At 33.6% G+C, this 60,948-nt stretch overlaps 4 protein-coding genes and 1 pseudogene across 4 annotated transcripts in view; 2 read left to right on the forward strand and 3 right to left on the reverse strand.

Moving 5' to 3' along the window:
- The window catches only part of LOC110656456 (protein PELPK1), a 12,829-nt gene extending 5,481 nt beyond the window's left edge, over positions 1–7,348 (forward strand). The window contains exon 3 of the mRNA XM_058150652.1: positions 7,074–7,348. Coding sequence (XP_058006635.1) covers positions 7,074–7,348 — 275 coding nt within the window. The remainder of the gene's footprint in view (positions 1–7,073) is intronic.
- Positions 7,349–9,683: 2,335 nt separating this feature from the next.
- Positions 9,684–10,938, reverse strand: LOC131182030 (agamous-like MADS-box protein AGL62). The gene is made up of 3 exons (XM_058150653.1): positions 10,872–10,938; positions 10,306–10,631; positions 9,684–10,016 (listed from the first exon to the last, which is right to left on the reverse strand). Exons 1-3 carry the CDS (start codon positions 10,936–10,938, stop codon positions 9,684–9,686), a joined length of 726 nt encoding a protein of 241 aa, XP_058006636.1.
- Positions 10,939–39,705: 28,767 nt separating this feature from the next.
- On the forward strand, positions 39,706–44,163 carry LOC110637920 (protein PELPK2-like). The gene is made up of 2 exons (XM_058150654.1): positions 39,706–40,024; positions 43,889–44,163. The coding sequence occupies exons 1-2, from the start codon at positions 39,706–39,708 to the stop codon at positions 44,161–44,163; spliced, it is 594 nt and encodes a 197-aa protein (XP_058006637.1).
- Positions 44,164–49,992: 5,829 nt separating this feature from the next.
- LOC110637924 (agamous-like MADS-box protein AGL62) lies at positions 49,993–50,998 on the reverse strand. Its single transcript, XM_021788307.2, has 2 exons — positions 50,615–50,998; positions 49,993–50,325 (listed from the first exon to the last, which is right to left on the reverse strand). Exons 1-2 carry the CDS (start codon positions 50,996–50,998, stop codon positions 49,993–49,995), a joined length of 717 nt encoding a protein of 238 aa, XP_021643999.2.
- A 2,964-nt stretch (positions 50,999–53,962) lies between these two features.
- LOC110637922 (pectinesterase inhibitor 10-like) lies at positions 53,963–54,472 on the reverse strand (annotated as a pseudogene).
- Positions 54,473–60,948: the final 6,476 nt, after the last annotated feature.

Raw genomic sequence — 60,948 nt, forward strand, 5'->3', positions numbered from 1 at the left:
ATGGAAAGCACCAAATCAAGATGTATGAATTTGAATCTTTGAACCAGCACAATCAGATTTTTGTGTAATTCAAAGAAAATATCAGAAATGGAATTCTTGACCTAATTCATATGGAGAATGAATAAACCAAGAATATTATGCACATTAAACCTTGCAAGATAGAATCTCAGCAAGTTAATGAGCTTCACAAGAACAAAGGCAACAGCCAATTACTCACTAGAGGAGCAGAAACAATCTCTCATTAATATTCAAGTGTGCCACCAACTTATCACAATTACCAGCAGTTCACACAATACACCAAGAATTGCATAAATTTAGGATCACCAAGCAAATGAGTGTATTTTGATCTGAAATTGAGTAGGAAAATGCAACCCAATACTGACTAATTGCTGCAAGAATTTCACGCTTTTCTTGACAGACTTACTATGTAAATCAAATATAATCGTGTCTGCCGCAAATTTTTTTGTTCCCCACACAAACGATTAAATTTTGAGCTGAAATTTAATTTGAGAATATCTCAAATGTGGCACAAATGGCCTGTAAATTTTCAGGAATTTCAGGGCTGATTTGCTATGTGAACTTAATTTGATCGGGTCTGCCGCAAAATTTTGGTTCTCCACACAAACGGATGAATTTTAAGCTGAAATTTAATTTGGGAACTACTGATATGGGGTATAAACACTTGGTAAATTTTCAGAAATTTCTGGGTATATTTCCTATGTGAACTTATTTTGATCGATTCTGCCGCAAAATTTTGGTTCCCCACACAAACGGATGAATTTAAAGCTGAAATTTAATATGGGAACTACTGATATGGGGTATAAACACCTTGTAAATTTTCAGGAATTTCTGGGTCTATTTGCTATGTGAACATAATTTGATCTGTCTGCTGCAAAATATTGGTTCAAAGAGCAAACGATATCAAACAACCCCAAAATTTACACCCAACGTCTTAAACACACCCAAATAATGCTGGTGCGAGCCAGGCCAAATTGGTAAGCCGAACTCAATGAACCAGATAATCTCTCATGCTTAATATCAAAATAAAGGAAGCAAAATGGATGGCTAGAATAATCGCTTTAGCTTGATTAACCCAAAACCCTAAGACAAACCCAACAAAACAAATTTTTAAACAAACAGGTCCAACTAAACCCCAAGAGCCAAACAGCAAATATGAAGAAGGTAAGAAACACAAAGAATAAAAAGCAAATAGAGAATCTACCTTGTTTGGATGTCCCTTTGCTCTGATACCAAAACTGATGCGTCACACTCAATCTCAAAAGTTTTACAAAAATCAGGTAAAGCCAGCACAGGAGCGGAACATAACATCTCTTTAATTTTGTGAAAAGCATCATCTTGTTTCTGTTCCCAAACAAAATTAACATTCTTTTTTACAAGATCATTCAATGGTGCTGCAATGGTACTGAAATTCTTAATAAATCTTCTATAGAAACTAGCTAGTCCATGAAAACTACGTACTTCAGATGCAGTCTTTGGAATGGGCCAATCTCTAATAGCTCTAATTTTTTCATCATCAACTTCAACACCATTAGCACTAATGACAAATCCTAAAAAGACAACCTTTTCCATGCAAAATGAACATTTCTTCAAGTTAGCATATAATTTTTCCTTTCTTAACACATCGAATACAGCCCTTAAATGATGCATATGTTCATTCATGCCTCTACTGTAAACCAATATATCATCAAAAATAGGTATCAGAGCAAAGGGACATCCAAACAAGGTAGATTCTCTATTTGCTTTTTATTCTTTGTGTTTCTTACCTTCTTCATATTTGCTGTTTGGCTCTTGGGGTTTAGTTGGACCTGTTTGTTTAAAAATTTGTTTTGTTGGGTTTGTCTTAGGGTTTTGGGTTAATCAAGCTAAAGCGATTATTCTAGCCATCCATTTTGCTTCCTTCATTTTGATATTAAGCATGAGAGATTATCTGGTTCATTGAGTTCGGCTTACCAATTTGGCTCAAATCGCACTGCATTATTTGGGTGTGTTTAAGACGTTGGGTGTAAATTTTGGGGTTGTTTGATATCGCTTGTCACTGAACCAATATTTTGCGTAATTCGATCAAATTATGTTCACATAGCAAATAAACCCAGAAATTCCTGAAAATTTACAAGGTGTTTATACCCCATATCAGTAGTTCCCATATTAAATTTCACAATCTCAAATGTGCCTTCTTCTTCGATTTGAGGGCTCCGAGCTCGTCCTTACAAGTAAGATCAACGGTGGAGATTAGGATGTATAGCGCTGTCCTGACGTACTCTGGCACATGTCAGTAGTGCGGGCGATTCTGGGGCGTGCGGTTGAGATTTCACCTGCAACGTTTTAACTATCTCGGCTCTGATTATGACGATAATCGGCAGGAGCTGTCTTATTCTCTTTGTCTTCCGAGCTCCCCTCCTTTCCGGTCTTTCCAATGTGATCCTTTTTCGATCTCTCATACCGGGTTCCTCTCTTCCGATTTCTCCTGACACACTCTCTTCCGATCTTTCATGCCGGTCTCCCTTCTACCGATCTTTACCACACCAGTCTTCCTTTTTATAGGGTTCGGTCCAGTCAAAGCATTTATTTCCCTCAATTCTCGAGGCGTCCGCTTCGTTTTCTGCTTACAATAAATGCTCAAATTTTCCTATATATACCTTCAACCGGGAAGCCCTACCTCACTTGACTTTCTCCCTTATTCTCTTCATTTTCCTTGTTCCAGCTGCTCCGGCAATAATCCCGGACAAATTGACCGCCTTTAATCTTTTTCCGGTTGTCCTCTTTGTTCCTTGCCTGAAAATTTACGATCCCAGTGATCGAAAAATTATGATGACCTTATCTGATGACAGTGAGAGAACTGGAATAATTAACCGATCTGGATCGAGGAACCCGATCATGCCGATCTCGAATTGTTCGCCCGATATAATCGGCGAACTGGTTTCGGGCAAGAAGACTGCTAATATTCCCCTCAACACCGGTGACTGCTCTTTGGTGTTCATCTGGCTCCTCTTCACACTGGGTGTTCCGATAGCGGCTCGGTTTCGAGCGGTAACTTTGATGACGACCTCTCTCATTCTCATGAGAGTCATAGTCTCCCCAGCCGGTCTCCTGGTCAAACACATCTTTTGACTCAGCCACGAGACTAGGCTTTGAGATAGGCCTTTTAGATAGGATGTTCCGCCGGTCTCTAAAGATCGCCCTTATGATGTCGTCAGACCTTTAATGTAATCCGATCTCCAGAAATCGCCCAAAGATGTAATCAGATCTTTTCGGAAATAAAATTTATTTTGACAACTGTTGTTTTATTATTATTGCATTGATTATTTTTCGATCTCTGAAGTATTTATCCGATCCGACTCTTAATTTGAATGACACTTATCCGATCCGTAAAACACCTTAATCTGCCGCTCTATAGTTAACTGATCTCTTTATGGAATCTCTGGAATATTCGTGAGACGTGTCAGAACAGCTAGCGAGTCCCGCTATCCGATGCACTACCTGGAACATCGTGAGCATTAAATGCTCGAACGAGTATAAATAGGGGTGGGGTTAGCCAGTTGCTCCTTTATGTCATTTTCTGTCTCTCGCAAACAACTTCCAAATTCTCTCATTTTCTCAAGTTCCTCCGACACCGATCAAGCTCCGGTAAGGGTTTTGATCTTTCTTTTAGTTTAAATTTTCTGTTTCCTTTGAAAATGAGCGGTGCCGAGGGTCAGAGAGCAGTAAGCCCCCCTTCCATTCAGTTCTCGTGGTCGTCCGATGATGTAGAGGTGGTCGGACCAAGCACGCAACCTGAACTTCCTAGGGTCTCCGTTCCAGCTCGGGGACAACCAGCACCATCAAGGCATGTGCCTTCTTCGGGGAGGGAAAATCTTCCCATGGACGAGCTGCCATCAATCTTGCAAGAAACCGATCTGCAGTCGTTCAGCCAAGAGTACAACATCCGGCCTGATTCCTACGAATTGATTAAGTGTCACGGCGATCTTCGTGCCGATCACTTCTTCGAGGGGAACGATATGATCGTGGTCTATGAAGAATAATTAAAGGCCGGTCTGCGGTTCCCTTTGGATGATTTCTTCAAAGAAGTTTTGAAATATCACCAAGTGTGCATCGCTCAAGTTCACCCGAACTCGTGGCGGATCTTGGTAGCCTTCCGAGGCCTATGCCGAGCTAAAGGGCTCCGACCCACGGCTAAGGTGTTCGCTGAACTGCACCGGCTAACTCGTCGAAAGGACGATGAGTATTGGTTCTTCCAGGCGAAACCCCATTGTGGGCTTTTTACCGATCTACCTTCCTCCTTGAAGAATTGGAAGAACCGCTTCTTCATCTTGAGGAGCAAAATTCCGAACGCTTTTGAGGGCTTCCCTCGGAGCTGGCTGCATCAGGGTCCCTTGCTTAAGAAGCACATCGCCCTAAATAGGGAAGAGGGTGCAATGGTGATGGAGTTGAAAGAACAGGCGTCCAGAGAGAAGTTCTCTTGTTTGGATGCAGTGACGACCGAGCTACACCATTGGACTATGCAGCTGGTCACCGGTCAAGATCGCGGGCTTCAGCTCTCTGATCTCGGCATCGGTATTTTCCATATCTCAGATCTTTAGACCTTAGCGATCTCACTGACCTCTTCTTTGTGCAGGTATGGCAAGCGGCGAAGCTTCTAAGGAGAGCCGGAAGCGGAAGAGAGAGATCTCCCGGAAGGTACGGGAGATGAAGCGTTCCGAGCTGCTTCAAACACCTGGTCATGAGCCCGGGGAAATACAGGAAGGCTCGTCTCAACCTTCTGGGCTTCCGGTCATAGAAGTGGTCTGATCTCCTCCTCGTCGAGAAGAGCCGCCTCCACTTCCTCCAGTCGCTCCAAGTGCGGAAGGGGGTCCTTCTCAAACTACTGTGAGACCTCTTTCCCGCGGTGCTCAAGTGCTGATCCACTCACTGGAGAAGAATCGCACGGTTCGAGAAAACCCTGGTTTCGCCAAGGTCTTAGCGTCCTCCATCTGTCTTCGAGAAGATCGGGATAGGCTGTCTCCGGATAACCTTGATGATATCTTGACCAGATCTATGAGCCTGAATGTGGAGTGTTTGGTGAACCAGCACATGGTCCGGGAGAAGGCTCATCGCCTGGGTAAGGAAGTAAAGAGGATGAGTCATGAGGTGTCTTCTCTCCGATCTCAACTTTCGTCCGCTCAGGACTACATATCTCAAATTGAGGGACGAATGAAGTTCTATGAGGACAAGCTGGCCGAGCAAGCTCATGTTCTGGCCGAGCGAGATCGTGTTCTTGAGGGAGTTCAGGCACTCCGAGCTGATGAAGCTGCTCAGCTCGCTCATCTTGCTGAGGAGCTCAAGGCGAAAGAAGAAGAAATGGTAACCGGAGTGGCCGGCGCTTATGTGAATGCTCATAGAGATCTCCTGGCTGAGCTCAAAAAGCGTTATCCTGAGGAGGACTTCTCCTGGATGGCCAACCGGGCTCCCGAGGACGAAGGTGAGGATAGCGAAGAGGAGGCTGAAGGTGAGAGAGAAAATGAACAACATGTAGTTCCATGGGGCGATCCTCACCAATGACTTGTATAAATTTTGAAATGAAATGAAATGAAAGTTCCCCTTTTGTTCAATGATTGATTGTAATCGGAAAATTTCTAAATTGCGTAAGCACTTGATTGTTTGAACATATTAGAATGACAACTGAAAGTGATTGTTAATCTAAGTATAGGAGATCGGAAAACACAATATGCATGAGATCAGTTACGAAGCGGGACTTAATTAAAATTAGAAATTTGGCTTTGAACACTTAAGATTGGAATCATCTTTAAACCGAGGCGAAACCTTTATCATTCTTAAATTTTTAAGTGAGAGACTGGCAACAAGACTAGTGGTACGAAGGCCTTATGTTGGTTCAATCTTATTTGACAAGAAAGATCGGAAATATGATTAAATAATCAGGGGACTCGAGAATTGGTTTGAGGGATCAGTGAGGCTTTAAATGACCTGGAGACTTGGTATTAATTAAATTCCTTTTGAGGGGAGATCGGAAGTGTGGTCGGTTGGCAAAGGGGACTGTGTTGGGGATCAGCTTCAAAGTTTATTAATTTCGGGGGATCGGCCAAAATATGGTGTCGACACTAACATATGCATAATCCATGTCAATTTTAAAAAATATAACACAATTATTTTAAGAAACCAACAATGAAATCAAATATTAAGAATATGAAAGACATCAAAATAAATAAAGGTGCTTATCCAATAAACTTAGCATCATTTAATATTTACACAATGTTATCAAAGGGCAATGTTATCCAATAAAATTTTTTTGCCAATTACTAAGAAGGATTTGCCATTTTTTATTTATTATTATTTTTTTTATCAAATAACAGACATAGTGATAACAAAGTTGAATGACCAAACAAGCTGATTCATATAGCTGATTCCAATTAATTTGGAGTTAAGATTTAGATGTTGTTGTTTTATGAGATAAGCTTACCATGCATATTAATAAAAACACCCAATTTTAAAGTTAGAGTTCCTATTAATTAAATTTCCCAAGAGACGTACATGTACTTACAAGATATGTAAGTTTGACATATATATGGAACAAGAAGCAACAGCTAGCTAGCCTAGCTTCCATATTTGTAATAGTTTAGCTTGGAATATAATCTTCCCTCTTGTTTAGTTAAACTAATGGATACGTTTAATGCTTCGTTTGGTTGCAGCAAACAGGAAAATAGCGAACAAATCTCCACATAAATAGATAGAAAACAAGAACATGTCAAATAGATAACTTTCTATATCCAACATGGAAGTTTTACAGGTGAGAAGTTGAACTGCCTGCATACAAGCTTACCTACCTACTCAAACTTGAAACTCCCCAATTTTTCCACTTCCCAATATCCCTATAAAAGCCCAGCACAAGTGCAAAATTAACACAAACAAGACTCAATACAGATTTCAACATTTAGCAGTTGCTGCAAGCTCTTTATACCTTTTAAAGTAGTCCTTGTCTCTGCTCCAAGTTATGGCCAAAATTCATGCCTCATTCTTCATATTTCCACTGTTGCTGATTTGCCTGATGAACTGCCACACAGTCAGGGTAGAGGCGCGTCATCTCCTGGAGACAACATTGCCTGAGGTACCTGAGCTTCCTAAACCTGAGTTGCCTGAGCTGCCACCACTGCCTAATGTTGAGCTTCCACCATTGCCTGAAGTTCCAACCTTGCCAAAACCTGAAATTCCCACTCTGCCAAAACCTGAATTGCCACCTTTTCCCCATCTTCCTGATGAGCTGCCCAAGCCCACATTGCCTACCATACCAACTCTTCCCAAGGACGTCACACCACCTCAGTCAACTACTAGTCCTTAAATTAATAGCCATACCATTTATGCTTCAATATTTTATTTTCTGATTACTTTTCTACATTTCCAGTGTCATATACGATATCAGACCTGAGAGTGTTGCATCTTGAGGGTCTGGTTCATGTATATAAATATATATACACATGTTGTTTCAATTTCTTGAGTGTTGGTTCTGTTGAAGTTCGTATTTTCTACTAGTTGGAGTGCTGTTTCTATCTGAGCGTGGTTATATACTGGAGGGCCATTTGTATTTTCTGCTATTTTCTACTGAATTTATCATAGAATTTCTATTACTGTAGAGTGAACTGTGGCTTCTTATCTAAATCTCAATTACCATGAATGTTTCGTTTGCTGCTTCTTTGGGCCGCCATCATTATTTGATATGAATGCTGAAAACAGATCAATAGAAAATCATAATAAGAATTCAAGGTATATGCACACACTCCATTTTGAAAAATAATTATATAAATAAATCTTATTTTTCTATATTAAGTAGGATTTTATCTCTCTTAAAGTAGAAAAATTTTACAAGCATGGCGAAAAGTTTGAATAAATTATATTTTTATATAATTTTAAAAATTAGAGAATGTTTTAATAATTCTTCAACAAAATCAAATTTGTCGATTTGATTTTACTGATATCAAATCTAATATCTAATTAGTAAATTAAAATTCAATTAATAAGGAATTCAGTAAGATTATATTTTTTAAAAATATAATTGTTTTTATATATATACATTTTTTTATCATACGAGATTAACGTTATAACTAATTTAATTATTATTTATAATATTTTCAAGAAAATTTACAATTTAGTCCCTGAAATTTTCCCTATATTACACTTTAGCCTCTAAATTTTGAAAAATTAACTATTTAGTCTCTGAGTTTTGCAATATATTACACTTGAGTCCCTAAATTTTGAGAAATAAATTATTTAGTCCCTATAATTTTAATATATAGAATAATTTAGTCCATTTGATTTTAATATTTACAAAAATTTCATTCATTGATAGAAGAATTAAATTGTTTTATATATTAAAATTATAGGGACTAAAGTGTAATATAATACAAAATTTACAGGCTAAATAATTAATTTTTTAAAATTCAGATACTAAAGTGTAATATAGTGCAAACCTAGGAATAAATAATTAATTTTTTAAAATTTAGAGACTAAAGTGTAATATAAAATAAAATCCATAGATTAAATTGTAAATTTTTCATATTTTTATCTATTATTTCTTATAATTTTAAAGGATTTAGTCATACAAGAAAATTAATTTAAAGGCAAAAATCTTATAATTAATAAATTTTATAAAAGATAATATGGTCTAAATAAAATTTTAAATCAACTCAATTATAAATGAATGAGAAATAACTGAAAAAGTAACTGCAATCTACAAATAATATGTTTATCAAAATTTATAAATTAAATTAAATACCCTTAAAAAAAAATTATTCCAAGAGTTGCATCCTCTTTCAAATCCAATTGTACTTGGAATCCCAAAAAGATTGTGAAATCAAACACAAACTCACTCCCCATATATATATATATATATATATTTCCCCACAAAATCCCAAAATCAACATCATCAAGACAGAAGGGAGAAAGAAAGAAAGAAAGAAAGAATGGAGTCATAACACAACATGGAACAACCACTATACGCTAATGGTTGCGGCTTCTATGGATCAGTACAGAATCTGAATTTATGCTCCAAGTTTTATAAAGAATACCAAAAGCAAGAACATGTAATAAAAGTAGCGACTTCCTCTTTTAATGATACGTCAATTATTAATGAGTATATAAATTTGGTATGAACAAAAAATTTCTATTTTACAAATGGATGTACTCTTTAATGATTTTTTAAGAAAATTAATAATGCTATATATAAAAGTGCACACGTTGACATATTTATAAACTTTAATGGTGAATTGTTAATTAGGTCTAGAATTCTCTTCAATTTTCCAATGGAAAATGAAATCTCTAATTCTATATTCTGCAAACTTAATTCCCATATCTAGTTAAGCTAAACATGTCTGAGCAAATTTTATTAAAATCACTGTGGTCATTCCTATCAAACGCACAAATGCACAAACCAACCTAAAAATTATACATGATAATAATGAAATAACCAAACACTGTGGTTCTTAAAAAAAAAAAAAAAAAAAAAAAGAAAAAACAAACACACACTGATCTGTGGCTAGTTAAGGATTCCAATTTCAACAATCCAATTATTAAACCACTGTAAAAGGAACAATTTGCTTTGACGCAAATATGTGAGCAACGCCTATTTTATATATAGGTTTCACTATACATATTGTGTCTTGAATCTATAATAAGTGTAATTAAAAGAACCCACTTCCGCTTGGAAATCCAAGATCAAAGTTATAAGGCATCATGTTTGTGTTGAACCCTTCATTCCTTAGATTAAAAGGAAAAGCTTCAGTTTCAAGTTTTGAATTATAGAAGTAAGGATGATTTGTGGATTGAATCAGAAGCCGATCATCTAGTTTTGCCACATTTTGCCTGAGCACCTCTAAAGCTGCCTTAAGCTGCTCAAGCCTTGGCACGTCTAGTTCCTCTATAGAAGACTCCCACCAGCGCTGTTCCGCGCCAACTTTCCTCATTTTGTCAAGCTCCTCACCTCGCTTCTTCTCCATTTCCAATTGGTTCATAACCTAGTGCATCATTATAATAGTTTGGATTAGTGGCTAATACTAGCACTATACATAGCCGAGTGCCAGTCTTTTAATGCAGAAAAAAGTGACTCATGCACAAAACATCCCACACTTGTATGCAGTCTTATCCTTATTTGCAGAAACGCTGTTTTTGTCTCTGAACTGTGATGTCTAAGTCATAAATGGAGTAACTATACCGTTATACCAAAGTCACCATCTCTGCAAAGAGAGGGTTTAAATGCTTACGGAGAAAAGATTTTTCTTTATAAGTTTAGGCCAATATTAGTACCTGAGTGAGCTGCATATTGAGCTCCCGGACCCTGGCATTCCGGTGAGCTTCGATAATTTGTAGAGCACACGACGAAGGTTGGGGAGGGTTTCCAGCTAGAAAACGATCGATGACCGCTTCAACAGAAGGGTGACCAAAGGAGAAGACCTTCATGCTAGGGGAGAAGATTATAACGGTGACTTCAGCACCACAAAGAGTGGTAAGTTCGCTAGCTTTCTTAAAAATGCCATACCTACGTTTGGAGAAGGTAACCAAAAGGTTACTCTCTCTAGGTATTTTCACCATATCCAATTTTTGGCGACCCTTGCTCTTTCTTGATATGGCTGCTAATCAAAGTGAAAAGATTTCTTGGAATAGTATGCAAAGCAGGGAAATGAATCAGCATTTATAGGATCATCTATTCTAGATTTGACATGCAGAATCACTGTCCATATTCCTGTGTTCTTGGTGATAATTCTTTGTACTCTTCTTGCATTTATTATTTTACTAGTTTTGGCAATCCCAGAATCTCCAGAAAAATAACATATTTGGTATAAAAATAATGAGTAATAAACAAATAAAGCTACTCTCATTCTTTACATCATTTGCCAATTCATCACTAACAGCAAGATACAGTGAAGATTGGCTATGCATAGGTGTTATTTCATTGGATGAAGATAAGGTGGTGTAGGTGTATCCAGTTATGACCAACAAGTGTATGATTCGTAAATTTGGTATAGACTTCATGAGTTACTTACCCTCTTAACCAGATGCAATGAAGAATTTGCTTCGACAAAATGCTTAGCATTTGTGTTCGTGATGTCATTTAGGTGTAATTAACCATTGAAAACAGCAATTAAATTCATCATATTTCTCCATATATAAACCTTTTTCTTGACCTTGCATTCAGATGGTAATTTTTGCTTACATTTTTAATAATTAATTTACTATAATTAGGAAAAATTATTCTATAATCTTGATATACTATATCATAATATATATGATGCCGCGTTTCAAATCAGTAAAATTAAGATACATCAAGACAACACATGAATAAAAAAATTTTCCATTAAAAAAACTGGAGTATGATGATCGTATATTAATGAGTTAACCTCAAATGATATATATACATATATAACTTGAATTAATTATGTTAATACTAGTCATACATTCGCGCATTGTACGGTAATAATTTAAACTTTTTTACTTCTAATTTTTATTTAACTTAAATTAAATAAACTTTAATTAGTTAAATTATTTATCTTCTTTATATATTCTTTATATATTGACAAAAATTTTAGTTATTATATTAATTTGCATACCAGAAGAAAAGATTCTTACACGATGTTAAATTTTATTCTTGGAAAGAGCCTCTTTTGTTTAGGAGATGTAATGATGGAATAATTAGGAGATGTATACCAGAGAAAGAAATAAATAATATTATTTACCATTGCCATTCCTCTGAGTATGGTGGTAATTGTAGTGTCTCAAAAACTATTGAAAAGTCTTCACATCAGGTTTCTAGTGGCCTAATATGTTTAAACATGTGAGAGACTTTATAAGCAAGTGTGATAGGTGATGCGTCCTTACCGCAAGTGCACGGGTCGTACAAGTAGTAGAGAAAAGATATCGATTCCACGAGGAGTCGTGTTAATGATTGAATTTTTGATATAAAAGTTGACTAAATCGAAGTATTTATGAAATTAAAGTAATGAATTGATGGGTAATGGAGCGTGAAATCTATATGTGCAAAATCAATATTCTATTCAACAATGTATTGCATTAAACTAAAATTGCATCAAATTGAAATAAGCAAGTTCAAATATGGCAATATTGAAAATGGCAAGCAATTAAATTCAATTGAAAATTAACAATGGTAAAAAGGCGATTCCGGAGTTCGGGATTTCATATTCGAGCTATTTTGGGATTTTAAATTGGTTATCCAATCTTATGAAACTTATGGGTTTTAAGGAGATTAATTCTTAAATCCTTTGAATTCCCTTTCGAGTGAGACAAAGAGTGCCTTAATCAAACTAATCCTACTTTCGTGGAGTTAGAATTAATTAAGACCCATTAAGTTCTTTAATTAATCTGTGAATCCTCTTAATCCTTAGCCTATTTCTAGGTCTAAGTTAATTAAGTCCAATTTCTTGATTATCTATCACAAGGCCTTCTCCTTTCGGTGCTTCAACCATGGATTAAGAACATCACTTAATGGGATCCTACACTAAGCATGTCATTAAGCATACAAGAAATGAATAAAACTCATTAAGACCACAAAATATGGATTACCCAATCAAAATCCACAAAATATCTCAAATATTACAACCCTTACTCCAGAATCAAAAGTAAACTACTCACTATCCATAATGCTTACAAGATATAATGAGTTTAAATGGAAATAAAGCTTTAATCTAAGCTAAGAAGTAAGAAATTAAACACTAGAAATGTAGAAAAATGTAAGGAAAGAAAGAAATCTGCAAATCTTGGTTGAAAATGGTGTGGAAGGTGGAAGTGACTCTTCAAATTCTGCTCAGCCCCTCCTTTCCTTTTCTGCTCCCTTGCCTCTCTTGTCTCCCTTCTCTAAAATGGGATAATGAGACTATTTATAGCATTTTTCTGACATGGAGCCCTAAAATGGTATGTTCTAGGAGGAATTATTTGAGGGAATCTCCTGCCAGCTCATTAATGAACTCTTTATGGGACTGCATAAGTGGACTGCATAAGTTATGCAGTCCCTTATGCAGTTTTCGGCTGGTTCTGAGTCACTTATGCGAAACTGCATGACTTGGTGCATAGGTTATGCACAATTCCGTGAAGGTGCATAAGGGAGGCGAGAATGTGCATAAGCTATGCAGTCTCCTTATGCACATTTCGGCTGGTTCTGGAACAGTGATATTTCTCCTTATGCAGATCTGCATAGCTTATGCGGCAAGTTATGCACAGTTTGGTCAATGCATATTTCAGCTTGAAAACTTGTTTTTGACATCTTTGGCTGTAGAAGTCACTCCTCAGTGGCAAAATTTCTCTTCAGTCCTTCCAAAAACACCATTTTTCCTACAAAACAAAGTAGAATTTACAAATTAATCTAAAATTGACAATTATGAAAAACTAACTAAATAACTAATGAAATTAGCTAAAAGTGACTAATAATCAAATAAAATAGCTATGAATTTAAATCTAAATGATTATGCAAAATGTATGCATCAATAGGTGTCAAAGGGTAGGCAATATTTCTAAGAGAGATGAGATGGCCCAACAATCCATATTAGAAGTTGAATTGTTTGATGTGTGAGGAATTGATTTCATGGGGCCATTTCCATCCTCATATAGGAATAAATATATCTTGGTAGGGGTGGACTATGTATCTAAATGGGTAGAAGCTATTGGTACACCTACCAATGATGCAAAAGTTGTGATAAAATTTCTGTAAAAATTTATTTTGACCAGATTTGGTGCCCCACGTGCCATAATCAGTGATGGTGGTAGCCATTTTTGCAATCACCAATTTGAAAATTTGATGAGAAAGTATGGGGTAAAGCATAGGATTGCTACACCATATCACCCTCAAACAAATGGCCAAGTAGTTAAGCAAATCTTAGAGAAAACTGTCAGCAAGTCTAGAAAAGATTGGTCCCTTAAGTTAGATGACACTCTTTGGGCATATAGAACAGCCTTTAAAACTCCCATAGGAACTACATCTTATGGGTTAGTTTTTGAGAAATCATGCCATTTGCCTATAGAGTTAGAACATAAAGCTTGTTGGGCCATAAGAGCAATCAATTTTGATTTTCAAGCTGGTGGACAAAAAAGGTTGTTGCAACTTGATGAGTTAGAAGAATTGAGACTTGATGCTTATGAAAATGTTAGGATCTGTAAAGAAAGAATAAAAAATGGCATGATAAGCATATAAAGAAAAGGGACTTTAAAGAAAGAGATTTGGTGCTCTTATTCAATTCAAGGTTGAAATTTTTTTCTAGGAAAATTAAAATCAAGATGGTCAGGACCATTTAAAGTTGTGAAAGTTTTCCCTCATGGTGCAGTGGAAATTTTTGGTGAAAAATCCGGTAATTTCAAAGTAAATGGGCAAAGGTTGAGGCATTATTTAGTTGGTGAGCCAATTGAGAAGATAGCAACCTGCTATCTTTCTCATTCTCCATGAAACTTTAGTTGAGTAAGGTCAAGCTAAAGACCTAAACTTAGCATTTCTAGGCATAACCTACAATTTTTTTTTATTCTTTATTTCTTTCATATATTTGTTTTAAGTTTTTCTATACTCTTTATTCAGAGTTTGACATTGTTCTAATTTTCTTGTGCAGATGGGATACAATTCATTGCAAGCAAATGAGCATTTGTCATTCTATTTTAGTTCTAGTTTTAAATTTCAGCTTTAAATTTTAGTTTTAAATTTGTTCCTTTGTACTTTTCATCTTTCTATAGCTGAATATTTGCTGGTTAATTTTGCAAGACTCATTGCTCGTTTTGTTGATCTTAAGAGGGAGTTTTTATAAACTTTGTCATCTTGGTTTAAAAAGAAAATTATTTGAATGTGGATGTGTGAATTGGTGCTTTGTAAATTTTTAATGAGTGTTTGATGAATACAGCAAGTTGAGCAATTAGAACTCATTTTACGAAGGTCTGATCACTTGAAATTTAATTTGTCTCAATTTTTCAAGTACTGTGCAACTTTGTCAAATTTGGACAGAAAGTTAAACAACCTGCGACACAACCAATTTTGGTTTGTGTCGTAGCTTATGTTCGCTGGACACTAATTTGGACAGAAAGTTCAACAACCTACGGCACAATCGATTTTGGCTTATGTCGCAGCTTATGTTCACTGGGCGCAATTTTGGATAGAAAGTTGCATAACTTCCGGCACAACTTATATCCTTGTGTTCTAACTTGTATTGTTTATTGGGTTTTATAGATTGACAACCCAATTCACTAGAATGGGCCCATGTCCAAACCCTTCATCCCACCTAATTTCTAAGCCCTTTTCACCTTTAATTTTAAGGCCCTACCCATATTTATCAAAATAAAGCTCACCAATTTTATATTTTAAAATCCACAAACACATTTATTTTTAGCCCAAAAGCCCACTAACCTATGTTTATTTCAAAAACCCAAAACCCACTAACTAACTAACCCTAGCCCATGGCCCATAGCCCATTTCACCAAACTTATACCCAAAAAGCCCATAACCCTATCCCATTAACCCAATCTCACAAAAACTTCCTTCTTCTTCTTTGGCTCGCAAAGCCCGCCACCACTTCCTTCTTCTTCGCACCACCATCCACGACCACCATTTTTCTATTATTTCTTGTCCTTCTTCCCATTCTTCTTCTCCATTATTAACTTCTTTTATTTTATTCCCTATTGCTATTCTCTACCATGGCCGATTTCCCTCTCTCCTTTGAAAACTCTCCTCTCCATTCGTCACACCCAGCGCCACAACCTCTACCCACCCACTCCATGGATACTGACGCGCCAGTAGCCCATTTTGGTAATGCTGCTTCTTCCCCAACTCTTGTTACATACTAGAAGAAGAAGAAAGCCAAAAATATCAAGCCACAAAAAACCACAAGCGGCATGAAAAGAAAGGAACCTGAACTCACCACACAACTGCAATCCACCCAGCAGCCTGCTTCTGCTGTACCTGGTGCTCTCATTGGAATCCCGAAATCAACTGTAAAGCACCAAGGGAAGTCTTCAGGAGTGCTGAAATGCAAGATGAGTTGAAAGCCATGCGAGCTAAGCTGGAGCAGATAGAAACTAACCAAGCACTCATTCTGAGCATCATTTCTCCACAGCAACCACCAAAAGCACCGCCACCTCCACTCGATGGCAAGGGCAAAGGAGTTATCATTCGTGACTTTAGTTTCAGTTTACATACTTTATGTTTTTATTTTAGTTGCTTAATTAATTAGTGTTTTTAGCGACTTATTTAGTTAATATTTTGCTTGTGTTGTTTTTCTTTTATTTGAAACATTTGCTTATTCAGTATTTTTTTTTTAGTTGCTTATAAGTACATTTTTTTTTATTTTATTTTGAATCCTCAATGCTTTGCTCACTTGCTTTTGATATGCTACTTTGAAATTTCACTTGATGAATGGATATCTCATGGTTATATTTTTTAGCTAACATCAAGTTTTTTGCGCTGTTGCCGGGGAATTGTTTGTTTTAAGTTAGATTTTAATTGTTTTAAGATGATTAGAATTTTTATTTTCTTTTATTTTCACTGTTGTTCCTTGTGTTTTTTAGATACTTTTCTTGTTTATGAGATGATCGAAAAGTACAAGTGATACTCAATTGGTGTTCAACCCTAAAATTGAAAAATTCTGTCAAGCCAACAAAAAGGAATCTAAGAGGAGAAAAGAAAGGAGATTTTGCAAGAGAGAGAAGAAGGAAGAGGAGCACGTGAGATCAAGTTTTGCAGCAGCAGAGGACGCCTTCTACAACACTCTAGTAGCAGATTCTTAGTCATTTTATTTGGTTTTTCTTTTCCTTAGCTTAGATTTTCATTATTTCTTCATTTCTCTACTTGGGTTTGTCTTGAAATCATGGTTTGTGAGTAGATCCTTGACATAAATCATTCCATGCAAGTGAGCAAAGCATTAAGGATTCAAAATAAAATAAAATAAAAATGTACTTATAAGCAACTAAAAAAAAACTGAATAAGCAAATGTTTCAGAGGTAGACTGGGGTTGGGCAGGGAAGGTTGAGCGGTTGGCATGGTTGGCAATGAAAGCTGTGGGAGAGTTGGAATAGCAAGGATTGGTAGCACTGCAGGCTTTGGCAAATTTGGCACTGAAGGCAAAGATGGTAATTGCAGAAGATTGCGAGTTGCTAAGCTAGCATCCATGCTTAAAAATGACAAAGAAACAAAGAAAGCAAGGATGAAATAGTAGAAAGAGGCCATAATTAAGAAGATGTTGCTGTAGTACTAAGGGAATAATTTGTTGAATTGTTATGGTTTTCGATGAGAAACAAGCAGCGCTATGAATGAACTTATATGGCTGAAGATTTAGGCAAGTGTTATGGCAATAGGAATGGGTAACTATTAGGCAGTCACGCAAATATAAGATTTGAATTTGAACTCGATTATTATTATTAATTCAGCAGTCGAAGTGAGTATCTGAAAATACTCAATCGTACACTATCTTTATATGGCAAGCGACGCAGTCGTGTAAAGTGAAAAAAAATCGACACATGATTAAACCCTTGAAAGTAAATAAATTTATTTTAAAATAAACAAGGCTTAATTCAAAGTTTAAGATAAATAAAGCAAAGAGAATTTTATGAAGAAGAAAACTTCATTGAATAATTCTGAAAATTTTTTACATAATAAAAATATAATGGGTATTTAAAGAATTCTAAATCTAGATAATGATGAATTAAATAGTACTAATCTAAATAGAAAATATATTTAAAGACTCAAATTAAATAGAAGTAATATTTTAAAGTTATAAATAAACTAGGAAATATAAATAAAACTTATCTAAGAAAATAAAGAATTCATGTAAAATTAGTAGTTCTTGTGAAAATGGAAAAACAATAGTCTTTGATTTGGTATGGATTTGTAGACCGTGTCATTTCTGATGCAACATCTAGCGTGAAAAAAGATCGATGCATGATCAAACTCTTAAAATTAAACAAAAACTAATTCAAGATCTTAAAATAAATAAAACTTAATCTAAAGCCTAAGAATAAATAAAGCAAAAACAATTTATGAAGAAGAAAATTTCATCAAATAAATCTGAAAACTTTTTACATAATAAAAATATTATGAGTATTTATAGAGTTTTAAATTTTAATTTATGTAGGAATAAATTAAAGACTCTTAATTTAAATAGAAAATATATTTAAATATTTAAATTAAATAAAAGTAATATTTAGAGCCTTAAATAAACTAAAAAATATAAATAAAACTTATTTAAAAAATAAAAAAATTCATCTAAAATTATAAATCTTTATAAAATATGAAAAATACAAATATTCATATCTAATATTGATTTACATATTGCGTCAGCAAGGATGGTAACTAGTTAGCACACCAATCAACATCTCAGAGTCTTTCCACCTATAGGTTGACAAGTGAAGTTGTGGGATGGATAGATAACTGACAAAGTCATACCATGATCATCAAAAATTAATGCTCAGTAATTGATATCATTGTGATCTAATTGGCGGGTTATCCACAATGGAGTTCGGGGTGAAGTTAGCCAAATTCACCGGTCTTTCTAATAATTATATAGAATTTATTTTTTTATATTTTAATAAAAATTAATTTTTTGCAAGTGTATTATACTTTAATATATGAAATCTCAAATTTAAATATCCCATAAAGTTAAATGTATTAAACAATCAATCATCCTTGATTAGTGATATGAGATCTTGAATTAAAGTTTGCAATAAAGTCAAGCGGACTAAAAAATCAATCATCCTTGAGCGTCAACTTTTTCATAAATCTTAATAATTAAAAGCATTGTTTTAAATTTAGATCGGTCCATTTGGCTCAATTAAGAATGGAATTGAGCTATGACCAATCTAGACTATCCCTAAAAATGAAAATTTATGAAATTCGGCAGAACTCGGTGACTTGGGCGACCCATTCATTGATTATATGGGTAGAGTGGGTTTCAATCTCTGTTTTTTTTTTTTTAATCAAAATTTTTTTTTAAATCATTTTATACACGTGATAATTATTAGTTGTAGTTAGTGATACATGATAATTATTAAATTTAGATAAAAAAATTATGATGAATCAAGAAATGTAAATTCGTTATCAATATTTTATATTGTTTTCTTAAATTAATTTTAAACAATAATTTGAGATATACAAAATCAATTTATAAATTCTTATATTTTATTCTTGTATTTATAGCTTTTTGTACAATGACAGATTAAAATTTATTAAAAATTAATTTTTTTTACCGTCAAAACCTTTAAGTATAAATATATAAAAATTAATTAAATTTCAAATGTTTTATCTTTTGTAAATTCTAAATATTTATATATTTTTTAAAATTATTATTTAAACATTATCTTTCATTTTATCTTATATTTCTAATTTCAATAATTATATATTTTAAGATAAAATTATTCAATTAAACATTATGTAATAGTATTAATTATAGTTATATTTAAAAAAATAAATTAAAGTGAAATTTAAAATTATTATTTATTAATTGTGCTAGATGTCAGTTAATAGTGAAGTTAAGTGTCAAATTTTTGTTAAAAGTTTTGAATTCTTAACTTTCATGCATATATATGTATTAGATGTATTGATGTTACTGGTTTAGTATTTTGTTTTTAATAAATAAGATTTTATTAATTAATAAACCAGGAAAAAACTTAACAAGATAAGGAAATGCTTAGGGTTTGAGGAAATTGTATATATGAGCTAAAAATAAGCGCAAAGAAAGAGTTATGTGTGGAATTGGATGAGAGAAATCAAGTTTACATATAGATGCAAATGGGGAGTGCCTATGACGAATAGACGTGTAGTTGGAGAAGAGGCACAAAGCCTGTTCTTATCAATATTCCGTTGAAATAGGGTCATTTGTTGAAGGTTGTTGTCGTTGAATTGTTGGCTAAACAGGTAGAATATAATACTATTATTGTTGTACACTTAATCACATGTACAGGAAATCAATTTGTTCATTAATTTAGCCAGATTAATAGATTACTAGCTAGTTTGAGATAAATTATCCCCGATTTGAGAGAGAAGGAAAGTTTTTAAAAGAAATTATTCACGACATTGAAAAATATAGAATTAAGCATTCAAATTTAGGTAATTGTAATTATTATATTTTTTTTGTTTTTGATTAATTTATGAAATTTATATATTATAAATCAATTGGAAAGCAAATAATTAATTTCTGGAATTTTTGTTCTCTAGCCGTGGTGCTCCTTTTCTTTTCAGAACTTTTGTCTGTTGTTTTGATTTCAGAATTTTTCATTTAACATATGTCATCCTAAATTAGATATTGTGAGAAGGTTTACTGACCGAACGTTAGGCAGATGTTACATATTAAGTTTTCCTTGAACTTTCTATTAATAAATTTTCTTAAAAAATAATAATAAATTATTAGAAAATAAGTCATACCTATTAATTTTACCATGCTTATATAGTACAAGAGGATGAAAAAAACCATTAGTTATTAAACATAAAAATATGAAGTGACAACTCATGTCTCAAATTCAGTACATCCATGAATTTGAAACTAGCAATCATACACAGTATGATAAAGTGAACAATAAGAAGATGAAGGTAGAGACTAAATTGCCCAAATAGGTAAAAACAAAAACGGAAATTGCCCAGGTTCCAAGAGATGCAACTAAAGAGACATGGACGCTTGTAATATGATGTTCAATAGTCCAAAGCAATGGTGAGATACAATCCAAACTCCAAACATGTAACACCCCTCATCCGTCTAGCCGAATAAAGCATATCGCATAGAGTGTCAAAGCACCTTATCTTGTCTTATTCCATTTTCCAAATCAATTTATTATTTCTTAATGTATTTATTAAAGGTCACTAAATGAAATTTTTGACATTTATGTCATTTATTAAAATTTTATTTAATTAGGAGTTTTTTCAAATTTTATAGAAAATCCAACAGAGTGCCTGTTGTAATTTGAAAAAATAGTTCTTCAAAACCTTTTTAAAAACTTCCAATAATTTTTCTCCACCCACACAACTCCAAATATCAACCCAAATCTCATTCTCAAAAATTTCAACACAATCCCATAATATTAATCATATCATAGTTCCTCAATTTCACAATCTCATTCCTTCAGTTTTATATAATACACATGTTTAATTTATGAAGAAGTACTCAAATTTTTATTAATGAACACAATTTATAAATAATTATATCAAAACATAATTACATGAGTTTATAATGTACATGAAAAAATAAAAGTCTAATTACAAAACTTTACAAAATACAAAATACAAAATACAAATGCACTGCAGATATGAGGTAACACTAAACTCTAGCAGATCGGACTCTCACCCAGTCTGGGGTCTGCTAGGTTCTCGCTCCGTGTCTCCAGTACTACGCGTTGCAAACAGCGACACGCTAAGCAGTACAGCTTAGTGGTGCCAATATAAAATAAAATAGCTACAATAAAATGGATAAGCAGAATGTATGCTGATATTTTATGCAGACTGAGTTTCTGATAATTATTTGTAGTATTATTAATCTGGTACTTTTTATGTTAATTATTTGATTAAAATTTATTAAGATTTATTTTGATTGCCCAAGTAACCTATACTAGTAGAATGGACTAGATAAACAGGCAAACTGGCACTGGGTGCCAAGTACCTCAAGCCATTACACCATCGGTCACAAAGTATCTCCCAAAATGTAACAGAACAGCTAATAAGCTATAATAATTATTAGGCATGAGGCCAAATATAGTAAACACAATCAAAATAGCCAAAGGCTATTATATCACAGATTGGCACAGAAGGCCATAAAACATAGAATGGTGTGAAACCATATGTAGTACTGCTAACAGAACTCTATTGGCATGCCAACCTATCCAACCCAATCTTTCTAGGCATACTAGGGCATTTTATACAGTAAATTATGTAATTACTTATATTTGTAGTGTAGAGGTTACTATTCATTGGACTATTTCACACAAATGTTGACTTTTTAATATTTAATAGATTTGTTAATTCTAAGTTCATCAAAATACTATGTTTTGACTTTTATTTTTGTTGGCATTAATTGCCAAACTCAATTTCTAGCCTCCTAGGTTTTATTTTAAATTTCTAGAATTTGAGGTCCATGTTTACTATTCCATTGGACCTTGCTACAATGAAAATTTGATAAAACTTTCTTCATGAAAGTTGTTTATTTATGTATCTAATTTAATTCTCTTTTTAAATCACTCCATTTGGAGGTTTGTAGCTCAAGTTATGGCCTAAATACCACAATTGTCCGGATTGAAATTTTTCCAGAACTTCTGGTCAGAATCAATTCTAGCAGTTTTAGTATCCTGACTTTGGTGGATAATTTCATTAAGTTCTGATTAAAATTTTGTCACACCTTACCCCTCTGTAAGGTATAACATGATCCCATAGAATACCTAATGAACTACCGAACTTCACCTACCGATAACTCATTAAGTACCCTACAAGGGATTTTAAAACAATTTTCTTACCTTTGATAAGTGGTGAGCATTTTCTAATTGGTATCAAAACATTTAATTAAAGTTGAAAGCGAGTTGAAATTTTTGGCCCATTTTATTTTTCCACAAATTTTATAAAAATTTTGGCATAGTTCCGTCTGTATTTTGAGAAAACAGTTCTTCAAATACCTAAAAAAAAAGCACTTCCAATAATTTTTCTCAACAACTTCTTCAAATTCATAATCATCTCAATCAATTTCAATACATTATCAACTTCCAAAATTCAAATCCACCATTTCCAATATCCAACAATCATCAAATACCATTAATGAATTTCATTCAATTCAAAATAAAATGCTACCATTCATATTTCATTAATGACAAAGTAATTTATATACATCATTGCAAAAATTTACATTAAAAGAAATTTAAACTAAATTTTATTATAAACTTTACACAAACTTTGTACAAGCTGCTCAAGACCCATTTTACATGTCCATACATTTATGTGCATCACAAACATCAAAATAAATATTTACAGTCGGGGTACAAATTATACCCGATATAACTTCAGGGTAAGTCGCTCCACAATCCTCAGCAGCTCACTCTGCTGCTCCTCTAGTCTCTAAATCTACGACAGCAATAACAGCTATCGCTAAGTACTAGGACTCAGTGGTGCACAACATACTAAAATTGTCACACCCCGGCTTAGGGGGCCCCAGCTCAAGCCCCTCTATGGGTGGCCTTCTTGCCAGCGTACCCTTCTAGAGGCCGGACCTGCGACTCACAAGGTACTGTCCGCTTTGTGGAATTAAATCCCTTCGCTTCTGCAGAGCTAGGATTCGAACCCTTATCACTCACGGATTTGCTTCGCCTCTCACCAATTGAGCTGCAAAACACATTTCATAAAACCCACAGTTATATCATGCCATTCGAAATAAATGTAATCTCAATAGCCAAAGGCTAAGGAGAAGTCACATCACAAGGATAGCTAGCTCAAATATATGGATATCCATTCAAATTCATCTTCTACTAGCACACCTCAACACTTCATCCAGAGAAAGAATCAAAATTCGAAACTGATTACCCTCACTAGTCATGCTAGTGAGGTGTTCAAATATATGGTCATGACACTGTGGTTTCAAAATTTATCTTAACAATTTACCAAACATTGCCATTTTAAATATACACAACAATTTTCAGCAATTTAAATTAAAGCATCATAAATAATGTCACAATTCACTATTTCAAATTATTTAAAACAATATGCAGAAATTAATTTACAGAAATTATACGTTTTGCACAAACCTTAAGCGAGTCACCTCTTGACCTTGACTCGATTCCTCAGGTTCTTTCCCGGTGTTCTTTTTCACTAAAACACACAGTTTCATAGTGTTTTAGTATCATAACTCATCATTAGTCCAAAAATAAATTTACATTCACTTATACCTAGCTCTAATGTGCTAAACTTGACGTTCTTTAAATTTTGTGTTTCGGGATTACTATTCACTATACTATTCAAGTCAAATTGTTGACTTTCTAAGGCTTAATAGGTATGGGAATTCCAACTTCACCCACATACCACATTTTGGTCACTAAATTTGTTGATTTTGGTTGTTTACTCAAATTCTAAGTCTTTTAGGCAAATTTGATAAATTTTCAGTTTTAGTGTCTAAGGTTGCACTGTTCCATTGGTCATTTTACTGTTGAAATTTGGCAAAAATTTCTTCATAGAAAATGTTCCCTATTGTCTTAAGTTTATTCTCTTTTTTGAATCACTCCAATTGGAGTTTTGTAGCTCAAGTTATAGCCATTTGAACCATGGCTGCCGGATTAGATTCAACCCAGTTTTCTGGGCAAATTTTTGTTCTGGCAGTTTTAGGTCACCAACTTTGGGTGGCCAAATGACTTGGTTAATGGCCTAATTTTGTTTGTGTTCTTCATAAAAGTATTAGGTCTATACCTCAACTGTCCACTAATTAAATTTCAGGTCATTTAGACCTGCCTAGCTCAAGTTATGGCCAAATGAATAAATACTGTTCATTTGGTCAGTTTGTACAGGGCAGACTGAGATTTTCCAAGTTTGATCAATTTTTTCACTAGGTTTTGGTCACTTTTTGGGCATGCTTTCTGAAAATTGTGTCATTTAGTGTCTATTTTCATTCCCAATTGGTCTCATACCAATTGGACTTGTAAATTTTCATTTTTGGTCCCTCAAAGGGACCTTGGTCATGCTACCAGCAGCATGACCATATTGAGTCTGAATTTAGTCTCAACTCCAACCCTTCCAACACGTTTCATTTGGTCACAAATTACCATTTTTCACTTCAAACTAGGTCAAAGACATCATTTACCAATTTCTCACATTTTTGGCCTCTAAACCCTAAGTGTCCAAACCCTAACCACACTAAATTGTTGCATTTAGCTAATTCAAAGTCTTTAACCATAATCACTCAACTAATTAAGGTTCATATACCCATTCAAATCAATCAAACCATGCAATAATCCCCCATACACATGTTGGCCAAAATTCAGCTTGGTCCCTCAACAATTTATTTCATTTCATTTTAAGTTTATTTCTAAGTCAATCAAGCTATAAACACAACTAATAAACTAATTTTGCAACTTAAATCACTAACCTCAATCTTTGATGACCAATTCTTCAATTCTCTTCCTTTTTCTTTTTCTTTGCTCTTTCAATCCTCTTCTTAGGTTGAGGTAACAAGTTTTGATGAAGTGTTTATGGAAAATCTTAAGGTTAAGTGAGGGAAAGTGAGCTTGAGTACAAGCTTCAATGGAGGTTTAACAATGGAGAGGGAGAGAGAAATGGGAGACGGCAACTAGGGAAAAAAAGAAGACTTTGGATTTTTTTTTCTTTCTTTATGTCTTTTGTCTTATGGAAGACCTAAAAATCAATTTAATTAAATTTATTAATTATAATCTTTATGGCATCATGCATGATGTCATCTCCCTACACCTTTTTCATTTTCTCTTTTTTTATTTATTTTTCTATTAGTTCTTTAATTTAATTCCCGACTCTGAAATTTTCGTTTCTCCGATTTTATTTAACAGTTAGGTCAGGAGTCAGCTCTCGGGGTCAATTGACCAAATTGCCCCTCCCCGGTTCAACCCGGTTTGCAAATAATTCAATATTTCTTCCGACTCCCTGACCTAATTATTTGACTGGCTTAACAATTCTTTTTCATGATTTTCTCTTTTTCACTGTGTTCGTAATAGTCCTAAGGATCGCAGCGTCACATTTTACGGTTCGAAATTTGAGTTTAAATCGACTTCGCAATCCTTCCCGAGAAGGTCATCCATCGCTGTGACTCTCGGCTCATTTAACTTCTTATGTTCTGTTTTTCTTATTTATACTTAACTAATTGACAATTACTAATTATTTGTGTTTATGGCTTCTCTAGTTGTCTTAAGTGTGGTTCTAATCCCCTTAATTATCCGAACCGACTTCGGTCACCGAAACAGTAAAATATACCATGTTATGCGAATAGGGGTGTTACAATTCTCCCCCCCCCCCCCCTTAAAATAAATTTCGTCTCGAAATTTTACCTGGTATCAATCTCTGAACAGCTGTGGGTATTGTCTCCTCATGTCCTCCTCTCGTTCCCAAGTAGCCTCCTGGCCCGAATGATGGTTCCACAGCACTTTTACTAACGGTATTTGCTTGTTCTGTAGCTGCTTTACCTCATTAAGCCAGAATCTCTATGGGTTCTTCTTCATATGTGAGGTCTGGATTCACTTCAATTTCCTCTACTAGTAGTACATGAGATGGGTCTAATCGATACCTCCTCAACATAGACACATGGAAGACATTATGTATCTTCTCCAACTCTGGAGGTAGTGCCAAACGATATGCCAAAGGACCCACTCTTTCCAGAACCTCATATGGCCCAATGAAACGAGGACTCAGTTTCCCCTTTCTGCTGAATCTCATAATTCTCTTCCAAGGGTAAACCTTAGGAAAACTTTCTCACCCACTGCATACTCAATATATATTCTCTTCAAATTAATATAGGACTTCTGCCAGTCTGATGCAGTTTTAAGTCGATCTCTGATCAGCCTGATCTTCTCTTCAGTTTGCTGAACAATTTCGGGTCCAATCATCTTTCTTTCACCCACGTCATCACAACACAACGGGGTTCTACATTTTCTGCCATACAAGGCTTCATATGGAGGCATCCCAATGCTTGATTAATAGCTGTTGTTGTAAGCAAACTCAATCAAAGGCAAGTGTGTGTCCCAACTGCCCTCAAACTCAATCACACAAGCCCGTAGCATGTCCTCCAAGATCTGAATTACCCTCTCAGACTGGCCATCTGTCTGTGGGCGGAATGCAGTACTGAAGTTCAATCTAGTTCCTAGGGCTCTCTGAAGACTACCCCAGAATCTAGAAGTGAACCTAGGATCTCTGTCTGATACGATGGTTACTAGCACTCCATGTTGTCTCACAATCTCATCAATATACAACCTGGCCAATCTTTCTAAACTGTAGTCCATCCGGACTGACAAAAAATGAGCAGACTTGGTTAGTCTGTTAACCATGACCCATACTGCATCATGACTCTTCTGTGTCCTCGGAAGTCCCATCACAAAATCCATTGTTATTTTCTTCCATTTCCATTCTGGTACTGGTAGTGGATGTAACAACTCAGCGAGTACTTGATGCTCTGCCTTCACTTGCTGACAAGTTAGGCATTTGGATACAAACTCTGCCACATCCCTTTTTATACCCATCCACCAGTAATGCTCCTTTAGCCCTCTATACATTTTTGTGCCACCAGGATGCATGGTAAAAGGAGACTCATGTGCTTCCTTCAATATGATCTGCCTCAAATCAACATCATTAGGAATATATATTCTGCCCTGGTGTAGCAGTAGACCATCATCTCTGATTGAGAATTCTGGTTTCTTGCTCTGTCGGACTTCTTCCAATAATTTCTGATACTTCTGGTCATTCTGAGCAGCCGTTCTGATCTGATCAATCAACATTGGTTGTACATTCCATGCAACTACTGTCTGCCCGTCATCATTAATCTCTAAGATGGCATGCAATGATCTTAACTCATGTACCATAGACAAAGGAGTAACCCGTAGACTTGCCATAGTCTTACGACTTAAAGCGTCAGCCACAACATTAGCTTTCCCTGGCTAATAGTCTATTAGACAATCATAATCTTTTATCAACTCTAACCATCTCCTCTGTCACAAATTCAACTCTTTCTGGGTCCCCAAATACTTCAAACTCTTATGATCTGTGTAGATGTAACACTTTTCCCCATACAAATAGTGTCTCCAAATCTTAAGAGCAAACACTATAGTTGCAAGCTCCAAATCATGTGTTGGATAATTCCTCTCATGCGGTTTTAGCTAGCGTGATGCATAGGCAATGACATTTCGATCTTGCATCAATACACAGCCTAACCCATTGTGAGAAGCATCACTGTAAACGGTGTATTCTTTATCCGGAGTAGGTAAAGTCAGGACTGGGGCCTTAGTCAAACACCTCTTCAATTCATCAAAACTCTATTGGCATTTATCCGTCCACTAAAATTTCACATCTTTTCTAAGCAGCTTAGTCAATGGAGATGCCAACATGGAGAATCCCTTCACAAATCTACGGTAGTATCCAGCTAAACCCAGAAAACTGCGAATCTCTGTGATATTTCTGGGTGGCCTCTAATTAAGGATAGCTTCAATCTTACTTGGATCTACCTTGATGCCCTCTTCTGATACTACATGCCCCAAGAAAGATATTTCCTTCAGCCAAAATTCACACTTCGACAATTTAGCGTATAGCTGTTTCTCCCTCAAAGTCTGCAGTACAATCCGCAGATGTCTATCATGCTCTTCTGCATTCCTCAAATAGACCAATATATCATCAATAAATACCACAACAAACTGGTCGAGGTATGGTCTGAAGATAGTGTTCATCAGATCCATAAAAGCAGCCGGAGCATTAGTTAACCCGAATGGCATGACCAAAAACTCATAATGGCCATAGCAGTTTCTGAAGGCAGTTTTAGAAATGCTCTGCTCTTATACTTTCAGCTGATAATAACCTGATCTTAGGTCAATTTTGGAGAACACAGCTGCACCCCTCAACTGATCAAACAAGTCATCAATACGGGGCAATGGATATCTATTCTTTATCGTCACCTATTCAATTGCCGATAGTCAATACATAAGCGGAGAGTGCCATCTTTCTTCTTAACAAATAACACTGGCACTCCCCAAGGTGACACACTGGGGCGGATAAAGCCCTTGTCAAGCAATTCTTGCAACTGCACTTTCAACTCTTTCAATTTTGCAGGTGCCATTCTATATGGCGTTATGGAGATTGGGTCCACACCAGGCATAACATCAATTTCAAACTACACCTCTCTTTCTGGAGGTAATCCTGGCAATTCATCAGGAAATACATCCGGAAAGTCACATACTGTAGGGATGTCCCTCAGTGCTGGGCTACCCACTTGGGTGTCTATCACATGTGCCAAGTATACGTCACACCCCTTTCTGATCATTCTTCTGGCAAGTGCAGCCGAAATGATGTTTGATGGAAATAAATGCCTCTCCCCATGTATTACCACATCACCATACAGAGGAAACCAAAAGTAATTGTCTTCAGTCTACAGTCAATTATGGCATGATGCCTGGCTAACCAATCCATGCCCAAGATAATATCATACTCTCTGAAGGGCATTTCAATCAAATCTGACAGAAAAACATGTCCTTGGATCACCAAAGGACAGTCTCTATAAATTCTGTTGACCCGGACCTCTTGTCCTAACGGACTAGTTACTAGCACTTCAAAACTCATTTGGACACATGGAACAGCAAGTGAACTGACTATGCTAGCATTAACATATGAATGGGTCGAACCCGAATCAAACAACACAAATACTTCTTGATCAGAGATAGAGAATGTACCAGCTACAACATCAGAAGTCTCAGCCTCTTCTCGCTGTCTCATCGTGTAAACTCTGGCTGACGCACTTCCTTGTGCTGACTGACCAACAGTGCTCTGACTGCCTGAAGCACTGCCTCTACCTCTGCCTCTTCCTTTGCTAACTGATTGTGAACCTCTGGGAGCAGGACTCTGAATAGATCCCTCGACAGTAGTAGGAGCAGGACCATATTTAGGAGCACTAGTCCAATCTTTTGCTAAATATCCCTTGCCTCCACAGTTAAAACAGGCTTCAGTGGCCCAATAGCATTTCCCCCCATGAATCTTGCCACAAGTCTCACAGGGGTGGGTAGAATATGAACCCTTACTCGACTGCTGACCAGACCTAGGGGGTCTCTGTCCAGAAAATCTGCCCCTACCAAATCTTCCACCTCGACCCCTGCTAGGTCCACTAAATTTCTTCTTCTTTCCAGAAATCCCACCAGAACTCTGTTCAACTGATTTTTCCCCTTTGTCTTTCTCTGATCTTTCAACTTTTTCTGATTTTTCTTTTATTGGGGTCGCTTTTGATTCAATCCTTTCTAGCTCAAGTGCTTAAGACATGAGTTCTGAGAAGTTGCTGTGCCTGAATCCCACAATTTGCATCCTCAAACTGGGCTTCAAACCAGTCTTAAATCTCTTGCATCTTTCCTTGCTGGTAGAAAGGAGACTCCCAGCATAATGGCTTAAGCAGGAGAACTCCCTGTCATATTCTGCCACTGATTTACTCCCTTGCTTCAGACTCAGAAATTCTTGCAACTTTTAATCCACATATGCGTCTGGGACATATTTTTGCTTGAATTCTCTGATGAAGTCATCCCAGGTTAGTACTGATGGTTCAGCAAAGCTGTGGGGGATGGTCTTCCACCAATCATATGCATCCCTTTACAGTAGTGACACAGAGTATTCAAACTTCAGTTCATCTTGGCAGTGCAGCTTCTTAAATACTCTATCCATCCTTTCAAGCCATTGCTCTGCCTCTAAAGGGTCCACTGTACCCTTAAATTCTGTAGCCCCATACTTCAATAACTTATCATACTGTCTGGCTGGAGGTAGTGGTTGTGCCACAGGTGTCTAGGGTGGAGCTTCAGCAAGCATACCCCCAGCCATTTATTGAAACATCGCAGCCATCTGCTGTGCAAAATGTGCAGAAAACTGTGCATTTGTGGGGTTGGTGCTACTGATCCACTGACTTTCTGTAAAGCTGGGGCTTCCCCATGTGCCTCAGCTTCAACAGATTGCTCAACTGAGCGATCTCCTTCTTCCATTTAAATCTGAAGTTAGGGTATCTCCTGAACAAGTAACACATGGAGATTTCCCTCCGTTAGTTCATATTTATGATGTAATGTACTGTATGTAACAAATATGGACATTGAGCAGTTGTACTTAACAAAGAAAAGACACAAATTCTCAAGTTAAAACATACTTCAAAAAATTTGCTCTGATACCACTAAAACATGTCATACCTTACCCTTCTGTAAGGCATAACATGATCCCGTAGAATACCTAATGAACTATCGAACGTCACCTACCGATAACTCATTAAGTACCCTACAAGAGATTTTAAAACAATTTTCTTATTTTTAATAAGTGGTGAGCATTTTCTAATTGGTATCAAAACATTTAATTAAAGTTGAAAGTGAGTTGAAATTTTTGGCTCATTTTATTTTTTCGCAAATTTTATAAAAATTTTGGCAGAGTTCCGTCTGTATTTTGAGAAAATAGCTTTTCAAATACCTGGAAAAAAAAAAAAACACTTCCAATAATTTTTCTCAACAACTTCTTCAAATTCATAATCATCTCAATCAATTTCAACACATTATCAACTTCCAAAATTCAAATCCACCATTTCCAATATCCAACAATCATCAAATACCATTAATGAATTTCATTCAATTCAAAATAAAATGCTACCATTCATATTTCATTAATGACAAAGTAATTTATATACATCATTGCAAAAATTTACATTAAAAGAAATTCAAACTAAATTTTATTACAAACTTTATACAAACTTTGTACAAACTGCTCAAGACCCATTTTACATGTCCATACATTTATGTGCATCACAAACATCAAAATAAATATTTACAGTCGGGGTATAAATTATACCCGATATAACTTTAGGGTAAGTCGCTCCACAATCCTCAGCAGCTCACTCTGCTGCTCCTCTAGTCTCTAAATCTGCGACAGCAATAACAGCTATCGCTGAGTACTAGGACTCAGTGGTGCACAACATACTAAAATAATCTTTATGCAGAATTTAAATCACATTTATTCAAAAATTGAACTGAACATGAGAATTAAATACAAAATATGAATTATGAGATTTTAATCCAAACAAGTTCATTTCGAAGCACCAAAACACATTTCATAAAACCCACAATTATATCCTGCCATTCGAAACAAATATAATCTCAATAGCCAGAGGCTAAGGAGAAGTCACATCACAAGGCTAGCTAGCTCAAATATATGGATATCCATTCAAATTCCTCTTCTACTGGCACACCTCAACACTTCATCCAGAGAAGGAATCAAAATTCGAAACTGATTACCCCCACTAGTCATGCTAGTGAGGTGTTCAAATATATGGTCATGACACTGTGATTTCAAAACTTACCTTAACAATTTACCAAACATTGCCATTTCAAATATACACAATAACTTACAGCAATTTAAATCAAAGCATCATAAATAATGTCACAATTCACTATTTCAAATTATTCAAAACAATATGCAGAAATTAATTTACAGAAATTATACGTTGTGCACAAACCTTAAGCGAGTCGCCTCTTGGCCTTGACTTGATTCCTCGAGTTCTTTCCCTGCATTCTTTTTCACTGAAACACACAGTTTCACATTATTTCAGTATCATAACTCATCATTATCCAAAAATAAATTTACATTTACTTATACCTAGCTCTAATGTGCTAAACTTGACGTTCTTTAAATTTTGTGTTTTGGGTTTACTATTCACTATACTATTCAAGTCGAATTGTTGACTTTCTAAGGCTTAATAGGTATGAGAATTCCAACTTCACCCACATACCATATTTTGGTCACTAAATTTGTTGGTTTTGGTTGTTTACTCAAATTCTAAGTCTTTTAGGCAAATTTGATAAATTTTTAATTTTAGTGTCTAAGGTTGCACTATTCTATTAGTCATTTTACTGTTGGAATTTGGCAAAACTTTCTTCATAGAAAATTTTCCCTATTGTCTTAAGTTTATTCTCCTTTTTGAATCACTCCAATTGGAGTTTTGTAGCTCAAGTTATAGCCATTTGAACCATGGCTGCCGGATTGGATTCAACCTAGTTTTCTGGGCAAATTTTTGTTCTGGCAGTTTTAGGTCATCAAATTTGGGTGGCCAAATGACTTGGTTAATGGCCAAATTTGTATTTGTGTTCTTCATGAAAGTTTTAGGTTTATACCTCAACTGTCCAGTGGTAAAATTTCAGGTCATTTAGACCTACCTAACTCAAGTTATAGCCAAATGAATAAATACTGTTCATTTGGTCAGTTTGTACAGGGCAGACTGAGATTTTCCAAGTTTGGTCAATTTGTTCACTAGGTTTTGGTCACTTTTTGGGCATGCTTCCTAAATGAAAATTGTGTCATTTAGTGTCAATTTTCATTCCCAATTGGTCTCATACCAATTGGACTTGTAAATTTTCATTTTTGGTCCCTCAAAGGGACCTTGGTCATGCTGCCAGCAACATGACCACATTGAGTCCGAATTTAGTCTCAACTCCAACCCTTCCAACACATTTCATTTGGTCACAAATGACCATTTTTCACTTCAAACTAGGTCAAAGACATCATTTACTAATTTCTCGCATTTTTGGTCTCTAAACCCTAAGTGTCCAAACCCTAACCACACTAAATTGTTGCATTTAGCTAATTCAAAGTCTTTAACCATAATCACTCAACTAATTGAGGTTCATATATCCATTCAAATCAATCAAACCATGCAGTAATCCCCCATACACATGTTGGCTGAAATTCAGCTTGGTCCCTCAACAATTTATTTCATTTCATTTTAAGTTTATTTCTAAGTCAATCAAGCTATAAACACAACTAATAAACTAATTTTGCAACTTAAATCACTAACCTCAATCTTTGATGACCAATGCTTCAATTCTCTTCCTTTTTCTTTTTCTTTGCTCTTTCAATCCTCTTCTTAGGTTGAGGTAATAAGTTTTGATGAAGTGTTTATGGAAAATCTTAAGGTTAAGTGAGGGAAAGTGAGCTTGAGTACAAGCTTCAATGGAGGTTTAACAATGGAGAGGGAGAGAGAAATGGGAGACGGCAACTAGGGAAAAAAAGAAGACTTTGGATTTTTTTTTTTCTTTCTTTATGTCTTTTGTCTTTTAAAAGACCCAAAAATCAATTTAATTAAATTTTTTAATTATAATCTTTATGGCATCATGCATGATGTCATCTCCCTACACCTTTTTCATTTTCTCTTTTTTTTTATTTATTTTTCTACTAGTTCTTTAATTTAATTCCCGAGTCCGAAATTTTCGTTTCTCCGATTTTATTTGACAGTTAGGTCAGGAGTCAGTCTTGGGGTCAATTGACCAAATTGCCCTCGCCGATTCAACTCGGTTTGCAAATAATTCAATATTTCTTCCGACTCCCTGACCTAATTATTTGACTGGCTTAACAATTCTTTTTCGTGATTTTCTCTTTTCCACTGTGTTCGTAATAGTCCTCAGGACCGCAGCGTCACATTTTACGGTTCAAAATTTGAGTTTAAATCGACTTCGCAATCCTTCCCGAGAAGGTCATCCATCGCTGTGACTCTCGGCTCATTTAACTTCTTATGTTTTGTTTTTCTTATTTATACTTAACAAATTGACAATTACTAATTATTTGTGTTTATGGCTTATCTAGTTGTCTTAAGTGTGGTTCTAATCCCCTTAATTGTCCGGACCGACTCCGGTCACTGGAACAGTAAAATATACCAGGCTATGCAAATAGGGGTGTTACAAATTTAGAGTTATGTTCCTCATGAAAGTTATTCTAAATTGTCTAAGATTTTCGTTGATATAAATTCAGGTCAATTGGACATTTCTACACTAAATTATGACTAAATGAATAAACACTGTTCATTTAGTCATTTTCCAGGGACAGCTTGTTGGTCACCGGGATTGGGGCAATTTTTAGGTCATTCTAAATTGGTTTTCTGGCAGGGTCCCTTCATCAAAATTGTACCATTATGTGTCCAGTTTCCTCTCCAATTGGCCTTGCACCAATTGGAGTAACCTAACTCAAGATATAACCATCTAAGCACACTGGACTCACAGGGTACAGAATTCAAACAATAGGGCAGTATACCAAAGCTATCTCTAATGCTATAATTCACTTTAATTTATGGTTAACTTACCTCAAATGGTCACTAATTGACCATTATATCATTAATTTACCATCAATTCAACAAAACCCCAATTAGCCCCAAAAGCCTAATTCTCCAATTCTCTTAATCACACAATACATGCTACTCCATCAAAAATTTATACATATTCATGTTAAATATCATTAGAAGATGAGTTTAACATAAAAAAAAAAAAAACACATTAATTCCCCTTCCTATCAAGCTAGCCGAATTGCCTCTTCAACCATTACCCATGATTTCTTCAATTTTTCTTCATAATTACAACTTAATTCAACTAAGTTACATTATTTAAACACCATAGTTTGAAATTAAGTGCACTTACCTTTTGTAGTAGTTTTCAAGAACTCCTAATCTCCATTTTTCCCTTTCTTTTTTGCTCCCAAGCACCTTAGCTAAGTTAAATATGAAGGTTTAATGAAAGTGATTAGGGGAAATATGGTGAGAATCAAGATTTATCAAGGTGGATGGAGGTATATCAATGGAGGTTTTTTCTCTCTCTCTCTCTCTCTCTTTCTCTCTCTCTCTCTCTCTCTCTCTCTCTCTTGGTTCAGCTAGGAAGAAGAAGGAGATGGCAGATTTTATTTTTCATTTTGTCTCATTTTATTTAGTTTTTATCCCTTTAAGTAGCTTGGCAATTTCCCATTGGTTGAAAATTTTATTTGTTGGCAATTTTAATTTATGCATTATGACATCATGGCTTATGTAATAATTCAATTTTCATTTTATTTTCTTTTCTCATTTCTTTTACTCATTTTTAATTATTTTCTCACCAATATTAATTCATATTTTATGTCATAAATTTCACTTACTCAACTGGACAAGTTGATCAAAAATCATCTCTGAAAGTAAAATGACCAAAATGCTATTCGTTTAGCTTAACGGACTAAAATTGTCTGTACCAATTGATAAAATTCTAGGAACATTTTCTTGACATTCTAATGTCATCAAAAGCTCAATAACTCTTCACTGGAGTCTCAAAAATTAATTCACTAGGTTTCCCTACGGGTATAGGGTTGACAACTGTCTTTACAGTCGCTTCCCGTTAGGTCACCCATCGCTGGGGCACTGGCTCATTTAACTTTATTGTATTTTATTTCTAAAATTTTTTCTAAATTTTTCTTATCATTATTTAAGTTATTTATGACTCCTAACTTTAATTTAAATATATTTTCAGAGATTCTAGCTGTCCGGATAGATATTGGTTACCAGAACAGTAAAATGTACGGTCAGGCTAAAGTGAGGATGTTGCAAAACACATGATATAAAAGTTTAGTTTCCGGCTGGTGGTGGGGAAAGGAATGGGATGGAGGGAATTGTAGTTGTGATATTGGGGATTGAGGGGATGTTTGGCAATGAAGGCAAGGTGACCTTTGGCACAACAGCCACGGTTGGCAAGCTGGGAAGTGGAGGTAGACTGGGGTTGGGCAGGGAAGGTTGAGCGGTTGGCAATGAAGGCTATGGGAGAGTTGGAATAGCAGGGATTGGTAGCACTGCAGGATTTGGCAATTTTGACGCCGAAGGCAAAGACGGCAATTGCAGAAGATTGCGAGCTGCTAAGCTAACCTCCATGCTTAAAAAGGACAAAGAAACAAAGAAAGCAAGGATAAAACAGTTGAAAGAGGCCATAATTAAGAAGATGTTGCTGTAGTACTAAAGGAATAATTTTTTGAATTGTTGTGGTTTTCGATGAGAAACAAGCAGCGCTATGAATGAACTTATGTAGCTGAAGATTTAGGCGGGCGTTATGGCAATAGCCTATTGCCATAACACGCCTACCTAATAGTTACCCATTCCTATTGCCAATAAGAATGGGTAACTATTAGGTAGTCACGAAAATCACCTATTTGAATTCGAACTCGAACTCGATTATTATTATTAGTTCACAGATCGAAGTGAATATCTGAAAATACTCAATCGTGTACTATCTTTATATGACAAGTGATGCAGTCATGTAGAGTGAAAAATGATCGACACACGATAGAACTTTTGAAAGTAAATAAAATTTATTTTAAAATAAACAAGACTTAATTCAAAATTTAAGATAAATAAAGAAAAGATAACTTTATGAAGAAAAAAAGCTTCATTAAATAATTCTGAAAACTTTTTATATAATAAAAATACAATGGATATTTATAGAATTCTAAATCCAGATAGTAATGAATTAAAGAGTACTAATCTAAATATAAAACATATTTAAAGACCTAAATTAAACAGAAGTAATATTTTAGAATTCTTAATAAATTAGGAAATATAAATAAAACTTATCTAACAAAATAAAGAATCCATCTAAAACTAGAAGTTCTTATGAAAATAGGAAAATAAAAGTCTTCTAGTTTGGTATGGATTTATGCACCGCATCATTTTTGACTCAGCGTGTAGTGCGGGAAAAAATCGATGCATGATCAAACTCTTAAAATTAAGCAAGAACTAATCCAAAATCTTAAAATAAACAAAACTTAATCCAAAGCCTATGGATAAATAAAGCAAAAACAGTTTTATGAAGAAGAAAACTTCATTAAATAAATTTGAAAACTTTTTATATAATAAAAATATAATAGGTATTTATAGAGTTTCAAATCTTAATCTAGTTAGAAATAAATTAAAGAGTTTTAATTTAAATAGAAAATATATTTAAATACCTATTTTTTTATAAGTGTATTATATTTTAGTATATGAAATCTCAAATTTAAATATGAGATAGAGCCAAATGGACTAAAAAATCAATCATCCTTGATTAGTGATATGAGATCTTGAATTTAAGTTTGGTTTAAAGTCAAGTGAACGAAAAAATCAATCATCCTTGATTGTCAACTTTTTCATAAATCTTGATGATTAAAAGCATTGTTTTAAATTTTGATCGGTCCATTTGGCTCAATTAAGAATGGAATTGAGCTATGACCAATATAGACTATCCCTAAAAATGAAAATTTATGAGATTTGGCCAAACTCGGTGACTTGGGCGGCCCATTCATTGATTATATGGGTAGAGTGGGTTTCGATCTCTGTTTTTTTTTTTAATTCTTTTTTTTTTAAATCATTTTATACACGTGATAATTATTAGTTGTAGTTAGTGACACGTGATAATCCTCAACAGGAAAAAAACATTATATAACTATACTTTATGGTTTTTTGACCTTTCAAACGCAATATTATATGTCTGATTCTACAAAACTCTAAACTCCCAATCTAAGTTTATTATTAGTATTTTTGGATAGTCAATTTTGAAGAAAGATAATCCACTAAAACTAAGTATTATTGATTAGAGTTTAAGAATAAAGTAAATTATTAATTAATTTTTATATTTTAATGAAATTAATTATTTAATTTTTATATTTTAAAAAATATATTATTTAATTCTTATATTTTATTTTTATTAAATTATTTAGTTTATTCATCAATTTTTTTATTATTTAATACAAATTAACTTATTATTTAGTATCTCTATTTTAGTTAAATTAATTAGTTAGTCTCCATATTTTAAAGAAATATATTAGTTAATCTCTGTAATTTGACTCTATTAACTATTTAGTTCTATAATTATTTTTTATATATAAACTATCATAATCCTCTCCCTCTTATTTCTTTATTATCCCCCCTTATTTCTCTCTCTCTATGTTTTTTCTCATTTACACCAACACTTTCTCCCCCTCATTTTCTTTTTTTTTTTATCTGTTGATAAAAATTGTACAAATTGTCTACAAAAAAAAAGTTATTCAATTTTATTGAATTTCTAAATAATGAAGGAAAGTTATTTCCCAGTGGAGAAAATATAAAAATGATGTTCAAGAAATTAGCAATTTGAAAAAAAAATATAAATTCAGATTTAATCTCCACAAAACGAAATATCTATTTTTATCTAAAAAAATATTTTTCAAAATACCTGAACCAATTAATTAGTTTAATTAAAATAAAAAAACTAAATAATAGTGTTTTTCAAAATACAGAAATTAACTAATTAGTTTTTTTAAAATAGAGGGTTTAAATAGTAGTGTGAATAATATAAATAATGGGAAATTTGAAGGAGGGAGTAAATAGTTTAATGAAAATAAAATACATAAACTAAATATTATATTTTTTAAAATATAAGGATGAAGTAGTAATTTTATTAAAATATAGAGAATAAATAGTAGTTTTCCTTTAAAAATAAATTAGACAACTTCATCAAATATTAAAAGGACATATTTTGATATGCAAGTTAATATACTAAAATTAATTTATAAAAATATTATATTTAATAATTTAAAGTTTGACATATTATATTATTAATTTATTTAATTTTATATTATTTTAATATTAGTATATTAATATTAATGTGCAAAAAATTATTAGTTACATAACGTAAATTTAATATTTATTAAATGATATATAATATAATATTAATTCAATATATTAATATTAAAATTAATATATTAATATTTATAAAATGAATTAATTACATAAAATTTAATATTTATTAAACAGTATTGACGATAAATAGTCTATTGATTTAACCCCGAACTCTCCAGAAAACCTTGACTAAAAGAGAGATATTTGTATAGCTAAACAGCCAAATACGCATTACACAAGGATTTCCAAGAGGATGTTTAGATTGACCTGCAGTGACAAAAAGCTATTTTGATGATTTGTTTGGTGGCATGCATGGTTGCTTCATTTATGTATCAGCATATTTTGACCTGCTTGCATTTTATTATATTCTAACTTCAATATTTAGCCAACTACAACTACATTGGCCAACTTGTAACTTGGAAGTTTAGCTAACCAGAAACACCAACTTGAAGAGTTTCAAAGTTTTCCCCAACGACATCAACTACCCAAGTCTACCTCAATTCCTATATAATCCTAAAACCTGAGTTTGCTTTCCTCATTCTAAACATAACAAAGATCTTTAATTTCCTTTAAGATCTATATCAACACAATGGCTTCTTTCAAGTGCTTGATCTTTGCTGCATTCTTCATTGCTTTATCATTTGAAGTTGGCTTGGCTGCTCGTCATCTTCAGCAATTGCCACCTTCAGTACCAAATTTTCCAAAGCCTACACTGCCACCATTGCCTAGTGTTCCAACTCTTCCTCAGCCCACTATGCCTACAAACCCATCTCTGCCTAACCCTACACTGCCTCCACTTCCAAGCTTGCCTACTGTTCCGAAGCTTGCTTTGCCTCCATTGCCGAACATCCCCACAATCCCCACTATCCCAACAATTCCTTCCATCCCATTCCTTTCTCCACCACCTGGTAACTAAATCATTGATATTTTCATTGGTCGTCAGTTCACTTTGTGGGAGGAGATTCGAAACTTGGACTAGATTTATATATGCATATTGGAAGACTGCTACTACTTCCCTTTGTTACTTTCTGCAGAGTTCCTTGTGACTCATATAGTCTCTGATAGCTTGTTCTTCATTTATTTTATGGGTTTGAGTATTTTAGCTGCTTGTTATGATACATTGGTTGTATGATTGTAATAATAATTTGAGATTTTCATGATGATTAATTACTAGCTATTATATTGTATTTTTATTGAAATGACATTGTGGCACTATTGCCTTATTCATTTTTTTTTATCATAGACATTTTCTAAATAACAAAAAGATTTCAATGGTGGAATAAATATTGGTTTAGTTGAAAGAAAAAAATCTTAATTTGGCCGTTTTTTCAATTCTATTAGGAAGTTTTATTTTTAGTAACAGTAAAAAAAAGTAAATAGTTCTCTATATGGGCTTGACAATAGCTCGGCTCCAAAAATAGTCACTGAATATCAAGAGTCATAAAAAAAATAAATAGATTAATCATAAAAATTAATAATAAATTATTCTGTTGCTAATTAGAAATAAATTTACAATAAAATAAAAAATAAATTTATAAAAAAAATTAGCAATAAAAAAATTTAATTGCTAATTTTAGTGTCAAAAAATTGGTTGTCATGTCCATCCTTCTTAAATAGGATCAGTGTAACCTGTAACTAAATTAACAGTATTTTCTCTAAACAATAACTAATTAACAATAAGTATATGCTACAAATTTAATTTTATAAAAAAATTAATTGAAAAATAAAATCAATATATATTCAGATACTAAAAAAAGCAATGCTATTAGATATTCCAATATAAAATACTGGTTTCTAGCTAAAATTTTCCTTACTAACATATGCATAATCTATGTAAATTTTGAAAAATATAACACAATTATTTTAAGAAACCAACAATGAAATCAAATATTAAGAATAAGAAAGACATCAAAATAAATAAAGGTGCTTATCCAATAAACTTAGCATCATTTAATATTTACACAATTTTATCAAAGGGCAATGTTATCCAATAAATTTTTTTTGCTAATTACTAAGAAGGATTTGCCAAAGTTTGTATTTTTTATTATTTTTTTTCATCAAATAACAGACATAGTGATAACAAAGTTGAATGACCAAACAAGCTGATTCATATAGCTGATTCCAATTAATTTGGGGTTAAGATTTAGATGTTGTTGTTTTATGAGATAAGCTTACCATACATATTAATAAAACACCCAATTTGAAAGTTAGAGTTCCTATTAATTAAATTTGCCAAGAGATGTACATGTACTTGATACATGTATTTTGTATAGTCATTTAGGTTAAATTTCATGGCCATTTCAGTCACTTGTTAGTTACTTTTCGCCAATTTTATTAGTTATTTAGATAGTTTTCCATAATTGTCAATTTTTGAGTTAATTTGTAATTTTGCTTTGTTTTGTAGGGAAAATGGTGTTTTTGAAGGACTGAAAAGAAATTATGCCAATAAATAGTGATTCCTACAGCCAAAGATATCAAAAACAAAACTTGAAAGTTGAAGAATGCAAAGTGGCCGAAATATGCATAACTTACTGCGTAAATTGTGCAGTTCTGCACAGGGAGAAGAAGCAATTTTCCAGATATGCCAAAACCTACATAAGTTATTGCATAACTTATGCAGATTTACTCATTGCTTATGCAGCTTCACGAAAATGTGTATAACTTGCTGTGTAACTTATGCAGATTTACTCCTTGTTTATGCAGCTTCACGGAAATGTGCATAACTTGCTGCATAACTTATGCAGATTTACGCCCTTCTTATGCAACTCACGAAAAACTGCATAACTTATGCAGTCTCGCACTCTGCTTATGCAGCTTCATGGAGGAGACAATCAAAATGGCCGAAACTTGCATAAGATGTTGCATAACTTATACAGATCCATTCTTTGCTTATGCAGCTTCACGCAGAGAGCCCTAAACCTGCCTAAAACTGCATAAGGGCCTGCATAACTTATGCAGTCCACTTATGCAATTTCATAGAAGACTCCAAAGCTTGAAAAAAAACTGCACAACTAACTTGCATAGCTTATGCAAAATCACGGGAAGCACCTGGAACCACCAATTTTGCATAGAACCTGCATAAGAAACTTGCACAACTTGTGCAACTCTTCATAATGAGTTGGCAGAAGATTTCCTCACGTGAACTCCTCCTCAAACACGCCATTTTAGGGCTACTTGTCAAAAAGATATAAATATGTCATTATCTCATTTCAGAAAGGAGAGAGAAAAAGGAAAGAAAAGAGCAGCAGCAGAGGAAGAGTCAGAAAAACAGAGCAAAAATGTCACTTCTCCATTTCTGAACCAGATTTGGAGTTTTCTTCCTTTCTTCCTTATTTCCTACCTTTCTGGCATTGGGTTTCTTAGTTCTTAACTTAGATTTAAGATTTATTTCCATATTTACTCAGAATTTCACGTAAATATTATGGATAGTGAATAATTTTCAATAGATTCTAGAGTTGAGATGTAATATTGGAGATATTTTATGGATTTTGATTGGGTAATCCATATTTTGTGGTTTTAATGAAGTTTTATCCATTTTTTGTGTGCTCAATGACATGTTTAATGTAGGATCACATTAAGTATTATTTTTAATCTATGATTGAAGCACCGAAAGGAGAAAGCCTTGTGATAGATAAGCAAGAAATTAGACTTAATTAACTTAGATCTAGAAATAAACTAGGGATTAAGAGGATTTACAGATTAATTAAGGAACTTAATGAGTCTTTATTAATTTTAACTCCACGAAAGTAGGATTAGATTGATTAAGGCACTCTTTGTCTCACTCGAAAGAGTATTCAAAGGATTTAAGAATTAATCTCCTTAAAACCCATAATTTCCATAAGATTGGATAACCAATTTAAAAATCCCAAAATAGCTTGAATATGAACTCCCAAACTCCAGAATTGCCCTTTTATCATTGTTAATTTCTAATCAAATTTAATTGCTTGCCATTTCAAATCTTGCTATATTTCAATTTGCTTTTTTTAATTTACCGCAAATTTAATTGAATCTTCACATTGTTAATTAGATCATTAATTTTGCATATATAGATTTCACACTTCAATATCTATCAATATATTGCTTTAATTTTAAAAATAGTTCAAATTAGTCAAATTTTTATATCAACAATTCAATCATTAATAAAACTCTTCATAGGAATGATATCTTTTCTATATTACTTATACAACCCGTGCACTTGCGGTTGGGCCACATCAGTACTTACAAGATATGTAAGTTTGACATCTATAATTGACTTGTGCTTTTTTATTGATTATATATGGAACAAGAAGCAACAGCTAGCTAGCCTAGCTTCCATATTTATAATAGTTTAGCTTGGAATATAATCTTCCTTCTTGTTTAGTTAAACTAATGGATACGTTTAATGTTTCGTTTGGTTGCAGCAAATAGGAAAATAGCCAAGAAATCTCCACATAAATAGATAGAAAACAAGAATATGTCAAATAGATAACTTTCTATATCCAACATGGAAGTTTTACAGGTGAGGAGTTGAACTGCCTGCGTACAAGCTTTCCTACAGACTCAAACTTGAAACTCCCCAATTTTTCTACTTCCCAATATCCCTACAAAAGCCCAGCACAAGTGCAAAATTAACACAAATAAGACTCAACACAGATTTCAACATTTAGCAGTTGCTGCAAGCTCTTTATACCTTTTAAAGTAGTCCTTGTCTCTGTTCCAAGTTATGGCCAAAATTCATGCCTCATTCTTCATATTTCCACTGTTGCTGATTTGCCTGATGAACTGCCACACAGTCAGGGTAGAGGCGCGTCATCTCCTGGAGACAACATTGCCTGAGGTACCTGAGCTTCCTAAACCTGAGTTGCCTAAGCTGCCACCACTGCCTAATGCTGAGCTTCCACCATTGCCTGAAGTTCCAACCTTGCTAAAACCTGAAATTCCTACTCTGCCAAAACCTGAATTGCCACCTTTTCCCCATCTTCCTAATGAGTTGCCCAAGCCCACATTGCCTACCATACCAATTCTTCCCAAGGACGTCACACCACCTCAGTCAACTACTAGTCCTTAAATTAATAGCCATACCATTTATGCTTCAATATTTTATTTTCTGATTACTTTTCTACATTTCCAGTGTCATATATGATATCTGTGATGCCCCTTACTCGTCTATTGTATAGCCGAGCAAGAAGTGCCACATTCGGTGCCGGAGCACTCTATCTTGTCTTGTCATGTCTATTGTAAATTTTAATGTCATTTAAGTCAGGTAATTTATGTGTAATTTTTTTTTTTATATATCTTGTTTCTGTGGAGACCCGGACAAATCCTCCTCTGTTTTATTAGCATCTGGTGGGTTCCACTATCACCTGTTAACATATTCATAGTCATCTCACATATTTCCATATCATATTCTCTTTTATCATATTATTCACAACTATTTATGAGATCTCAAAATGAAGTATCATCTATTGCATTCATATGAAAATTCATAGATAATAAATTACAAGCTTTCATTTCAAGTCCAAAATGAAATACATCATAAACTAGTAATTACATAATGACTAAACATAATAAACCAAAATATTAGTCTATACATGGGCCCTACCAAAATACAAAAGACTGGTGAGGTGACTCTGGACAATGGCAGATCTAGTCAAAGCTCTGTCAGTGCACTACTGGTGCTGCTGCTGCGGCTGCTGGAACTGATCTCCAGTACTTACGCGATGAAAAACCAACACGCTAAGCATAACGCTTAGTGGTGCATAATTTATAATAACAATAATTTAACATATGAAATAATATCTGCGACTCATAATTTTTAGGTCTTTTATATTTTTATTGCTCTTTGGGAACAATTAACATTATCGGGATCTTTTATGATTACTTATTATATTTTAAGTCTTAATTAATTTTTTATCAGTACCCAAGAAACCTATAACAAATTATAAAAGCTGGATGCACGGGTGTATATTGGTTAGACAGCCATATGTCTATCCAGTATACGTCTGTTAGGCATGAGGCCAGTTGTCTGGCACGAGACCCGCTGTCGGGCTTGTAAAGCCAGAAATAAAGTAGGCACAATGGCTAGTAAGTAAGCACATAGCCTGTAGAACAATCATACTTGACATATATTGTCAGTTTATGATTTTCTCAGTAGGCAGTACTGCTATCTGTTGTCCCTAATTGGTATACCAATTTATCCAAACTAAATAAATAAGTCTAGGTATACTATGGGCAATTAAACATTTTTAATTAATTTAGCACTATTCACTATTACTATTTTTTAGTACTGTTCATTGGTACCATTAATTTCATATTAATAGGATATTAGTCCTAATTTATATATTCATATCATTTTTAATATTTAATTTTCCTTATGAGTATTTTAATTATCCTATATAGCATTTTTCCCATGAACCTTTCTTCAGGTTCATGTTGATGTGTTATCTTTATCTAGGAATATGACTAGGTTAGGATGTCTATTTAGTCACACTTCCTTCATAAAAATTGCTCCTCTATGTTTAAACTTGAATTTCAGTTTTTGAATCACTGAATTTGGGGTTATAGAACTCAAGTTATGGTCAAAATACCAAAGGAATAGTATTTTGGGACAATTTCTAGGTTAGCAGTTTTAGTGACTAAATTTGTGCTAACAATTTGATTTGGTTAAAGGCGAAACTGGGTCAAGTAGTCTTCATGAAAAGTTTAGCCCTATGTCTAAGCTTTCCATTGATGAAATTTTAGGTCATTTGGACCAGTATAGAGAGAGTTATGAACAAATAAACACGTACTGTTCATTTGGTCATTTTCTGGGTTGGCAGTTTTACTGATCCAAATTGTGCTAATAATTTGAATTGGTTAAAGGCAAAACTGGGTCAAGTGGTCTTCATGAAAAGTGTATCCCTACATATAAGCTTTCCATTGATGAAATTTTAGGTCATTTGGACCAGTATAGAGAGAGTTATGACCAAATGAACACGTACTATTCATTTGGTCATTTTCTGGATTGGCAGTTTTAGTGACCCAACTTATGCTAACAATTTGAATTGGTTAAAGGCAAAACTGAGTCAAGTGGTCTTCATGAAAAGTGTAGCCCTATATCTAAGCTTTCCATTGATGAAATTTAGGTCATTTAGACTAGTGTAGAGAGAGTTATGACTAAATGAACACGTACTGTTCATTTGGTCATTTTCTGGGTTGGCAGTTTTAGTGACCCAATTTATGCTAACAATTTGAATTGGTTAAAGGAAAAACTGGGCCAAGTGGTCTTCATGAAAAGTGTAGCCCTATATCTAAGCTTTCCATTGATGAAATTTTAGGTCATTTAGACTCGTATAGAGAGAGTTATGACCAAATGAACACGTACTGTTCATTTGGTCATTTTCTGGGTTGGCAGTGTTTGGTCATCCGAGTTTGGGCAGAGAATTGGTCATGATTTTGACAAAATTTGGGTAGGATTTCTTCTTGAACAATGAAGATTTGGATGTCCTAAAACACCTCCAATTAGCCTCATACCAATTGGAGTCACACTTTGTCAGTTAGGGTTTAACAAACACACTGGACTCATTGAGTCCCAACCTGCAGAAAATTTGACACTCTCAAAATTCAATCTCCTCTTTCTCCAAACTCCAAATAAGCATACATGTCACTTCTATTAGCATCAATCTCAACACAATTAGGTCAAATTCAAAAATGTCACAAAATCAGCAATTTCAAGTACACAACCCTAATTTCAAATATCAAATTCACATATATAACCATGAAATCAATTCCCACATATAATACCTTGTTAATTAACTTCCCTAACTAAACTAAAACCAACAAAATCCATCATTTTCATGGTTCCTCTAGGGCTACTAAATTCAAGGGTTTCTTTCCCAAATTTTTCTTTTTAATTTCATGTAAATCTTCACTTGGTTTAGCATGATTTTCATGCTTAAAAAAGAGATTAAGAATTTTGAGCACTAACCTTTTTTGTAACTTGTTAAACTTCACTTTCCCTGCTTCTTTTTGGTATCTATAGCTTCCTTAGGGTGTGGGGAGTATTTTTAATGATGAGTGTTATGGGTTTTGGTGAGTGAAAGCTTGAGAAATCAAGCTTGGAAGCTTAAATATCAATGGAGGATTTGAGGGGCCAAGGTGGGCGGCACAAGGGAGAGGGAGAGAGAGAAGAAGTGGAGGAAGAAGATGAAGGTGGTTGGGGGTTTGTCGTATGTAGCTTATATATTTATATTTTTATTGTACTTAATTTTGTTTTAAATTTTCATAAGCTTATTTTTCTTTTTTCTTTTTTTGCTTTTCTTCTTATTTTCTTCTTCTTTTCTAATTCAACTCATAATATTAATTTGTGTTAATTATTTTTATTCTCTAAATTTTATTTTTGTACTAATTTATAAATCCTCTAAACTTTAATTTATTTTTCTCTAAATTTTTCCTATATTTTCTTAACATTTATTTCTTCAATTTATGCCTCCTCACTATAGTTTAGGTGTAGTTCCAGATATTTTGACTGTCCGAACAGATATTAGTCGTGAGAACAGTAAAATGTACGGACTACCTACGGCGAGGGCGTTACAATATCAGACCTGAAAATGTTGCATCTTGAGTGTCTGGTTCATGTATGTATATATATATATATATATATATATATATATATATATATATATGTACACACATGTTGTTTCAATTTCTTGAGTGTTGGTTCTGTTGAAGTTCGTATTTTCTATTAGTTGGAGTGCTGTTTCTATCTGGGCGTGGTTATATACTGGAGGGCTATTGCTATTTTCTACTGAATTTATCATAGAATTTCTCTTACTATATAGTGAACTGTGGCTTCTTATCTAAATCTCAATTACCATGAATGTTTCGTTTGCTGCTTCTTTGGGCCGCCATCTTTATTTGATATGAATGCTGAAAACAGATCAATAGAAAATCATAATAAGAATTCAAGGTATATGCACACACTCCATTTTGAAAAATAATTATATAAATAAATCTTATTTTTCTATATTAAGTAGGATTTTATCTCTCTTAAAGTAGAAAAATTTTACAAGCATGGCAAAAAGTTTGAATAAATTATATTTTTATATAATTTTAAAAATTAGAGAATGTTTTAATAATTCTTCAACAAAATCAAATTTGTCTATTTGATTTTACTGATATCAAATCTAATATCTAATTAGTAAATTAAAATTCAATTAATAAGGAATTCAGTAATATTATATTTTTAAAAAAATATAATTGTTTTTATATATATACATTTTTTATCATACAAGATTAACCTTATAACTAATTTAATTATTATTTATAATATTTTCAAGAAAATTTACAATTTAGTCCCTGAAATTTACCATATATTACACTTTAGCCTCTAAATTTTGAAAAATTAACTATTTAGGCTTTGAGTTTTGTAATATATTACACTTGATTCCCTGAATTTTGAGAAATAAATTATTTAGTCCCTATAATTTTAATATATACAATAATTTAGTCCATGTGATTTTAAAATTTATAAAAATTTCATTCATTAATAGAAGAATTAAATTGTTTTATATATTAAAATTATAGGGACTAAAGTGTAATATAATATAAAATTTACAGGCTAAATAATTAATTTTTTAAAATGCAGATACTAAAGTGTAATATAGTGCAAACCTAGGAATAAATAAACAATTTTTCAAAATTTAGAGACTAAAGTGTAATATAAAATAAAACCCATAGATTAAATTGTAAATTTTCCATATTTTTATCTATTATTTCTTATAATTTTAAAAGATTTAGTCATACAAGAAAATTAATTTAAAGGCAAAAATCTTATAATTAATAAATTTTATAAAAGATAATATGGTCTAAATAAAATTTTAAATCAACTCAACTATAAATTAATAAGAAATAACTAAAAAAGTAACCGCAATCTATAAATAATCTGTTTATCAAAATTTATAAATAAAATTAAATAACCTTCAAAAAAAAATATTCCAAGAGTTGCATCCTCTTTCAAATCCAATTGTACTTGGAATCCCAAAAAGATTGTGAAATCAAACACAAACTTACTCCCCATATATATATATATATATATATTTCCCCACAAAATCCCAAAATCAACATCATCAAGACAGGAGAGAGAGAGAAAGAAAGAATGGAGTCACAACACAATATGGAACCACCACTCTGCGCTTATGGCTGTGGCTTCTATGGATCAATACAGAATCTGAATTTATGCTCCAAGTGTTACAAAGAATACCAAAAGCAAGAACATACAATAAAAGCAGCAACTTCCTCTTTTAATGATACGTCAATTATTAATGAGTATATAATTTTGGTATGAACAAAAAATTTCTATTTTACAAATGGATGTACTCTTTAATGATTTTTGAAGAAAATTAATAATGCTATATATAAAAGTGCACACTTTGACATATTTATAAACTTTAATGGTGAATTGTTAATTAGGTCCAGAATTCTCTTCAATTTTCCAATGGAAAATGAAATCTCTAATTCTATATTCTGCAAACTTAATTCCCATATCTAATTAAGCTAAACATGTCTGAGCAAATTTTATTAAAATCACTGTGGTCATTCCTATCAAACGCACAAATGCACAAATCAACCTAAAAATTGTACATGATGATAATGAAATAACCAAACACTGTTGTTCTTAAAAAAAAACAAAAAAACAAAAAAAAAAAAACAAACACACACTGTGGTCTGTGGCTAGTTAAGGATTCCAATTTCAACAATCCAATTATTAAACCACTTTAAAAAGAATAACTTGCTTTGACTTAATTTATCATAGACCTAATACACATATATGTGGGCGTCACCTATTTTATATATAGGTTTCACTATACATATTGTGTCTTAAATCTATAATAGATTGAGTGTAAACAAGAATTTCCCCTTAAGAGAACCCACTTCCGCTTGGAAATCCAAGATCAAAGTTATAAGGCATCATGTTTGTGTTGAACCCTTCATTTCTTAGATTAAAAGGAAAAGCCCCAGTTTCAAGTTTTGAATAATAGAAGTAGGGATGATTTGTGGATTGAATCAGAAGCCGATCATCTAGTTTTGCCACATTTTGCCTGAGCACCTCTAAAGCTGCCTTAAGCTGCTCAAGCCTTGGCAAGTCTAGTTCCTCTATAGGAGACTCCCACCAGCGCTGTTCCGCGCCAACTTTCCTCATTTTGTCAGGCTCCTGACCTCGCTTCTTCTCCATTTCCAATTGGTTCATAACCTAGTGCATCATTATAATAGTTTGGATTAGTGGCTAATACTAGCACTATACATAGCCGAGTGCCAGTCTTTTAATGCAGAAAAAAGTGAGTCATGCACAAAACATCCCACACTTGTATGCAGTCTTATCCTTATTTGCAGAAAGGCTGTTTTTGTCTCTGAACTGTGATGTCTAAGTCATAAATGGAGTAGCTATACCGTTATACCAAAGTCACCATTTCTGCAAAGAGAGGGTTTAAATGCTTACGGAGAAAAGATTTTTCTTTATAAGTTTAGGACAATATTAGTACCTGAGTGAGCTGCATATTGAGCTCCCGGACCCTGGCATTCCGGTGAGCTTCGATAAGTTGTAGAGCACACGACGAAGGTTGGGGAGGGTTTCCAGCAAGAAAACGATCGATGACCGCTTCAACAGAAGGGTGACCAAAGGAGAAGACCTTCATGCTAGGGGAGAAGATTATAACGGTGACTTCAGCACCACAAAGAGTGGTAAGTTCGCTAGCTTTCTTAAAAATGCCATACCTACGTTTGGAGAAGGTAACCAAAAGGTTACTCTCTCTAGGTATTTTCACCATATCCAATTTTTGCGACCCGTGCTCTTTCTTGATATGGCTGCTAATCGAAGTGAAAAGATTTCTTGGAATAGTATGCAAAGCAGGGAAATGAATCAGCATTTATAGGATCATCTATTCTAGATTTGACATGCAGAATCACTGTCCATATTCCTGTGTTCTTGGTGATATTTCTTTGTACTTTTCTTGCATTTATTATTTTACTAGTTTTGGCATTCCCAGAATCTCCTAAAAAATAACATATTTGGTATAAAAATAATGAGTAATAAACAAATAAAGCTACTCTCATTCTTTACATCATTCGCCAATTCATCACTAACAGCAAGATACAGTGAAGATTGGCTATGCATAGGTGTTATTTCATTGGATGAAGATAAGGTGGTGTAGGTGTATCCAGTTATGACGAACAAGTGCATGATTCGTAAATTTGGTATAGACTTCATGAGTTACTTACCCTCTTAACCAGATACAATGAAGAATTTGATTCGACAAAATGCTTAGCATTTGTGTTCATGATGTCATTTAGGTGTAATTAACCAATGAAAACAGCAATTAAATTCCTCATATTTCTCCATATATAAACCTTTTTCTTGAACTTGCATTCAGATGGTAATTTTTGCTCACATTTTTAATAATTAATTTACTATAATTAGGAAAAATTATTCTATAATCTTGATATACCAGATCATAATATATATAATGCCGCGTTTCAAATCAGTAAAATAAAGATACATCAGCACAACACGTGAATAAAAAATTTTTCATTAAAAAAACTGGAGTATAATGATCGTATATTAATGAGTTAACTTCAAATGATATATACACATATATAACTCGAATTAATTATATTAATACTAGTCATACATTCGCGCATTGTATGGTAATAATTTAAACTTTTTTATTTTTAATTTTTATTTAACCTAAATTAAATAAACTTTAATTAGTTAAATTATTTATTTTCTTTATATATTCTTAATATATTGACAAAAATTTTAGTTATTATATTAATTTGCATACCAACACATACATTGATTTAGAAATATTTTGTTTAAAATAAAATAACCGATCAAATTAAAATTTTGAACCAATACTTTCCTTATTCAATAATTAGATTCAGATGGTTTTGAATTTTTTAAAAACTGATTTAATTGATTTGGTTTAGTTTTGATAAAACTAATTCACTTTTAAAATGTAAATTATTATAAATAAATTAATTTTAACACTCAATTTTATGATAAAAAAATAATTTATTATAAATAAATTATTCAATTTAGTTAAAAAATTACGATGAATCAAGAAATGTAAATTCATTATGAACATTTTATATTATTTTCTTAAATTAATTTTAAACAATAATTTGAGATATACAAAATCAATTTATAATATTCTTATATTTTATTCTTGTCTTTTTAGCTTTTTTGCAATGACAGATTAAAATTTATTAAAAAGTAAATTTTTTTACCATCAAAACCTTTAAATATAAATATATAAAATTTAATTAAATTTCAAATATTTTATCTTTTTTAAATTCTAAATATTTATATTTTTTCTTAAATTATTATTTAAGCATTATCTTTCATTTTATCTTATATTTCTAATTTCAATAATTATATAATTTAAGATAAAATTATTCAATTAAACATTATGTAATAGTATTAATTATAATTATAATTAAAAAAAATAAATTAAAGAGAGATTTAAAATTATTATTTATTAATTATCCCAGATGTCAATTAATAGTGAAGTTAAGTGTCAAATTTTTGTTAAAAGTTTTGAATTCTAACTTTCATACACATATATGTATTAGATGACTTGATGTTACTGGTTTAGTATTTTTTTTTAATAAATAAGAATTTATTAATTAATAAACCAGGAAAAAACTTAACAAGATAAGGAAATGCTTAGGGTTTGAGGAAATTGTATATATGAGCCAGAAATAAGAGCAAAGAAAGATTTATGTGTGGAATTGGATGAGAGAAATCAAGTTTATATATAGACGCAAATAGGGAGTACCTATGACCAATAGAAGCGTAGTTGGAGAAAAGGCAAAGCCAGTTCTTATCAATATTCCGTTGAAATAATGTCATTTGTTGAATTGTTGGCTAAACAGATAGAATATAATAGTATTATTGTTGTACACTTAATCACATGTACAGGAAATCAATTTGTTTATTAATTTATCCAGCTTAATAGATTACTCGCTAGTTTGAGATAAATCATCTCCCATTTGAAAGAGAAGGAAAGTTTTTTTATCAGGGTTCACTTTTATAACTCTGCCATGAAATAATTAGTGTTCATTTTTATATGGATGTATTTAGAAATTTAAAAAAAAAGAAAAAAAAAAGAAAACATTTGCCTCAATTTATAATTTATTCAAAAGTTTTAATTTCTGACCAACTATCTAAATATTTCAATTTTAAAAAAATTATTCAAAATTGCAATTCAATTTTGAAAGAATTTGATTTTGTATATGAGGATTTTGTGAAACAAAATTCAAGAGTATTTTGTTAAGTATTCATAAACACATGGTTCAAGTACTGTAATATTGTCAATTGGTCAATTGATATTCAATTTTAGCTAAAGTTTCTTCAAAATTTAAAGGTTTTGATAATTAGTGAAAAATTGAAACGTTTAAATAAAATTGTAAATTAGTGCAATTTGTTTTTTTTTTTATCTAATTAACCTTAAAAAATTTGTAAAACATATTCACATTTAGAATTTTAATAAACAATCGAGATCATTAAAGAAAAAAAAAATTATTCAACCTAAAATGTTATTCAATTTTTAAGAATTAGTATCAGAGTGTACAATCAATTAATCAATTTAAAGGACTTACTTTGTGAACTCAAACCAGCTAGATAAGGAAACACATAAAGATCCATAGTCTGATTGCTGATATTAATTAAGATTAGTATAACAATACTTTTATTCAACTTCATTATTAGCCAACAACAGCAACAGCAACAGCAACAGTTGCTGTTATCTTCTCATTAATACCATCTTTTTCTTCTTAGATAAAATCTTAACATGATAAAATACATAGATTACATAAGAGGGTAATAGAGGTTAATTTTTAGCCAAGAGATTGGTAATTGTTAAAGTAATACTACAAAGCTGGCTAAATTTTTTGTTGCTATTGGTGAATGGAGATACAGTCCCTGGATTTTCCTTGAATCCGTTCTCACAAGACTCTGCATTGGACATGGCAGCAGTAACCTATGTATTAAGATCATTGAAAGCTTTAGATTTCAAGGCTGCCATGGATTTATTAAGCTGATCAACTGCATTCTGATAGGCCTCAGAGCAATCACTGAGGCATATCTTCATGAATTTATTATTATTTGAACTTTTGTTAAGAATTTCCGCGATGACCTTCTGCGTTTCACTTCCATTTGATGATGTGATATTTAGTACTAATTCGGCTAGACTCTGCATATCTTTTACATTCGTTGATCCTAGGGTTGATATGCATAGGTCCTTGTATAAGGTTTTGTCACAAGTTTGGGTTATTAAATCTGAAGCATGGAGAGTAGGAATTGCAAGAAGAAAGACAAAGAAGAAGATTGAGAGAGACATGATGTTTAGTGGGATTTTGTTTTTTTTTTTTTTTTTTAAATATAGATACAAGAGAAATTAAGATTGCTTTGTGATCTTAAGTTTTGGTATTTTAAAGGGAATTTATATACTTTGTAGATAATGTTGTAATTAAAGAAAAGGATTTTATGTGGCTGAGATCTTCCATGAGAGAAGAGCTTAACCATCAAAAGCAAACTAATAACACACATTCTTTTTGTCCCCTCCTTTTTGTTGCTAATGGACGGCTCCTAGCTAGCTCGGGGAATTGTAATTGTTATCTTTTTCTTTTTCTTTTTCTTTTTCTTTTCAATTAATTAATTTATGGGATTTATATTTTGAACTAAATCATTGCTGGAATGAAATGATTATGCTTTTGTTAATTTTACCAGAATTATTTACTAAATAAGGATTTATAGAAGAAACCATAATAAACATAAAAATATAAAATGACAACTCATGATAACAAATCATCTCATTATCAAGTTTAGTACATATCCATGAATTGGAAACAAGAATTCATACATGACATAATTGAATGAAACAGCAAGACTACAAGAAGGTGACAGTAGAAACTGATAATGCCCAAATAGGTGAGCAAAACCAGATAGAATAAAAAAAAAAAAATGAATGGCTCAAACAACTCCCAAGATATGTAAAAGTGTGGAAACCCATATACATTTATTATTTATTATTATTTTATTTTAATTAGCTAACAATAATTTAATATATTTATAAAAAATATATATTTTATTGGATGATCTGCTTATTTATTTTTAGATATATATCTATTATTTTTGAAATTTAATATATATCTGCAATCTGAACAACCCAGTTCAATAATAACTCTTATCCCATTCTACACCAAATAAAACTCTTGAAATATATATATATATACCCTAATCATCTCTTCTGCTAAACTTTGCTTTCAAAACCTGTTTGTCACCTCCTTTTTCTATCAAATACTCTCAACATAGAATCCCTAAATTTTTACTTCTCTATTCATCATATTCGATTCTGTTTTCAAGGTAAAAATTCTCATTCTTTATTCAATAATGGGTGAATTTGATTTTATTTTCTTTCATTGATTTGTTACAACTACCCTAGAAATTTATTTATTTTTTTCTTTGATCATTAGTATTGAATTGGGTTGATCATAATTGCTGTTGAACAATAATTGATTATTTTATATATATATATATATATATATATATATATATATATATATATATATATATATATATATATGTTATTATATTTTATTATGTATTTGATATTTTTCTTTAATATTTTGGGTGTATAGGAGATTTGAATATTTAATCAGTCAGTTGAAATTGTCTCTCTTCCATTGAAATAACTATTGTCTTGGACGTTCCAGGTGAGTGGTAATTATAGTACATGGCACCTTTTTAGTCCATTTTAAAATTTCTTAGCATTAAGTTTGTTATTAAATGAAATTTTAAATCAATATTTTAACAATTATTTTACATGTGATTTTCTAGAATTTTATTTTATTATTGAATTTTATTTCGATTTTGATTAAATAATTGATTTTGTCAACTATCTCTGCATTAGAACCATTAGGATTCCGGAAACAGGCCTTTAATGTATTTATATTGATTGATATTTGACTATAAAATTTACCGATGTGTTACTGAATTGATTTGATTTTATTGGATATCTGAAACTATTGAAATACACTATTGGAATTGCATTATCAGTTATTATTTGCTATCTGAAAATTTTTATTGATTTTGATTGATTTGTACAAATTGATTTTCTATTTTAAATTGGTACCTGTGCCCAGTATCTGTTTCTGTTATCTGGCCCCGCCGTGTGGACTATCACGGTATTAGGTTGCATTGTCGAGTCATGCATCACTGCAGTTTATGGGTTGCATTAGTATCATATGCATTGATATCTGTGAAGGAGAAGGAAGGTATCTAATATCTGGTAGCGAGCTTACCATCTGGCCTTTGGTGGTGTGGGGTATCATCACCCTGGTGCACTGTACCATAAAATTTTTATTGAATGAATTTCTTTTATATATATGTTTTATGAAGTTATTTTATTAATGATTTTGACAACATGAGCATGATTTTATTGAATAGAAAATTTATTGTGAAATTAATGGAGCGTCTGCATATTCCTATTCCGTTATGTGCTATAATTATCATTCACTGAGCATCTAACTCAAACCACGTTTTCTCTGTCTGTTATCTATTTCAGATCAGTAGAATTCTGCAGCTGATCCAAATATTCGGTCCATTTTCTGGAGAGGGACAACTTTGATTTGTTCTCATGATATGCCCGAATTCATGTTTTCTCGGGCTAATAATTAGTTTAGTTTATTGAATAGTTTAAGTTTTTATTGAAATCTGTAGAGACTCCGTAGTTTACTTATGGGATATTTATGATGTTTATTCAGTATTTTGTTTATTTGGATTTTGTCTATTTTTGGGATTAGTAAGTGACAATATATTCATTCAAGATACTCTGACAAGGCTTGCATGATTTAAGAATACTTAAATTATGCACCGGTCACGGTTCAGAATTTTGGGTCGTGACAAAGTTGGTATCAGAGCTCGGTTGAGGTCTAGTAAATTTGCGGAGCATAGGATCCTTAACGTCTTTTCAGTTTATCATTGCTTTAGATGTCTGCGTTCTTCGTACCTTCTCACCTGTCTTAATTTGGGTCACATTTTCAAATTTAATGCTTGTTTATTAAAATGAATAGGTGCCTGGGTCTGTTAGACGTAAGAGGAGAACTAAGGCCAAGGGTCTTAATGGTGCAAACCTTGATCCAACAGGGGAGGTACCACCTCAAACTATTAATCAGACATCTGAACAGACGCCTATAGCTAAGACTGGGGCACAACCATTCCAATTAGCTACTGCAACTCAAGCACCTAGGGCTGGTCAAGTTACTGTGGCAGATCTGGCAGCGGGATTGCATGAAGTGAATCGTGCCATTAATACATACCTTACAACTCAACCACAGCAACCAGTGGTTGGCTCTACTTCAGCACCAGCTCAGGATAGGGCTCGATTCCTTGACTCTACAGCCTTTCTCAAGCTAAAACCAAAGGAGTTCACTGGAGATGATGCATTAGCTGATCCCTTAGATTTTCTAGATGACATAGAGAGGTGTTATGACACTATGGGTTGCAGTAGTGCTAGGATGGTGATGTTGGCAGGAAATCAGCTTAAGGGAGTTGCTCGTGAGTGGTATATCTCTAAGAAGAATGGGCGACCTGAAGGTTCTATCCTCTGGCCTGAGTTTCACTCTCTCTTCTTGGAGCGATTTCTCCCTCCTAGTGTTCAAGAGGCTAAGGCTTTGGAGTTTGAAACCTTGAAGCAAGGTAAAATGATAGTTACAGAGTATGAGATGAAGTTTACCAAATTATCCTGTTTTGGTAAACACTTGATTCCAAATGAGGAGAAGAAGGCTCGCAGGTTTGAAAGGGGCTTATGAGACAGGCTAATTGATCGTGTAGCTCCTTTACAACTACCTAAATATGAGGAGGTGGTTGATCGGGCTAGACAGATGGAGATGTCTGATGATGAACGTTAGGCTCGTGAGCAGCGCAAGCGGTTTAAGAAAGATAGTCAAGGTAATCAATTTAACAGAGGACAAAGTCATCAGGGTTCTTATTAGGATAATAAGCAGGGTTCTCAGTCTACAGTTGGCAATAGGGCACATCAATCTGGAGTTGGTCAGGGACGTGAGCAGAGGACACATGCAGGGAATGCTCGGTATAACCAGATTAGCACTGAGCCTATTACCACTCTTTGTCATCATTGTGGTAAGCCACATAAGGGCACTTGTCATTGGGTCACTGGAGCATGCTTTAGTTGTGGACAGCTGGGACACCGTAGATAGGACTGTCCTACTAGTGAGACAACTCAGGGTGCTGGTCAAGCAACACATTCTGCTCCCTCTCAGGCTCAACCAGTTTCAAAGTATAGTGGTAGAAGTCAGGGTGGTAGAGGTTCTGGTGGTAGAGGATTTGGTCAAACTCAGGGACAGGCATCTGGTGGTAGAGGTCAAGCTAAGGTTTTTGCTTTGACTCAGCAGGATGCTCAGGCATCTAATGCAGTAGTGATAGGTACACTTCCTATTTGCTCATTTGATGCTAGAGTACTGTTTGATCCTAGTTCCAGTCATTCCTTTGTTTCTCCATACTTTTCCATGAGATTTAGTACACCACCTACCTTGTTAGAGTATCCTTTATCTGTATCAACACCTAAGGGGGATGCAATAGACATTGATATGGTGTATAGGGGATGTATAGTTCACATTGGAGATAGAGAATTAGCTGCAGATCTTGTTTCTTTGGATATGTTTGAGTTTGATGTGATTTTAGGCATGGATTGGTTAGGATTGGTTAGCCACTTATCACGTTTCATTGGATTGTCATAATAAAGTTGTACTCTTTAAAATTCCTGGGGAGACAGAATTTCAATTTCAGGGAGATCGCAGTATAGCCTCTAGTAATCTTATCTCCGTAGTGAGTGCTAGACGATTATTGCGAAAGAGGTGTAAAGGGTATCTAGCTTATGTTAGAGATGTTCAGGTAGAAGGTGCAGGTTTGGAGAATGTTGTAGTGGTTAAGGAGTTTCCTGATGTGTTTCCAGAAGATTTATCAGGTTTACCCCCGGAGCGAGAGGTAGAGTTTGGTATAGACTTAGTTCTGAATCGAGCCCATATCTATGCCACCTTATCGTATGGCACCCACGTAACTTAAGGAGTTGAAGGAGCAACTACAGACCTACTAGATAAGGGGTTTATTCGCCTAGTGTTTCTCCATGGGGTGCTCTGTGTTATTTGTACTAAGAAGGATGGGTCTTTGAGAATGTGCATTGATTATAGGCAATTGAATAAGGTAACTGTGCGTAATAAGTATCCTCTTCCACGCATAGATGACCTGTTTGACCAACTTCAAGGTGCAAAGTATTTTTCCAAGATTGATCTTCGATCTGGGTATCATCAATTGAGGGTCAAGAAAGAAGACATACTCAAGACGGCCTTTAGGACTAGGTATGGACACTATGAATTTCTTGTAATGTCTTTTGGTCATACCAATGCTCTGGCCGCTTTTATGGATCTCATGAATAGAGTTTTCAAGCCTTTCTTAGATCAATTTGTTATAGTGTTTATCGATGACATTCTAGTGTACTCAAAGAGTAAGGAGGAGCATGAGCAACATTTGAGAATTGTCCTTCAGACCTTACGAGAACACAAGCTATATGCCAAGTTCTCAAAATGTGAGTTTTAGTTAAATAGTGTGGCTTTCCTAGGCCATACAGTATCTAAGGATGGGGTGTGCGTTGATAAGAAAAAAGTTGAGGTAGTGCTTCATTGGCCTAGACCCACAACTGTGTCAGAGATTCGTAGTTTCTTGGGTTTAGCAGGGTATTATAGACGGTTTATTCAAGACTTCTCTCGTATTGCAGCACCTTTAACTAAGTTGACACAGAAGAATGTGAAATTTCAATGGTCTGAGGCTTATGAAAAAAGTTTTCAGGAGCTTAAGACTCGTTTAACCACAGCACCAGTGTTAGCCCTTCCATCTAGATCAGGGGGTTATGTAGTATATTGTGATGCTTCTAGGATTGGTTTAGGATGCGTTTTGATGCAGCATGGACGGGTTATTGCATATGCTTCTCGTCAGTTGAAAAGGCACGAGCAGAATTATCCAACTCATGATTTGGAAATGGCTGCAGTAATTTTTGCTTTGAAAATCTGGAGGCACTATCTGTATGGTGAGACTTGTGAAATCTTCACTGACCACAAAAGTCTCAAATACATATTTAACCAACGTGATCTTAATCTTAGGCAAAGGAGATGGGTAGAATTGCTGAAGGATTATGATTGCACCATACAGTATCATCCTGGAAAAGCTAATGTAGTGGCTGATGCTCTAAGCATGAAGTCTTCTGGTAGTTTAGCCCATATATCTACTAAGATGAGGCCTCTGATTGGTGAATTACATGAGTTGCTAGATCAGGGAGTAGAGTTTGAAATCATAGCTGGATCATTCTTAGCACATTTTCGAGTTAGGCCTATCTTGATTGATCGAATTAAGGCTGCTCAAAAGAGGGATTCTCAGCTGTGTGAGATTATAGATAGTATTCATCAAGGCCAAGCTCAAGGGTTCATGTTAAATGATGATGGAGTTCTTCGTTATGGCACTAGACTTTGTGTCCCCAATGTTGATGAGTTGAGAAGAGAAATCATGGAGGAGGCACACCATTCTGCTTACACAGTACACCCAGGTTCAACTAAGATGTACCGTGATTTAAGGGAGCATTATTGGTGGGGTGGCATGAAGAGGGATGTTGCAGACTTTGTTACTAAATGTTTGACTTGTCAGCAGGTTAAGGCAGAACATCAGAGACCATCTGGGTTACTTCAGCCATTGCCTATTCCTGAGTGGAAGTGGGAGCATATTGCCATGGACTTTGTTGTGGGTTTA

This window comes from Hevea brasiliensis, chromosome 8, assembly GCF_030052815.1.
Source record: "Hevea brasiliensis isolate MT/VB/25A 57/8 chromosome 8, ASM3005281v1, whole genome shotgun sequence".
Taxonomy (NCBI): Eukaryota; Viridiplantae; Streptophyta; class Magnoliopsida; order Malpighiales; family Euphorbiaceae; genus Hevea; species Hevea brasiliensis.

What these genes read in the sequence shown, in the direction of transcription:
- LOC131182030 (XM_058150653.1), bottom strand. Translation starts at nt 10,938, where the DNA reads ATGCATAGCCAATCTTCACTGTATCTTGCTGTTAGTGATGAATTGGCA. An exon ending in AAATGATGTAAAGAATGAGA is followed by an intron (nt 10,632 to 10,871) that starts GTAGCTTTATTT and finishes CACTTTGATTAG; the next exon opens with CAGCCATATCAAGAAAGAGC. An exon ending in TCAATATGCAGCTCACTCAG is followed by an intron (nt 10,017 to 10,305) that starts GTACTAATATTG and finishes ATGATGCACTAG; the next exon opens with GTTATGAACCAATTGGAAAT.
- LOC110637920 (XM_058150654.1), top strand. Translation starts at nt 39,706, where the DNA reads ATGGCTTCTTTCAAGTGCTTGATCTTTGCTGCATTCTTCATTGCTTTA. An exon ending in ATTCCTTTCTCCACCACCTG is followed by an intron (nt 40,025 to 43,888) that starts GTAACTAAATCA and finishes ACTGCCACACAG; the next exon opens with TCAGGGTAGAGGCGCGTCAT.
- LOC110637924 (XM_021788307.2), bottom strand. Translation starts at nt 50,998, where the DNA reads ATGCTGATTCATTTCCCTGCTTTGCATACTATTCCAAGAAATCTTTTC. An exon ending in TCAATATGCAGCTCACTCAG is followed by an intron (nt 50,326 to 50,614) that starts GTACTAATATTG and finishes ATGATGCACTAG; the next exon opens with GTTATGAACCAATTGGAAAT.